The sequence below is a fragment of the Pseudopipra pipra genome, chromosome Z (assembly GCF_036250125.1).
Source record: "Pseudopipra pipra isolate bDixPip1 chromosome Z, bDixPip1.hap1, whole genome shotgun sequence".
Taxonomy (NCBI): Eukaryota; Metazoa; Chordata; class Aves; order Passeriformes; family Pipridae; genus Pseudopipra; species Pseudopipra pipra.
The window spans coordinates 60,356,522-60,428,610 of NC_087581.1; the positions used below are offsets into that span (position 1 = coordinate 60,356,522).

The 72,089-nt window shown below is 37.6% G+C and overlaps 4 long non-coding RNA genes across 4 annotated transcripts; 1 reads left to right on the forward strand and 3 right to left on the reverse strand.

The window, feature by feature from the left end:
* Positions 1–3,173: 3,173 nt before the first annotated feature.
* LOC135407054 (uncharacterized) lies at positions 3,174–32,204 on the reverse strand. The gene is made up of 3 exons (XR_010426662.1): positions 31,501–32,204; positions 31,003–31,188; positions 3,174–3,580 (listed from the first exon to the last, which is right to left on the reverse strand). It is a non-coding gene; the product is annotated as an uncharacterized LOC135407054 (long non-coding RNA).
* A 139-nt stretch (positions 32,205–32,343) lies between these two features.
* On the reverse strand, positions 32,344–34,964 carry LOC135407176 (uncharacterized). The gene is made up of 3 exons (XR_010426746.1): positions 34,341–34,964; positions 33,943–34,008; positions 32,344–32,844 (listed from the first exon to the last, which is right to left on the reverse strand). It is a non-coding gene; the product is annotated as an uncharacterized LOC135407176 (long non-coding RNA).
* A 17,849-nt stretch (positions 34,965–52,813) lies between these two features.
* Positions 52,814–58,694, reverse strand: LOC135406688 (uncharacterized). Its single transcript, XR_010426416.1, has 3 exons — positions 56,813–58,694; positions 54,698–56,212; positions 52,814–54,099 (listed from the first exon to the last, which is right to left on the reverse strand). It is a non-coding gene; the product is annotated as an uncharacterized LOC135406688 (long non-coding RNA).
* A 4,279-nt stretch (positions 58,695–62,973) lies between these two features.
* On the forward strand, positions 62,974–69,700 carry LOC135406689 (uncharacterized). Its single transcript, XR_010426417.1, has 2 exons — positions 62,974–68,669; positions 69,029–69,700. It is a non-coding gene; the product is annotated as an uncharacterized LOC135406689 (long non-coding RNA).
* The last annotated feature ends 2,389 nt before the right edge of the window (positions 69,701–72,089 follow it).

Sequence of the window (72,089 nt, forward strand, 5' to 3'; positions counted from 1 at the left end):
ATTTAGTCTGCCTACATTTCCCATGTGACTGGTCCCTAATAAAAAAGAAAATACAAAATATCCATGGTTCATTTGAGGTCTCTTATTTGTGATTCATTAACAAAAGCTTTAGGGTTTTGTAAAAATGTGTTTATTGGACTCAGATGAGATGGCTAACAGCAGCAGTGATCTGTCTTTGTTCATGTAATATCCCCAGGGCTGAATTTTAAATATTTATGTGTATTTGGCTATATTCATCCTTCTAACTGCCTTTTTTTTCCCTTATGAGAGTTGTGAGAGTTGTAGATCGGTTAATGTGATAGATACAAATTGGATAAGTTAAATTGTTGAGAGCACATGACTTTGACCTAGGAAGTACAAATTGCTTGTCCAGTAAGTTCAGATATGTCCCACAGCACTGTTTCTTGTACTAGGGTCTCAAGGTGAGCAGCAGAAAGAAGCAAGCTCAAGACCATGTGGCTTTGTTAGCACTAAAATGTCCTGGGTCTCACTGCTCTCCAAGCCTTCTGTTTCAGTCCAGCATTGTCTTCCTATCACAATAGCTAGGCCACAATTTCTAGAGAGAACAAAATTCACTGGACCAGAACAAGCTGAGAATTTTGTGAGGTTGTTTGTTAGTTAGTTTGTTTGTTTTCTTTAATAGAACAATTACAGCAAATGAATTTAAAATTTTCAGTAAATAAGAATAGCAGATTGAATATGTATATTAACAATTACTGAAATTTATTATACATGTACACTATATTATCAGCTGTAGAAATCACTTTTTTTCCTGTTGGTAATAGTTGAACTTTATTATCACTACCAATTTGATAAAGTCTGTTTCCTGTTTTCTTTTCTGTATAGTTTGGTGTCTTCTGCTGTTTAGTCACAGGTGTGCCACTACTACAGCCACATATGTATAAGTATGTGAAAGCCAAAGAAAATGTTTACTTAGTGAAGCTTGATGAACAGAGAGAAGTATTTAAAAAGTTGGAGCATCAGCTGAATATTTTATTTATGTGGTGATTTGGAAAAAACAAATTGCAGTACTGGTTAATAAAACTGCATAACAAAGGCTAGAAATGCAGACATTTACAATGCATGGAAATGGTTGTTGCATTGAAGTGATTTAGCTAGAGAAATTTTGCTAAGTCCGACACCAATGAGGCGAAATTTCTCTTCTTCTCTATATGTCTTTGACTGAGCAAGGATAACTTTGTTATCTTTCTGATATCTTTTATATCTTCTGCATTTTCTGGCATGCCCTAGTCAAGCTCAAGGTGAAGAATTGCATTTATTCAGAAATAAGTTTTCCTGTGCTTCTTTAACCAATGGTGTCTCAACTCTCCTGTCTGTGACAAGTCTCCCAGAGAAAATCCAGCCCCAGCACACAGACAGAACACAAGTTATTGTATGCAGTTAAAATAGGGAAAAAAACTGTTTATACCCTCTATACTCCTTTCCTAGTATTTCTTTACCCTGACAGGCACAAATAAAAGCAGTTATTACATCTCTTTTCAATGCATCTTGAAGCACTTGTCTTTAAATGCTGGCTCACAATTCTCCCTTTCTGCCCATTGTTCCTTCTGGTGCAGTTATGTCACAACAGTGCTCTGCAAAGGGACGGGTGCACGCATGCCTGGGCCTGAAGCAAGGACATGCAAGTGGCTCCTGCAACTCCATGGAGTCTGCTTTAAGCAGTATTGGTTTCAAAACTTCAGCCCTTGAAACTCGTTGGTGGCTTTCAACTAGGAAAATGATAGCAGAGCAGATAGATACTAAGGCAGTCCAGTGCAAACTGACAAGTTATTTATATTGGTAAAGCATAAAATATACAACTACCAAGAAAGTATGAAAGCAGACACTCTACTGAGATTTTATTGTGGGATCAATCCTTACTTGGGGATGAGATGTATACCTGAATAACCTCTTCCCATGTCCCAAAATATATTTTTCACCAACAACCCAGTGTATCTCTTTCTTCCAATTCTTTCTTGGAGCATATCTAATTGAGTTTTACGTGATAAGTGTCTGGAGGCTGCATTCATCAGGCTTATATAAAGCCAGCAGAGTGCCAAAGAACATTCTTCAACACTGTCTTTCTATCACAGAAAATTGGGAAGAAATAGTCTTCAAGATGTCATATAGTAAATTGTCTTAGCTTCTGGCTCCCTTCTGGCATTCCTGACACCAGTTTCTCTCACCTAAAAGCTACAAGTAAGGGAAAATACATTGCCCTCTAAAGGCAATCTCCTCAAGGGCTAAAAAAGTCTTAGAATGCTTTGTAGATAGACAAAATACAGTGCATGCAATATCTCTTACTTTAGGGCGGGTGTTGATTATCTCTCCTGACCTTTCCATAAATGTACTGCAGAAATACAGTTCAGGTGGGAGCTGCCATGAACCAAATATAGAACTGATTAGAAAAGTCATAGTCAGTTCTTAGTTTCACCATTAGAATATAAAAATATATAAAATGGGTTTTCACATGAATGATTCCGAACTCTTGAGTAGACCATGCACTTAATATGTTTGTGTGTGTTGGAAGTGGAAAAGATTGCACCCACTTTGGCAGAAAGAGAGCATGCAAAATTATCTTGACAAGCCAAGGAAATAATCTGTGCACGATATTATTTTTCTCTGGGAATAATCAACTGCAGAAGTTCAGCTTGAAGAATATCTGCAGCAGCCTTGCAGGAAAGGAGCTGGGAAAAAAATGACTCATAGATTAAAGAGGCTCTAACAACTCATACTTTTTTAATATGGCATCATCTGAGGTATTAATAGGACTATCAGTAGTCAAACTGAATAAGGAACCCATATGGATAAAAGCCTAACTAATGGGACTACTCTGCTTTAAGCTCCACACTTTAGAAACTCTATTATATTAGTGGAAAGCTTTCAGTGGAGACTACAACAAATGGAAACAATAACTGCAGGGTGGTTGGGGGAGTCAGAGATTACAGGGGTATTTATTTAGTTTCAGGACTACACTTCAATGAGAAAATTAGTAAATATTTCCTTGTGTCCCCTGGATGTAGGAGAAAAGCAATAATCCTGAATTACATATAGATTAGATGTCTTTGCTGGTGTGGATGGTTAATGTCAAGAATGTATTATGTAAGAAAGAATGTAGCATCTTCTAGAGTAAAAGACTTTCACTAGGAAACTTTCAAGAAGAGTTCCTGAGGTTGAGGATGGACTAGATAATCTCAAAAGGTCTCTCCTAACTATATTATTTGTTCTGCCTATGGGAGCTGAGCATTCATCTCCTGCACTTAACTATTTTTAGAAAAGCTCATGACATATTCTTGGTCCAATGTATATAATGGCTCACCAGCTTAGATCATTTCCTGCTGTGAACCTCATCTACATGTCATTCCAACCACAGTCAATACTGCTGTCTCTCACTGACCTCTCCAGTTTCACTACAAAAAACCCTGTGTTTTCTGACCTACCTTCTGGTTTTTTCCCTGACACATTACTGGAGGGAAGATTCCTTCTCCAAACCCATAATTGTTTGTCTTTTAATTAAGATTTATTAAAAAAATATTAAAATCCAGTACTGTTCCAGCCATGGTTCTTTTCATCAGCTGCTCTGTGGGGGAAACATAATTGAAAGTTCCATTTAATGGCACACGTGACACAATTTTAAGTTCCATTTACAGGCACACAAAGACAGATCATTCTCTGTACTTGGTGTTTTGGGACTGGTGTTTTGCCAATGCCATGTTATGCAGATGTGAGCAGCATTGTGTTCACATGCCTGTTGGAGCACAACGTGCAGTGCAGCACAATGCCATGTTTCAGCTTTTGTCTGCTGATGGCAATAACCCCTTGAGCCAAATGCATCAATGTCTCGGAACAATAGATTTCTTTCTTTTTGATGTTTCTAATTTAAAGTAACAAGTGGTTTTTGTTTATTTCAACTATAATTAGTTCTAGTAATAGAGTTGGACTGCTACCCACAGAAAACAAAGCTGTGTATTCATCTTTTCTTCTCTCCTAGTCCTGCAGAAAAGCTTTAAGTTGCAAATACTTTAAATATGGTGTAGGTAATCTATATGGTTAAAAAAACACTTAAATTCTCCTCCCTTCTATCATCACAAAATTATCTTCAAAACATTTTTTTCTTTGTCCTCCTCCGTAGGGAATCATGTAACATTACTGAGAACAAGTTCTGGTCCCAGTTTACAAGAATGATCCATACTTTGGCTGAGGGAATGATACTGCTTACTACTGGCAAACTTCTCTCAAATCTCAGGCTTGTTGTCCTCCCTGACTTTCGTAGCAATGCTAGATACAGAAATTTCTCCAGTTACTGCTGAATATAAAATCTTACTTCTTTAGAAAAGCATTTAAAAATAAAGAAAACTAAATTCACACATCTGAAATCAGCCTTCAACATGGAGATGCCAGACAATTCTGAAGGAATAGATACCAGAGGACAAATTACCTCAAAAAACCTGAGTGGACCATGATCTTACATGCACATCCCAAATTGTCCTAATTTACCAAATGAAAGAAACTTAACAGATCCCTAAATCAAGATGATAGGGTGATACTAATGGCACAACTGTCCCTTTATACCTACAGATCACTGAAAACTGCAACTGCCCAAAGAGGAGAACTTGGTTGCAGCAACCTTGCTATATATCTTCTCAATCCAGGACTGTGATGTAACTCTTATATATGAAAAGCATATACATCTATGAATTAATAAAAATGTGGAAATAGTTTAGTTATCATGTGACATGTCAAAACCTGTTTCAAGTTGTCCATGTGAGGTTCTAGTTTGTTTTCACTGCAGATTTGCAAAGATGTAGCTGCTCCAGAGACACATCCCTCTCCAGGAATCCTCTAAGACCACTGCATATTTCTAAAGTGAGGCAAAGCCCACAGGTGAAGCAAGTGAGAAGCAGAGAGAAAAATATTTCTCTTTGAGGTCCTCATGGGTTGCATGTCTAGAAGAGACCAGTTCACTCTTCCCACATTGCAGAATTTTCCCCATAGAAGGTCTCCTGATCACAACCACAGAAGGAGAAAAGAAACAGACATGTGCTATGCACTCTTTCTCTCAGGTAGGTTGTTCTGTACAAGCATGGAAGAAAAGATTAAAACTCCTTGCACCAGACATTCCTGACCTCTAAATCAGTTTGCTAGGGTATTGCCTGGGTGACAATTGCTTTAGAAAGTTCCTAATATAGATTAACACTCTGGGCAACAACTTATTCAGTAATTTGAAACCAAATCCTGAATATACACCACTGTTCCAGACCTTTTGTAACTCCTGCAAGCTGCATAATCTATGAACATGTTGGCACACAAAAGTGTATGGTAATTAATAGATTCTTATCACAACGTGATACACATCATCAGATTTTTTCATTGTCTTTGATCCAACAGTCACTGGCAGTATTACAATGCAGAGTAATTACTTTATCATATTATTATCCTCCTATGCATGGTAAAAATTTGCATAGCTGCAAAGCATTAATTTTGTTCACAGTTGGGGTTTTTGTAACTGATGTCTCACTTGAGCAGTTTAAAGTAAGAATTGAAATCTCTCTGCCAAAACTTTTCTTCATTAATTTTCTACACCCTTGAGTCCTTGAGTGACATTTTTGCTGCCTTGGAAATACTCCCTCTTTGTAATGAGCAGGAGGCACAGTTGCTTTTGGATCATAATTCCTCTCTTCCTTTTTTCTTTTTTATTTTTTACCAAAGCAGCCTTCCAGTACCTGAAGAGAGCCCACAAGAAAGATGGAGAGGGACCTTATACAAGAGCATATTGTGACAGGAAAAGAGGGAATGGTTTCAAACTGAGAGTAGGTTTAGATAAGACTTTAGGGAGAAATTCTTTACTGTGGGGGTGGTGAGGCACTGGATCAAGTTACCCAGAGAAGCTGCAGATGACCCATCCCTGGAAGTGTTTAAGGCCAGGTTAGATGGAGCTTTGAGCAACTCGGTCTAGTGAAAGGTGTCCCTGTTCATGGCTGGAGGGTTGAAACTAGATGATCTTTAAGATCCCTTCCAACCCAAACTGTTCTGTGACTCTATGATTCTATCTTTTCAGTAAGTAGAATATTTTAATTAATTATTGCCTACATCAGTCTGCAACCACAGTAGAAATTAAAATGCCAATATATTCTTCATATTTTATGAAAGGAATTCCATGTAAAAACAATCAGCTGTTGCAGTTTTTCTGCATAAGAGTTAAGTGCTTGATCTGTTACTACTATTGTGGAAAAAACACCTCCAGCCACAGGCCCTCTCCATACCCAAAATTTAAAGGAAAACCCAAGAAAACCGTGTGATCATTTTGCACATCACAGACAGTATTGGTTGTACTCTTGCCTTATGTTCCTTTAAGAAGACTAAGGCAGGCAGAACTCCCTAGAGCAGGGGGAAAAAGAGAGGGCTTTGTCTTTTACCAGGCCCTTCTCAAACGCATGTGCCATCTCAGGGGGAAGATGCTCCAGCAACAACAGCATTTGGCTGGCAAGACAGCAGTAGACTTTAAGTGTTATACAGACCCTTTTTATTTCTGTTGTGCCCTAATTTGATGGTTTGTGTTTTCTTTATTTCAAAAGAACAACATTTCTGGTGTTTTCAGTGAAAAACATGTTTTTTGAATTATAAAAATCTTTCGCTCTTCCATTGGGATTTCACTGCAAGAAGAATGTCTGAGCAGATCCATGTCAGAGCACCAGATTAACCTTCCATCCAGTTGCCTATAAAGCAATATCTTTTCATTGTTGGCAACAGTCATAAGATACTACTCCATCACTATGCAATTTAATATAAAACGCGAAACTCATACAGTGTCATGGTCACAAAACCATCTGAGTGTGGTGCATTGCAGATATTGCTCTCAAAACAGAGAGCAAAACATTTTGCATGTTGCAAAATGAAGAGAGTAACAGCAAATAATAACTGATGCATGTGATGTCTTTAAACAGAATTCTCTGCATTTTAAGTAGAATTCTCTGTATCCTTAAGTTCTGAGTCTTTTAGCAGAATTCGATGTCCCCGGCCTTTCCTTTGATCTCTGTTGCAGATGAACCCGATAGTATCATTCTCACCTTTAACCCCTCTTTTAAATGTAAAAAGGTGTAATCAGGTGTGTTAGGGCAGGTGTTGCTCAATGCTTATGGAAAGCTTTTGTATTTTATGTCCTTCTTGGCAATCATTTCAGCCAGAGCTGCAGATCACATCCTATTTGCCGCTTAGCCTTGGGTTCTGTGTGTCCTGAACTTAACTTTACTCAAAGCTGAGTAGGAGGCACCTCCCCAAATGACCACCAGAGACCCTCAAAGAGTACCCCACAGGTGCAGTGACATGTATTACATCAGGCTGCTCAAGCTAAACAATTATGCAATAGGTAAGTTGTAACCATGTATTAGATTGGGGTGGTTATGTAGAATTCAATGTGTAAATTCTCTTGCTTTTTACTCCTTGGTGTGCTTGATTCATGGAAAACTTCCACCTTGCATCCTGTGCAGAATAAACAATGCCTCCTTTCTAAACCTAACTCTGTCCGTGTTTAGAGAATTCCCAAAATTGGCAACACATGTAGCAAAATAAATTGGAGGAGGAATAAAGTCAAGGGACAGGTATTTATTTCTAGGAGCTATAGAAAAAGGATTTAATTAGGGACTTTGTATTTGGGGGTTTCCCTTGGATGGTTTTTAAAACCATCTCATTGCATAGAATACAAGGAGCACTATCTGAATCTTACAAGCAAGAATCTACTTACATATCACACGTTTTTGTTCCAAATCTGGCCTGACAAACAACTGCATCTAATTCAAACAAACTTAAAGAATGGAGAAAGAAGCATCAGGGTAAAGATTTTGTATTAGGAAGAATTTCTTTACCGTGAGGGTGATGAGGCACTGCAATGGGTTGCCCAAAGTCATGGTTCTCCCATACCTGGAATTGTATTGCTTTAAGGCAAAGTTAGATGAGGAAAACTGGTCTAGTGAAATATATCCCTGCCCTTGGCAGGGGGGTTGAAACTAGATGTTCCTTAAGGTCCTTTCCAACCCAAACCATTTTATGATTCTATGATGAGTCTGTGTTCAGCAGAGCTAGCAGAAAATCACCCTATTTTACTGGCATTTTCAAATTAATGTCTGCTCCAAATTCAGATCACAAAATGTTGATGTTTCCCACAGAGGGGAAAGCTCTCTCAAAAGTTTCAGAGGGAAAATACTGGAAACATGCAAATTATAAAGGATTACTCAGTCATTCCTAGTCGAAACAAAATAAATTTAATTTTTTTGTTTGTATGGTTGTTGTTATTGCATGGAGAGGGAAAATTAAGCTTCTAGACCTGAAAATCATTTACCAATTTATCAAAGTCAATATCTGAATAACAGCTTGGAAAAATCAGCCTTTTCTCATGCTTCCATCAAAGCAGGATGGTAACCAGAGACAGATGCTTACTGAGTCAATTGCTGCAATGGTATAAAATCTTATTGCCCAAAGTGAGTATTCAGTTTCTAATCCAGAACCTGTGGGAATCATCCTCTGCCTTCTTCTCAGAGACAGTTCAGCAACTTGGTAATATTGATATGGTTCTCATTTTCCTACGGGCAATGATGAACACTGGAAAGATTGTTTCCATCCATTTGTTTTAAGTTCTGGCAAAGAGATTGTAGCAAACAATCCAAGGAAAATAGTTTTTTAATCCACTGCATTTCTGAAGTGAACACCTAAGTTAGACTTGATAAATTTTTAACTGTTTTAATTCTACCATCCAAATTATGAAAACATAACCACCTAGAGGAACTTTCAGCAGCATACTAGTGAAACGTTGCAGACTAATTTTTTTGCTTTTCCTTTTTCCCCACAGGCTGTTGTGAAGCCATGCACATGCACACAAGGTTGTGCTTAACATGAGTGCTGAAAGATGTTGCATTAAGTACAAATGAGAGTCAATGGACCAAACTTTCCATCATACAAACTCCTTCTTTCAGTGAACATGAAACAATGGGTTTGAAATAACCAGAAGTCTGGATCTGAAGATTAATTGAACAAATAACAGCAGTCTTTGCCAGCCTAAAGCTAAAAAGTCATATGACCACCTTCTGTGCTTGCTATATTTAAGAGGATGTTTAATGTTTTCTAGGGGCACATGGCAGTGATGTGCACAGCTTGTATCTCATTACTTTTCATTACTCTAAGCTTGTACAACTAGCTCCATGCTACTTTAGTTTAAAAAAAGGGAGAACCAGGGAGTTAAAGCCACTTCCCAGATGCTGCTCTCCAGCAGTGTAGCAAAGAATGAGGACAAGGAGATTTCATCCTCTTTAGTTATGGTGTTTAGGTGATACAGTACATCAGTGTACAAACACTCCTTCCTATAGTGCTCCAAGAAGTGCCCTAGAGAGTGCTGAAGGTTTATGGAAAATATACTGTACACAAGGAAACCAAATCTCAAGTCCTAACTTGACACCAATGCTATCCTTAGAGCTTCTTTTTGAAATCTCCAAGAAGGAGAAAATTATCAAACCTGAGAGGGAAATTGCATGGCTTTTGAGCAGTTTCACATGTATATCCATTCTCATGTAGTAGGTTAACGTGTTTTATATTTGGCATTTCATTTTTTTGTTATGGTTTTCATTCCAAGATGATCCTAAAACATAGAATTCTTTAACTGTGAGATAAGTAAATAAGAAAGAAAACCTTCTTGTCAACTAAAAATAGCATCAATATATGCATTCAGTAGCTACCAAAAGTCTGCTGAGTTTTTTCTTTTTTTCCCCTGTAAAGAGGAAAGAATTCAAGCTGATATGATATCTGGCTTTATCTGATTAAAGACTGAGCCTATATTTGTTTAAGCTCTGGAATTGTTTGGGTTTTTTTTTCTTTGATTGGTTGGTTTGTTTGTTTTGTTTTGTTTTTTGGGTTTTTTTTTTAGCAACAAGTACGCAGAAGTCTAGTCTGTTTCAAAAACCCTGGTAGGTTTTCTGTTTGTTCATTTTGTACAAGTTGTTTTTTTACCTAGAGTTTTATTTCCAGGATGTCAAAGCTGTGGTGCAGCCCAAAGCCTGCCATAGACTGCCAGAACTACCAAGAACACAAAAATGCCTGAAGGCACCCCGTGGAAAGAAGACTTTTTCCAAGATAATTGCAAGACAACTGTCTGGATTTTTGTTTGTATTTTAAAAATCACCAAGTTTCAGTAGCAAAACACATGAGACAGAACGACAGAGTCAAAATTTAGAAGTAGATCCCTTGCAGCCACAGTGAGAGCTGAAAGACATTATAAGAGAGTACAGGGAGTTATGACTTGAAAGAGAGAGAAAAAGAAGTTTAGCTAAATGCTCATAATGTTGTGCATATGGCTAGCTAGGAAGCCCTACTATTGCTCATCAAACTCACTCTATCTTTTCTTCAATTCGGAAAATTCTATGTGTACTAAGGAACTACATATATTTTCATGTGATCAGCACAGTGGAGCTCCTATCTTGGTCCAGAATAGTTTAGTGCTGCAAAAACATAATAATAATAGTCATCATCGTCTTTACAGATCCTGTAGAATGCTAAGTTTAAGGGTTGTCAAGCAGTTAATGTTGCTATGGGAACTGATTCTTGGTTAGTCACACATTTTATTTATTTATTTCACTCTGCACTTAAAAATTGTTTGCTGATTTTTTTCCAGGGCTACCTGCTTTTCATGGAACAAAGCATTCAGTTTATTAGAAATTAATTTACTGCAATAAGTAAAACGTGTTGGGGGGGGTGTTGTGGGTTTTGTTGGTTAGTTTGGTTTTTTGGTTGGTTTTTTTTTGGTTGGTTGGGTTTTGTCATTTTTTTTTCTGTAGTGACACATTAAATCAGGCTATAGTATTTTCTGATGAAAGTTGGATACACTTGTAATTCCAACTTGTAATTCAGAGTTACAAAACAATTAAATTTGGAAATCATTACAGCTCCTGCAAGGCTAGTCTGGCACCTAACTAGCCTAGACATGGAAAATTTCCAATAGCTATTATTTCCTATAGAAAGAACAGAGTTTTTCTCTTCTTACTGATCAAGAACTCTCAGTTTACTTTCCAAAATAAGTTAAATTAAAGTCCTCTCACAGATTACATCAGACAACAATGAAAACTCCTGTAGATCCAGGATTAATTTTATACACATATATATTCATCTGGAGAAGTTATGGCATTTGTCTGCAACATGGGAAACTGTCCAGGACTCAGTGGTAGTTGGTAGAGACTGCACTTGAACCAGAGTTTAATTTAGTTGTTAGGAGTTTCTCTCAAGTTACCTACTCTACTGAGCTATGCCACACAACTGTGGTAGAAACAGGAGGGTGAAATGAAAAGGCTTTGATTTCTTCCCAGTCCAAGGGCACTTTTATGTACAAATTCAGGGTTTTTTTCCCAAATTGCTCAGCGAGTAAATTGTCCCACATATTTCCAAAAGGAAAGAAAAGAACCAGGAATCAGGAAGGGTTTTTTTCAATTTTTTCCAATTCACTAAGGAAGAGATTGCCGATGTTCAATATTTTTCAGGAAGCCACTCCCCTTTCTTGTCTCTCATACAATTAGCAAAAATAAATACATATTAAATATCTATGTATATCATTAAAAATACAGTTATATATAATATATGATAAAATATATAAATAAAACTACATATAAAAAAAATCAGTGTTTCAGACTCCCTGTATGAAAATCAAGAACACTATGTTTACACTTCACATATGTCATAGATTTTAGGAATCCTAGAGGCAAACAATCACTGGAAATTTTATTTACCTTTTATTGCTTAAAAATTGTTATAACATCTGCAACAGCCTCCCTGTAAATGACCTTTTTTAACTCCCTCCGCAAGTCTCAAGTCATCCTCTGAGGCATGCTGCTATAAAACATACTAGTAAAGGGTGGGAATGTGGCCCTTGTGAGGTGTGCATGTGTAAGAAAAGACATATTTGTTTTACCTACACACTCTCTGAAGAATGATAAATTGTTGTCACAGAAAAGCAAGACTCTTGTGTCTCATTACATTACTGCATCAGTAACAAAAAAATACAGGGTTTTTAGTGGCATAATAGCAGATCCTCCACAGACTACACCTGCTACCTCCTTGGAAACTGATAAGTGCATGATCCCTTGAGATTGAATTCAACAGTAAAACCTACCAAACTAACGACAAGAAAACCCATAAAAGATTACTGAATACCCACATATTAGTTCATACACTGCAAAAGGAGGAGGGGGAGAATTTAGACTGTTCCCTTGGTGATTATCAGCTGCAATATCTATTATAATCTGGCCTGAAGATTTAAGGCTTGATAGAGGTTAGTTAATAAAACTTAGCCTCAGGCTGAAATATGTAATTCCTCAACATTTCAGCATACTTCTGCTTTCCTGTGTTACAATTCTGTCCATAGGGTATATAGTAGTTTTCAAGTATTTTGATTATTATAATCTTCCATTTAGAAAAAAAATAATCAAATGAGAGGGATTTTTTTCCACGTAACTGATGAAATGCACCTACAGGAGTGTATGAGAGAAGTGGTCAAGATAATAGAGCCACTTCAGCTCAGAAGAACCTGAACATGAAGTGTCAGGAGGGAAACAGCAGGAAATCGTACTTTTACTTCGAGTTCTAGTTTCTACTGGTTGTAATTTAGGAGTAATACATGACAAAAGCAGTTGCTTATGATAAAAAACAGTCCTATTTTAAAAATATAAGACCACTAATATTGTCTTGTTCTTAGTGACAATAGCAAATTGGCAGGACTACAGTTTTCTAATGTTCATGGTATAAAAATCCCAGGTGGGGTGAGGGGTAGGAATTGTACCTGCCACTAGGCTCACAGTTCAGAGAGAACTGATTACATCAACCACACAGTGTATACAGTAAATTTTGGCATCATCTTGATATTGTGGAAGATCTCAGTAAACACAGTGACAATTTCATTGAAGTATGGCATGTGGAATTAGAGAGTTGTATTCTGCATCCGAGTCCTGAACCATTAGCATATTTGGGATGGAAGACAGTTCTTCATGGTACCTCTTATCATACCTCTTGTTATAAAAAAATAATAATTTTCCGTTAGCAAAGGGTATACTGACTCTTTATCCATCCAAAATCCACTCTCAATGAAGGTGCCAGAAGAAGCAGAGGCATATTATTCTCATTGGGGTAAATTTCCAATGTTGTGCCTCTGAGTGAACACTTTTTTCGTTTAACTTAAAACCACCTTTTTTGAAAGTTGAAATTTTTCCATGTGTTTTGAGAAAGTATAGCAAATTCACAAGTCACAGCAGTTTTGAGTTATGCCTCTTTCAGAAAAGAAAGAAATCACCATTGGCTCACAGAAAGTTTTCCAATACAGATGCTTTTACTGGAGCTTTGACAACAGAGCTATGCCTCCGAATTGTAAACATAGCAGCTGCTTTGGCCATCAGGAATTGGGTTCAAAAATAATAAATAAAATGCCTTTTAAATAAAATAGGCATGAACTGTAATACCCTGTGAATTATTGAAAAAGATGTAGATTCAATTGGAATCCATTCTTTCACAAATGCTCAGAAACCACAGCGACAGTAATTATTTTTCCTCAAATGCTTTTAAACTCACTCCAGCCATTGTTCAGTGATTTATAGGCTCTGCAAAAAAGCAGCTGGTGTGCTTTGACTATTGTTTATTTTACCATCCAATTTTATTCCACTGGTTTTTTTATATCCTTTCTCCTGCTTGTTGCATTAGCTCATTTCCTCAAGTTATACTTGAATAATTCTCGTGGGTTGGGGTGATTTCTGTGTTATGTGTTGACGGTGCCCAATACAGGATGGCTGCACCCCTAGAGCTAAACACTAAACAACGTTTTGGTGCCATGTGCTGTCTTCAGTCACTTTAGGTGTAATTTTTCCCAGTTAAGAGACTCAGTAGGCAAAAAAGCACACTTCACTTGGTGGATTTCAGAAGAAGGTGTCTAAGAAGCAGCAGAAATAAACTGAAAGTTAGCCCACTTAGACTCCCTCAGGGGAAAAAGAAAAAAGGGGAAAGAACATGGGCAAAGCCAGGAAAACTGTTTGCAATCCTCTCAATGGTGCAAGTAGTAAGAAGTGGTACTGAGGAGCCACATATACACATTTCAGTATCTGATCCTCTGTAATCCAATAGATAATAGATGTCCACTAAACCTCATGTCTATCGTTCTAGTCAAAATGCTAGTCTCATCTCTAACTGTTCTCATTTTTATAGTTCCAAGAACTCTCTTCTCATCTTTATAGTTCCAAGAACTCTCTATCATTCTAGTGGACTTGATGTGAAAGTAGGTTCAAATAAACAGATAAACTCATTCCAGTTACCTAACTGAAGGCAATTCAATCCCTTGACTATACAGACTGTCTTGCAATTGACAGAATTCAACTCACAGAAAACAAACAGTGTGTACTAGGTATTAATACCACAATGCCCCTTCCAACCAGTAAAAATAAGTAAATAATTTCTGGATTAAATAGTTTTCCCTAAGCAAAACATTCCTGAAAAACCAAACCATGACTTTCGAAACGTTCCTCTATTCTTCAGCTCTCTTTTACTGTAACTTGTCAATACCATTTAAGAATTGGTACACAAAGAGCAGCTGCTTCCTTTTGCTTAGTCTTAATGCAATTTATTTACTTAAAAACAAATAAGCATGTAAATAAAAAACCCCAACAGGTCAAATGATGCTTTGATCAGCATTTGCACGATACTTTCCCACTGGACACCTCAATCTGTAGGCCCTCATTTTCTGCTCTATGGTCTGCGTATCAACTACATCACACCATCATGATGAATTGCTGTTGTAGGGATCAGGTGTTCCATTTTTACATGCTAAATAAAGAAAAGGACCACGTCTGTGTTGTTATTTAAAACGTAAACTTTTCATAAAATTCTGGATCAAATGAGCTGAATGTGTATGTGGACTTGTCCTGTGTCTGCTGAGGTACTTGCTCTGACATTACTAGACCGTGAATAGACCATGAAGTAGTTAAGTTCTTTGGCACTGCCAATCTTGGAGATTGTCCCATCCACATATCTGACCTTGCAGTGTGTTGTTACATTGACCCTTTAAGGAGCAATAAGTTCAAGGGTAAATGTTTCAGAGTGGCAGCACAATAGTCAGTTGGGTGAGAAATGACAGAAGCAGCTATAGCAGCAACAGCTGCCCTCTGAGGAACAAAGTAAAGGGTCACTGCTGTAAGCCAGAGCACATGTCGGCATGGGTCTCCCACCCAGTCGGAGCCAAGATTAGATGATGCCACCTGACACAAGTGCACAAGCCTCACAGGACAAAAAATGGAGGGAGATGACATATGGCAAATCTAACCTAGAGAAACCACTGCAAAAGCTACCCAAGCTGTCCCCAGCCAACACACAAACTCTCTTGAGAGTTGTCTCTCTTTCCCCACGCTTTGGAAGATTTGAGTATTTTGATTGCTTATTGTTCAGAGCCAGCATAAAAAAGCCTCACTTCACTTTCTCACAGACATGTCTAACAACAAGAAGAAGAATAACGAAGAACCTTATTGCTAAATAACTCTGCTAAGTGAGTTAGCAAAGATTATGTGGAATAAGTCACTAATAAAGGCTCAGGCAGGAAAGGCTGAAACAACCATTGTCTAAACAGAAGGAATATCAACCCGAGTACAAGCAGGAATACAGGGGATTAGTTGAAATTTAAACACACCTTTTAGAAAGATTTCAGAGACCTATCCAAGCCCAATGACTCTGTGCTTGTGCACTCGCATACACAGAACTGCCATTCCAACAATTACTCCAGAGATACTCTACAGCAAATGGAGCATCTGCTGTAGACTGGGCATTGGAAGGAACAGCTTCGTAGGAATGACCATAACAGTTCTACCAGAGAGTACACTGTAATTTAGCAAATTACAAAGCAAAGTGGTAGGAGGTCTGAGGTCAAATCCCTTCATGGATAAAAGAAAGACTATTTGCACCAAGCTGCTTGATGAGAAAAGAAGTCCACCAGCTTCTTTTCTGATTATTTTTGAAGGGACTGGTGCAAGAAGTACCCAAAGATGTTTAAGCAAAGGAGGGATCCACACTGCTGAATGTTGTCTGCACAGAATTTTGGTGGCTGAAGACTGATAAAAGTTTCAGAGCCTGCAGACTAAGGTGAAACTGAGCAGAGAAACTCTGAATATCTTCTTCTAAAGAAAGCTGAGCACATACATCCTTTTTTTAAACATAGCTTTCCTCGTGAAAAAAAGGCATCACTATAGGATATCGTGAGGTTCTGTGGAGGTTTTAGGGTTTGCTTCTGGGATGTGGCACTAAATTTAAGCCAATGAAAACTCCACAGAGAAAAGCAGAATGCACTAGCGTAAAAATAAATGAGACCAAAATCTATCCCACAAGCAGAGATGCCTGCGAAGATTGGACACTCTTTGGCGCATTATGTAACATATTGCAGCAAAACATTCAGTTGCTTCCAGAACTCTGAACGTACGAAAATAAAGTAATTTTTTAAAAAAGATGAAACTATGTCTTTTAAGAATTACGCGGAGTAAGTTTTTGTCCATCTGACTACTTGTGTATGGAAATGTGTTGCACAAGATAGCACTGGTTGATTTCATCTTTTGTTTCAAAATAAATGTCCTTTAACTGTTTTCTGTGAAGGATACAGGAGTGGAATAAGACGGAGATGAAAATTTAACACCAACTCTTTGAAATGGAAATTGCCTAACAAAAGATTATCAGTGATAAGTGGATTTATGGAATGCAATGGATCATCATGGAAATGGTTATTGAAATGCTGATGCATACAAGCTTCTAAAATATATTTTTACTGCCATGGCATGTCCAACAGATCTTGTCTTCCCTTACTTCACTTTCAAGTATACCAGCAGATGCTAAGATTGGCAATTTACTTGGTATATTCATGAAAAATTAATGACTTTGAAAGAATATGTAGATGATACAGTACTTATGACTTCAGTAAACAGTAAAAACCCTAATTTTTTAATTTTTTCTCTGGACTTTGATTTGTAAAAGTTTAAAGCAAGGTTTCTAGAGTAAAATTTTTTGGAGATTCTAGATTATGCTTGCACTTTAGGGTTTCAGATAAAAATAAAATAAAGTAGATTCAGTCGGGTTAAGAAGGAAGAAAGGGCTTGTAAGGAACTCTTTCCTTTTCAGATCACTGCCAGACTTTGCAGTATTATCCCTTTTCATATAAAATGTTACCAGTGTGACCTATTTTTGTTATTAAAGTGTCTTAAAATGATAGCAAGAGAAGAAAGCCTAATAGCAAAAAGGCAGTGTCAATTTCTAGTTTACTGAACATTTTATATGTTTGGCATTGTGTTTATATGCATTGCTCAGTCACGCATGTTATTTCGGTCTTTGGGATTATGCACATTTTTGATGTTTGCCTAGGCAATTTTAATTTGTTCTTCCAATTACACCAATGCAATTCTCTAATTGCAGTGAAACAAAATCAAATCTGGGTGAGACTGGGCAGTAACATCAGGACTCAGTGCAGGCTGCAGTGTTGCTGGCAGCAGTGGGGGGTCTCTGGGGTGCTGAATGCAGCGCATTGCCACCCAGGGCCATAACACTGCCCCAGCCCGGGTGCCCAGGTGCTCTGCTGTATCACATGCCCTCTGTGCATCTAATTGTCACAAACACCCTCTTGGCCTTGTGATAACTCTGATGGAGAGCAATAACTCATTCAACGTGCTGTCAGGACACATGCAATGTCCCTTTCATCCACATTAGCCCTTGCAGCCTACTTCAAAGGTATTTTATCTGAGAAATATATACACAGCAGGAGGAGAGGATCTTTTTAATAACCTGAGGACCAAGTGTTAACAGACTTGTCCTTCTACCACACCTTATGGGTTTGCACCCTTTATGTGCCTGCAGCGTGGATATCAAACTGAAGGATTTGCAATACTGGCAGTGAGCACATGCGGGCTTTGCAGAGGCACTGAAACTGAAACTAGTTTTCCCACTTAGCACCTTCAGAAGAAGGGAGAGAAGAGCCTATACATGATACACAGACTCCAGCTAGTTCATTTTGCCAGGTCTAATGTGATTAATAGCAGAGAGAGAAATAGTTTGGTTTGGGAGCATTGTAACAGCTACTGAGAGCAGAGGTCCCAGTTGAATCAGCTGCACACCAGGCTCCCTGATCATGGCCCCTGGACCAGACACTGTGAAGTGAAGCTCCCTCAGAGCTGAATCTCAGCCTTACAATGAGATCTGACAGTATGAGAAGGGGACTAGTTTGGGTGATATGGGGACAGTGGAGAAGGAAGGTGACGAGGGAATAAACCAGCCTTTTGCCTTTATAGTAGAGCAGGTTTGGTCCACAAGAGACATGTGGTTCTTAGTGACAGAGAATTGCACAGAAATACCTTCTTATCAATTTCTATTTATCTGCTTAAACAGCCACTCTAAAACCATGTTATTGCAAAACCATACAGCTAGGAAATTTCTCAATGAAATCCACTGTGATCTAGATGCACAACAGATATAAGGGAGACGGTGGACGTTTACAGCTGTCCTCTTCTAAAAAATCCTTAGCTTCTTACCCAAATCACTGTATTGTGTACTTCCAGTGCTGAATGCTGCAATTCGAAGCTGTAGGAAGCAGATGAAACAGATTAATTTTCATCCTAAAGTGAAGGAGTCCTGGTACATATCACATGTGTACCTTGAGGTTTCTTTGATCGAAAGGAGTATGTAACCCACTGTTTCACATGCTAAAGGGTCCTCTTCTGTCTCTTACCCAGAGGAGGATGCTAGGTGTTAGTCACTGGTTACAGAAGGTAAGATAGAAGTAGTCCAGAAATTCCCCAATCCCGTCTGTCATCCACAGTAATTATAAAAGAAAGAAAACAACAAAAATAAACCCACAGTGACAAGAATCTATGAAAATTCAGACATATTGAATAGGCACTACATGTACCTGACATTTCAAATAACTCAAAATTTCAAATAATTTCAAATACCTTGCAAAGTGCTACAACAGCTTAAACAAACATTTCTAAACCAAATTGTGACTAAATACTAATTCTATATTTGAAAAAAAAAGGAGTACTGCCTGGCTTTCATCCACCTTGAACTTCTGAGTCTGTGAAAATTTCAAGGTGGTGAGTTTAGTTTGTGTTAATTTAAGAAGTGAACTGTATTTCATATCTGTGTGTCACTATGTCACTTCTTCAGTCACCTAAAACTATCTTCTCATATTCTTAGGACTGTCTTCCTGTATATTTAAGTTATTTATCCTCTATACCAAGAATGTTTTCTTAATTAGAAAGAGAAGCATTTCTATCCAACTGGCTAGTTAGCTAGTTAGCTAGCTAGTTAGCTAGCTAGCCATCAAAGAATTTTTATTATTCCTCTTAAGTGAATTATAGAGGCTATTCTTTAACACAAAAAAACAAATAAACCCATTTTGGATAAAGAAAATCTTTACTTGAATTTTTTTTACTTACTTTCTTCTGCTGTGCTATGATAGATGCTTTCACAGCATTTCTGTTAGAGAAATTTTATTTTATTTTCTATAAGTTCACGTTGCTTTGCTCCACTCACTCAGGCACAATGATAACTGAAGGTTCTGGTCATCTCTTTCCCACAAGGAAAATCTTGCCTCACCTTTGATATCTAGAGAGTATCTATTTAAAAGGTTTGAACTATTGATGGATAACTTCATCTTCCTGTGAAACTTCAATGATGCTAACCTATAAAAGTCCATTCTGAAGGAAGAAAGTAGAAGGAATGTTAGAAGTTATTTCTTTGCTTATTTGTAGCTGAATGCCTAAACATCAGCACAAAATTAAACACAGCAACCAAAATCCTGGAGTTCCTGATGCAAGTGAGGATTTTTGCAAGTACAACATTATGGAAAGTATTTCATTCACTATCATTCAGAAATTCATATTTGAACACCCAGCCAAACTACTGCTCCAAGGTCTGAAATATCTTTTCTTCTACCAAAATCAAATCCCATCTTTGCAAAATAAGTCTCTGTGCTAAATACGGGCCCCTTTTTCACTTTTTTTTTTTTCAGAGTTACTTTTTTTTTAATTACAGCAAATCTTTTTCCTTTAATCTATTTCAGAAATGTATTTTCAGAGGATCATTTATAAATATACAGAAATACTTTATCTACCTTAAGAAGGTTGTCTTTGCTAAGATGATCCCTTTTCCCCTTAAACTCTCATGCAATCTGTTTCTTTATTTTCTGATAAGGAATCAAATAATGAGAAAGTATACATTAAAACTGAGAAAGAATAATTCTACATAAAACATTTTATTATAATGGTATTCCACTTTCATTAGACCAAATGCAAGGTCCTTCACCTGTGTCAAGGAAATCCCCAATGCAACCTGGGAGATGGATTGAGATCAGAGAAGGACTTGAGATGAAAAACTGGACGTGAGCTGGCAACAGGTACTCATGTCCCTGAAAGCCAAACATATCCTGGGCGTCATCAAAAGAAGAGTGGCCAGCAGGTCAAAGGAGGGGATTCTGACCCTCTACTTTCCTCTAGTGAGACCTCTGCATGGAATACTGTCCAGTTCTCAGCACAGGAAAGACCTGGACCTGTTGGGTCAGGTCCAGAGGAGAGCCACAAAAATGATCAGAGGGCTGAAACACGCTTGCCAGGCTGAGAGCGTTGGAGCTGTTTGTCCTGGAGAAGACAAGGCTCTGGGGAAACCTTATATTGCTGCCTTTCAAAGGAGAGGTGGAAAGAGACCTTTTACCAAGGCCTGTAGAGACAGGACAAGGGGCAATGGTTTTCAACTAAAAGAGAGTAGACTTAGATTGGATATACGAATATATATTTTATGATGAGGATGGTGAAGCACTGGAACAGACTACTCAGAGAAGCTGTGGATGTCACATCCCTGGAAGTGTTCAAGGCGAGGTTGAATAAGGCATTGAGTAACCTGGTCTAGTGAAGGGTGTGCCTGCCTATGGCAGGAAGTTTGGATGACATGGCCTTTAAAGGTCAAATCATTCTGTGCTACTATAACTTCTTACTGATAGATTTAATTCATACAACAGCATATTGCTTTCCTACACAGATTACACTTCTTGAGGAGTCAAAGAGGTAAGAGCCAGGACTTTGTATCTCATTTCACACCCTTTCGCTCTCCAACCCTTTTGCTCTCCTCTCCCTTGGTACTTCCAATCCTTCTATGTTATCTCAAAAGACATTCTATTCCAAGGCTACATCAAATTTAATTTCTTCTCTGCAATCCTGTTCTTTTCCTGGTCTTTCATTCCAGCTCTTATTTCACTGCCTTTTCCTGGTAGCCTTGACCACTTGCAATACTTCTCCCATGCTCCATTAAAACTCTGTCCCACAAAATTCTCAGCTCGTATGTCCAGCTTGGGGCATGATAAATACAGTGCAGTTCAGCCTACATGAATTTATACACTGATTATACAGCCAAATTAAAAGGTCTTGCTAGGTTTGATGACCACAGTCAGTCTCTTGGAGACTTATGTCCGTCTTTCATGGAAACCACAAACAGCTTAAGGGAGTTTCTTAACTTTTAATAATCCTAATAAGAAATTCTCTGTTGCTTTTAAAGTTTTTTCATCACCCATTCTGCTCACTGTAGACTGGTAGTTAAGAGCAATCCCTTGAACCAACTACCTGAGAAGGCTGAATATTACAGCTTATCATCCTCACCTAAAAGCTTTCAGGTGACTTGAAATCTGCAGTGCAATATGAAGCCAAAATCTTTCCTCCTTTATTGCAAATACTTGAAATACAGTAAGTCTTCATTAAACCTTCATAAGGTGGTTATTTGTCCCTGTTTTAACTGATTTTTTTTCATTTATCCAAAATAGGATGACCAATACAAAACAAAAAATAGACATTAGACAGTTAATCTGCAGCAATACTAATTGTGGTATGAAAAAAATGTCAGGACTTACAAGCCCTTCGTTTTTCTTTTTCTGTGGCAAATAATGGCATCTTAGTAGATGGTTAAACTGTGGTATCAAAAGGTGGTTAAATTGTGGTATCAAAAAGAGTCAGGACTTATAAGCCCTTTGTTTTTCTGTTTGCATGGCAGATAATGGCACCTTAGTCCACTTCTAAATGACATATCAGAAAACAAATGACATCTTTATTCAGCATTCTACAGTAAACTGATCCTCAAAAAGAAATGCAGCCTTAATAGGTATGTAAGTGATCATTATAGTGAACTAGACTTGTTAAGTATTTCCACCTAAAAACATTTTCAACATCTGTTTTTCTGTATTAGCAAGTCTGACTTTTTAATGAGATCATTGCTGCACTCTCTGGTGGTGTTATTTCGGTTTGCCTCTACTTATAAACTTAGTAGGTTACAACACAGCCTGAGGGGGTGAAAAAAAATACCACACAAAAAAACCTCAACCAAAAACAGAATGAAAAAGGGAAAATCCACAGAGAGACAAAGTTATCAATAGTCCCATTAAAAATATCAAGTACAAACTCACTGCTGAGGGAGCAACCAGCAAGACACAATTTCACAGTTTCATGTTATGCTGAAAGAAATACTATCATATCCCCAAACTTATTGCATTTAAACCTTATATGCCTGGAGGTTTCACTTGCAGAAGTACAGAGCCATCACCTCAAGCCTGCAGCAGAGGAGTTGCAGTCTTGGAACTCAGTGTTCCATAGTAAGAAGGAATGAGAACACAGATAACATTACCATTGCAGGCCAGATGGGGAGTGTGCTTTTGAAGAGAATTTCACAATTGCCTTCAGGTACATTGGTTCATGCCACAGAGCAAGCTCGGACTATAACAGCTATATTCCTTCTGGATGACACTGGGAAGTTAAATGCTTTCCACAAACTTAACTACTGCACTCCAACCACTAATGGGCATTCAGGTCAGATGATCAGACTAGCACTTCCTTGAAACAACTCCATTCCCACTTCCAAAAAATGTCAGAGTACCAACACCAGTACCATAGCACTAACCTTGTCAGCTTCTAACAGGTCACACTACTTATGAGCATAGATACAGCTGAAGCACAACATGACAGCAAACAAGTGCAACTTGGATGGCATAACTGTAGCACCAAGAATGTTCTCCTTGACTTTAAGCAGTTTTTTGTTCCTCTTGAAAGTACTCAGAAATTTTAAAAACCAACTCCTTAACAGAGTTTCCCTGCAGAAGAAAAGTTGTCCTCACAGCTACATAAGTAGCAGAAACACTGAAGGATGGAAAGGTTACAGGAAAATAACACTACCGTTGAACAACTCAGACTACTGTTTTGCCCAAACCACAACAGGAGAGGGAGGAAGGATGGGATAAATTGGCTGTGAATATATTTAGACCTCAAATAAGAAAAAGACTTGTAACTCAAAATGGAGACAGAAGTTGAAAGCATCCCAGTGGCTGCTGTTATCACTATTTCCAGCCAGTTCAGAGGTGGAGCTTGATCATATTTTTAAAGGCATTACAGAAATGCACCAGATCAGACTACGTGGCCCAGTAAATCTCTTTCACTCTTACTTTCTCCTAAGCTCCCCAGATAGAGATGTGCTGCGGGTTAGCAGTACAACAGTGGATGCTTATGTTAAAAGCTTCTCTGGTTTCTGTGGAATATTGGCAACCAAAATCATGGTATTTTATCAGCACGTATATACAGAAGATTACAAGGTTATCATTCTTAATGTAGTAAGATACTAATTTTTACTTAAAAACACTTCTAGTGCTGTGCATGCAGGCAGAAATATGTGTATCTGTTGATGGTGAAGGCTTACAAAGATAGATGTAGGTGTTCGATAATTCACAATTTCCAACTGTATTCAAAGAGCTGAAAAATGTTTCACAAAAAGGAAAGCTTAAGCTATTTCCTTGTTTGAAATGCAGAGACAAATGAGAGGATCATGCTTTTTCACCCTTATTGCAAAATTAAAAATGTCCTTCTCTAGACATGGGAGTACGGTTCCCCTGGGATACACAGGGCCCAAAATTGTCCTGTCCAAAGTCACAAGCTGATGAAGTCAGAAACCTCCCTGTCATCCTCAAGTAGCATAACTTTCCACACACTTTTTCTTCCCTCTAGTTGATTCCTTTTTAGTACATCTTTTATTACTTGCCACCAAGCCTTTATCACAGGCTTTTCTTTTGCGGTGTCAGGCATTCAGCTTAACCAGTGCTGCATAGGAAATAGCTCCCTGTGCTGTTAATCAGGACACATGGTGCAGCTGGGTCATCAATAAGTAACCAAAAATGAAAGACTACAAGATTTGACACAGCAGAACAGAGGCTCCTGAGCAAAATACACTTAAGATCATCTTGTACATTCTATCATCTCTGTTTTGGCAAACTCCAACCATGAAAATGGCCTGTACTTGTGTTCATCCTGAAATACCGGTTTCTGTTATTTTAATTGCCTCAAGGACATCTCTCTCTTTTTTCAAGAAAGAAATAGTTGTTAAACAAAAAACAGAACAAAACCCAAACCAAACAAAACCAACCAACCAACCAAACAAAAACAACAACAACAAAAAAAAAACCTTAAAAAACCAACCAAATAATGAAAAACAAGCAAAAAACCCCACTACATGAATGAAGTAAACCCATTTGTATAAATGTCTATCAGACTTCTTATTTAGACAGCAAACACTTTAATAGAAAATGTCTTACTGGCAAACATACCCAGCCATTGCAAAAGGAAGGAATATGAAAAGTGCTGGGAATGGAGAAAAGATGCCTCTTCAGACTTCAGCAAATCAGAGAGATTCTAATCAACACTAGGTTCTGCTAATGACACAATCCATTTAATTGAAGCCAGCTCACAGACTGGGACCATATTCATCATTTATACCTGGTAATAAATCAGGAAGATAAGTTGCAAAACAAAACTCAGTGGAAACTTTATCTTATCTGTCAGTACAAGTCCAGAAGAATAACAAGTGATTTTGGTTCCAGTGTGCCCTCAGATTCTACAGTGTGATAGGCTCACACTGTTCAGGGCTGCCGTTTAGGGCTGCCACAGAGACAATCCTTTCTCCATCCAGAGAAGACCTCTGAGTAGCTACATTAAAAAAAATGTAGAGATAAACACTTTATTTCATTTTTAACACCAGATGTTTGAAGAACACAGCTCTAGGGAGTAGATAAATCTTCACAGTTATATTCAGATGTATCATTAAGAAGTCAATAAAAAATAATTTCAAATTTAACTGTAGTTTAACCATTCAGAAATTACCTCTTAGACACCTGGCTCCCAAATGACATTCTCTCAAAGAAAAATTTGTAAGACTAAGGAGAGAGGGAGAGATGCTGTCTTTCCTCCTTTTCTGCAACTGAGACTTTTATGAAATAAGTTTAAGTATTATGAGAAATACTGGGCATACAGTGCTGTAGTTCTGGAAGCCGCTGCAGAGGGCTTATTGAAACCAACAACACACTGCTCAGATGAATGTCTAAAAATTGATATTGAAAATATTCTCTATGGAGGGAGAGAGAGAGAGAGAGAGAGGTCAGAAAATTACTAATGATACAACTTTCTGAAAAGCACTTTTCAGCCACACTAATGATTGCTTTATGCAATGTTCCTCAGTGTGACAACAAATTTATTTTCTGGGTTTCTTTCAAAGCTGGTTTTGTAAAATAATATAAATATTATATCAGAGTTGAGGTTTGTTATCTGAGGCAGTGGTGCCCCCTACATGCCAAGACCTAAAGTCAAAAGATCTGCCAAGTGTCTCAGTGAAGTTTGTTACTTTCCCCTACATTTTCTTCAGATCGTTTCACTTCCAACATCATCTCACCTACATCTCAACATTAAATATCATAGGCATTTTCAACTTTTCTGCCAAATCTGACACTCCATTCAGCCAACACACTAGATAAAATAACACCCTGAGCCCATGAGAACGCTTTTCACATACCCATGCCATTGCTGAGGATGGCAAAAATTAGAGAAAGTCATGGTTACAATAGAAGCAGAATGTTTTGTCAAAAGGAGAACTGGAAAACTAATAAGTAACTGATTGAGACAGAACAAAGGAGGCACATGGAAAGAGGTTTGAAGTTCACCAGACAGATGTGAAAGCTGGTAAATTAGAAATAAACAGAACAAGAAGATTGCTCCTTGGACAAGAAGCACAGGGAATAATTCCTCCAAAGAGAGATCTGTATTAAAGTCAGTAGGTTTCAACAAGGGCATCTGGGATTCCTTGATGTCAATGAAAGTTTTGACACTGAGATCGGAAAGATCTGAAATTCGATGGCTGGAGGCCTGGTATTGCTCTTAAGACTGCCTGTTTACACAGTAATGAAATTTCCTTACTAGAGCATTTTTGCTATTGCATTTTTCTGAGCCAGCAGCAGCAAGAATATCTCTGGTGAAAGTGAAATATCCTTTAGTGTAAATATGTTAAAAGTATGTTTAAGTGACAGGTGTTTACTCCACCATAATTTTAATTTCATCAGCTGTAGCACTTAACAGTCACCTACCTCCAGCAGTGAGCCAACATATCATTTTGGTGCCAGTTATCACATTTTCAAGGCAGTAAAACACTGCCAAGAATTGCTGTAGAAGGAAGTGCATTGGTTTCCAGCTCACCTCTACCCTATTGGGAAAAGTCCTTATCTCCTCACTAGGAGAAAAACCGAAGTTGTTGCTGTAATAAATATTAATTTACAAATTCTGGATGAATTTTAACAATTCAGAGTAAATTCATGGTATTTGAATACTTCTATTGTCTCAGAATGTTTTAGTTTTAAGGATCTCTATGTCCTATCCATGAGTAAAATTCCAGCAGCAACACCATTTCAATGTCCCTAATACTTCCTAGAAGTTGCGAGTTTTAAAAACAAGTTATATTCTGGTTAGGAGTCTTCTACACCAGACACCCACATTAGATACCTAGAGGTTGGTTGCAGACACTCAAAGTGTGTCTAGGGAATGACCAGCAGTGTTGTACCCTTGGCCATAATACTATATGTGTTAATATCTTCTACGCTAAATTAGCTAACGTAGCTAACGTAATTAGCTAAATTAGTTTTGCAGCTTGAGGCATTCAGGCTTAAATTTAGTCCCCAGTCAATGCCACCCATTGGAGGTAACATGAGGTGATGCCCACAGACCAGTGCTGCTCCCAGCCAAAACACAGGGATGCAAGAGAGTGAACAGGACTATGCTCACACACAAAATGACCTCAAGCGATTTCTTGTGGGTTGCTCAGCCAGAGTGCAGCAGATCAAAACACTGAACCCCACTTGGATGTTACTTTAAAATGAGTAGCATTTTAGGTAGTTATTAAAACAGGAAAAAAAAGAAAGAAAATACAATTTCCATTTGCTCTGGTAAAGACAAGCTGTAGCTGCAAGTACGTCTGACCAATAACCTTGTGCAGCACATTCAGCATTGCTTCTAAAAATCACCAGATATGAGTCATTTCTAACAGAAGGAGACTTTATAACTTTCAACAACTTTTCTCCAAAATTAGAAGATTTCCATTTAAAGAGAGATGGAAGTATATGTGCCTCTCAATAAAATTAAATAAATAAATAAATAAAATAAATATTGCCCTTCAATTTCAATTGCATCAGTTATAGAATAAAACAGCACTGTTCTGGGGCTGCCTGTGCTTTACATACATTTAGAAAAGAATGGAATCATAAATGAGTGAGGAAGAATGAAGCAAAGCAAAAGCAGATACATAACTGTGTCAGGTGCAGGTGTCTAAAATATGCAGTTGGGATATTTAAAAAAGGGCAAAAACACTAGAAGAGAGAAGGCAAGAGGAAAACAAAAAGATATGTAAAACAGGATCATGGACACTGAGGTCTGAGGTGGAGAGGCAAGAGGAGGTGCCCTATGTCAGGTTAGATGTTCACTCTTCATCCCAATGAGACGAACCCATGCTGTAGCAGTTCATGAAGGACTGTATTCCATGGAAAAAACACATGCTGGAGCAGGGGAAAGGTGTGAGAAGAAAGCAGTGGCAGAGAGGAGTTTTCATGTACAGGCAGCAATACTCCCCCGTCCCCCTGCAATGGCTCATGTGGAAAAGACAGGAGTAAAGCTGACCCTGGCAAAGGGGTTAAGGGAAGATACGGTTTTAATTTTTGCCTCTGTTTCTCATTTCTCACCACCCTGTTCTAAGTTTAATTTCCTGCAAGTCGAAAACATTTGGCTTGAGACAGCAGTTAAGTGATCTCCTTGTCCCCACCTTGACTAACAAGCTTTTTCATCCTGTGTTCTCCCCTGCTGTGGTGGGGCAGTGAGAAAGCAGCTGCACACCAAAAGCAACCCACCACAGTGACTTACCAAAGGTTACATAGCAACTCACAATAGCAAAACCAAGAACTAAAGCTGCCTCTCTGGGTTCCCAGTCCAGTATATGTTATTGTTAGCCAGCTCTCCAACCTCCCTCTCTGTAGAGCTGTAGGAGGACAACCCCCTTCATACAGACTTTCACAGGAAATATCAACAAGGTACAGCAAGAAGCCAATAAGAGCCAATAAGAGCACTGAGGCTGTGACTAATCCCTGTTCCCAGGCTGCCCAACAAACTTCAAAGGAAGGACTGCCCTGGCACGCTATAGCTGGGGCTTACAAGACCTTAGAGTTATTTCAGTAAGTACTTTGGCACTAGCCACATCAGAAATATTTCATGCAAATAGCATCTGCAGAGTGTCAAATCATGTCAGTATAATGTTGCATTATTTTTATACTCAGATTTATCATCCACAGCTTGCTCTAAAGACCTAGCTGTTGTAGAAGACAAACCTTATGCAAGAGAGTACGGGAATTGTTTGGGTTTTTTTCCCTTTCTATTACAATTTTAACATGCCTTCTAAATTATTACCAAATAATCATGTCTGAGATAAGATACAAAAATTTTTAAATTCTCTGACATACAGCTGAAAAGCAGTTTCATTCTGAATCAGAAGAGACAGAAAATTAATGACAGTCAAAGTATATATGTATGTTTATGGTATATTTAAAGTAACTATTATAGAATTTCACCAATATATTTAGAGCAGGTGTTTTTGTGGAAAAATCTCATATTTATACTGTGTTTTGGAAAAAATGTCACATTTATATTGGGAAAAAAACCCCAAAACTACTTTTTCTTTGTCTTCTCTAGCCATTATCCGTGTAAATTGGCTCTGTTCTGATTCAATACACTGTCAACAACCCCCCCAAAACATAATACCTGAATTACTATCTATATATATAGATACACACAGGGCTTCCAAAAGAACTCGTAAAAATCACATTGGCATGGACAGGTATTCCAGTCTAGAAGTATTTCTTGACTTTTTTGATCTGTATGAGCTATCCACGAGGACAGAACATGAATGTATTGTGGTACTCAGCTGCAAATGGTCCATGACCATATTGATTGTCTAACAATTTTTCACATTTCCCTGCGAACAGAGACAAAGCAAGTTATTCCAAATGCTATATAATTTCAGGACGTTTGTTTTGGCACTTGTGTTGTGCCCTAAGATTAAGGCACAAATGCCTGCACATCTTTCCAAGGTGCATAAGTGGCAGAAATTTACTTCATGGCACAGAAAACTGTAAAAAATATATTTGTGGATTAAAATTGCAAATTTATAACATAGACAAAGTAACCAACTGTTTCAATACTTTTACCTCATGCATCTCTGGCTGTATTTCAGTATTTTCAAGGCTTCTTGCGAAAATGGTACGTGTTACAGTGGTAGTAACACTTGAGAAAATAGGAATTTTGCAGAAGTCTTCCTTTCCCCAAATAAAAATGTCCACTTAACTTTTCACAGAGGTATTTATACAACAATCACCCGCAATGAAAGGTTATTACCAACAGTATTCTTGATAAGCAGTATGCTGTGGTTTGCGTAACACCGGACTACGCCAACAAAAAAGCAAAAGACATTAATGTATTTCTGTGGGTGAGTACCGGGATAAGCAATCAGGACATGTAATCACTCTCACACATTAAATATTTTAAGATGCATTCTGCGCAGATTAACAATGACAAATATAATCTTAAAGCTTTGATCTTGTTCAAATCCTGAGGCTATAGAAAATCTTTGATTTTGTACCTGTGAATTAGAATAGGCCATAGAAAAGCGGCGACAGAATCAAATGAAATTTGGCCATGATAAGCTTGTGCTGAGTTTACAAAAGGGAGTGCATATCTAAAACTTAGATAATAGTGTTGCGGCATATTCTAATGTGTTGGCAAAGAGCTAAGACCAATAACGTTTTTATAGTGAAAGTGGAAGAAAAGGCATTGACTCTGAAATCTGTAAGCAATCCAGTTATGGCAATCTCATCTGATTTTGAATTTAAAACAAACAACATTCATTGCCCAAACACCATTAGCAAGAAAATGTATGTTGCTCTTTTCAATTTTATTCATAGAGGTTCGTACCAAGTGATGTTTCATCTTGCTCTTTACAAGAGAAATTGGGGGGGGGGGGGTGAGGAGCAGGGAAGCTTTCAAAGTTTCTTTGGTTGCTCTTTTGAGTAAAACATAAGTCACATGAAGGAACACAAAATAAAGGACAACATCTGCCACTTATGCCTCACCAAATTATACTGTGAATTCAGGTGTGACATTATTTCCAAGTACAGCTATAATTTTAAAGGCACTGTGTTCATTATTTGAAAGTTAAGCAATATCTAAGGTTTGTGGGGTGCAGATGATTTAGTAAAGCTCAGACCAGTGGCTTTTTTTTGCATTGAATAAAACCCCACAATCGTTGCTCACCTCAACACAAAGCAGAAACGTATTTGGCAAAGGAAAGACTTTCGTTCCCAATGAAAACATGCTCAAATTAAATTACTATCAGCTATCTAAATATTGAGAGAAGCTTAAAGAAAAATTGATTATCAGTATTAAAAAAAAGATTAAGAAAGAAATAGGTGAGTGTTATACAATGTGGTTCTCTCTCTTTTGAAGCTTTTGCCTCAAAAAATTATGCCAGCTCTTAAGTGCTTCTAACTGGCATCTAACTCTGCTTCCCTAAGCATAAAGCACTTTCGCAGCTTACCTGTTGTGTGTCTCTTTATCAACTCACACAGTCCCGTTTTGGCACCTTCTCTTTCAGCTGTTGGGATCAGCAAGGCTGTCCCTGAGGGGTTCTTCTTGCTCCCAGGATGTGATGACTGACTGCAGGTTGTGACCTTCTCTATCACAGTCGTCTTGCTTGTCTGTGCTCGTGTCACTGCAACAGTTCCTCAGAGGAGGGAGAGTGAGAGGTGCAAGAGTTTGTTTCACTCACTCACTCACTCACTCACTCACTCACTCACTCACTCACTCACTTTCCATTTCCAACTGAGTCACTATCCTCTCACTTCCAATTGCACACATTTAAGATGGGTAAAGCAGCTGGTGAAGAGGAAAATACTCATTTATATGCAAGGCTTAAAGTATAAAAAGAAATACTAATAGAGGCTTACAAGACATAAAACAATTGCTTTTAGAGTCAGTCAACTCCTGCTACTAAGAGGTACTGAGAGAAAAACAAGAGAGGAACTTCTGTGCTTACAGGAGATATATCTGACAGGAAAACAGCTTATTGAAGAGGAGGAGATTGGCTATAGAAATATTTGCATGACTGGCAGCCTGGAGTGCCATTTTCCTTTTGATTCCTTTTCTTTCTTCTGTGCACCTGGACAAAAAATAATGCACAAGAGATGATGTCTATTTGCCTTTTAACCCAGCTGACAAACAAGGTCTTCTAGGTATAATTTTGCTATGTTCTCTGCTTCTGTATTTGAGGATTACTCTTTTATTTTACATGCCACAAAGCACATCAATTTTTTAGTTATTTCAGGTTTACAAAACAGCAGATCATTTACCTAAAAAAAAATTTCATTTTGCTTTGAGTTAAAACTTCAACTTGCTTTTTGCTAATTCTGCCTTTCTGTCCCTTTTGTTGGAGAAAGATTAACCAGAGAGGCACTGTGACATGAATATCAATATACAGTAAAGGTTAGATTTTGTCCTTCTTTGATACTGTTCTCATATTAGGTGTTCTCACTGATTTTAGTGGGGTTCCTTAATGAATGGAAATCCATTTAGTGGACAGGTTATGTGAACTGTGCAGAGCCTGGCTGTAAGTAGTTATTTAAAGCTAAATGAAAATATTGTCTTGAAGTCCAGAGACCAGTCTGCCATTTATCCCAAATTCAACTGATCAAGCAGAAACACAGTCTTCCCTAAATCAGCTTACTAAAAAGTAAGCAGGATGGACAATGAAATAAGTTACCTTTTTTGTCTTAAAAAAAAAAAAAGTTCTTGACTTCCTCATCAAGTAAATAATACATCTTGTTCTGGATTTTGCTGACTTTTGTAATTGCCTCTTCACTTTAAAGTGCTTTGTATGAAGTCAAATCTTGTCAAGATTGTGTGAGGTGGACTGCCATTACTTTTCTGATGAGACAATAGTCAAATTCCAGATGGAAAAGATTACTAACAGAATAGTGCTTAAAGTCTATTTCAATAAGTCACATAGGCCTTTTTTTTACTTTTTAATAATCATAGGTTTTATTTCCCACAGTAATTCATAGGTACATTTCTCTTTGACTCTAGGCAATTTTCTGTAAACTTTTAGAACAATAAATTGTGTGTCATCTCTGTGGATACATTTTTTCCAGCATGAGAAGCAATTACTAATGTTATAAGATCAGTTTTCTCTAACTTATCATGTAGCTCTGCTTTTTTCGTAATTGCTTTCTGCTACTGCCCTTTCAAACAATATTGAACATTCAGAAGGTGCTCAATTTCATGTGTCAGCACACATCTTTATCATCAAATGGGATGGTGGCCTGCCACTGTTAAGCTTGATATAATTTTGAGGGGAGATGGGCATCACAGGTGGTCATGGAATCTGCAAATGCAAATGAGGAGTGAATAATGTGGTTTATATTTTACAATGTAGTTTAAAGCATTACATATTACAGTGCAAAAATACTTTGGAAAAGACATCAGGAATAGGTAGTTCTTCAGGCACAAATATTGACAAAGAATAGCTTGGTATTTTAGTCCAGAACTTCTAGTTCTGACAGGGCTGAAGGCAGTATGATATAACAGCGTTAGTCAAAGTTGTGGTTTAACCTGGCAAGGAGCTAAGCATCACACAGATGTCTGCTCACAGAGAGAGAACTGGGGGGAAAAAAAGGTAAAACTCATGGATTGAGATAAAGTTTAGCAGAACAGAAAAAGAAAGGAAAAAATAATGATAAAGATTAAAAAAATAAAATAAAACAAAACAAAAGAAGTGATGTGTAATATGATTGCTCTTTACCCGCTGACCAATGTCTGTTTCTGAGCAGTGAGTTGCCACCCCTGGCCAATTCCCCTCACAATTTTAGTGTTCAGCATTACGTCATATGGTATGGAACATCCCTTTGGCCAGTTGGGATCAGCTGTCCTGACTGTGATCCCTCACAGCTTCTTGTGCACCTCTAGGCTCCTTGTTGGCAAGTCAGTGGAAGCTGAAAAGCTCCTGACTTAGTGTAAGCACTGCTCAGCAACAACCAAAACATCACTGTGTCAGCAACATTATTCTCATACTAGCTCCCAAACACAGTGCTACGCCAGTTACCAGGCAGAAAATTAACTCTATCCTGGCTGAAACCAGGACAACCACATAACAATATGGTAAACAAGCTACCTAAAGAAGAATCCCAAATAATTTTATAGAGAAGGTTCCCTTGAAATTACATTGTCAAATAATAAGCATTTCTTGTAAATGCTTTTGACTTCAGAATTCCTTTCTAGGCAAAAGAAGTTAAATTTGAAATAATTATGAAGTACCATTCTTCTTATTCTTTTCATATGGTGAGTGATGCGCAGAAGGCAAAGTAGAATTGGAAAGAAATTGAAAGAAGTGGTAGGCTTACAGGAATAACTGTTATACTAATGGGAATTTGATAAGGAGTCTGAGAATTGGGCAAAGAAAGGAACAGACAGCTTGAAGAATTACCTGGTTTTCTCTGCAAAATCCACACTATCAGATTGCTTCAGAAAGTAGATTGTCTGACCTGCCCAACTACATCAAGCCAAAAACACCCTAAGTTAGAAAGCGTCTCCTTCTATAAAATATAATTCATTCCTTACAGAATGTGTTCATTTCTTACTGTCCTTCCCTGCAGAAGACTTAGGGAATCATCACTGTTCCCTGCACAATGCTTTTTGTGCTTTAGGCAGCATTGCCCAAACATATTATGACTGCTGGTCTCCCTGTGACTCTACAGTGGTTTTGTTTCTTTAAAAAGAAGCACATCTTACAGCTGGCCTTTTGTAGCCCCAAAAAAAGCACCACTGTTATTTCCCCTAATTCCTTATAACCCCACCAGTGAAGTATCACAAAAGAATGTTTACCTTTATGCTCACTCGACTGCCTTTCAAGAGTTTTCTGATCGGTGATTGAAATCTCTAATGGTAATATCTGTTTAAACAAGGTCTGTGAGAGATCAGCAAAAGCACCTCAAGCCTTTTCAGTTTGACACCAAAACATGACAGTCACTCAGAGAATAACTTTTTTCTAACTCATTATATTTAGGAAAAGTTTAATTATGTTACTGTAAATAGTGCCTTGCAGAGTACTCTTAGACTCAGTATGAAGGCAGTACAAGTCACATCCTGCTTCACTTTCTTTCTCAGTAAGCCAGATGCTTTGAAAAAGAAGAAAATAATATTAAACTGACCATCAGATCTTAAAAATATTCCCACTGGCCTTATTCTATTGTTGATTTTTTAAATTGGCTGATTGAATTAGTTTATCACAAGATTTGCATCCCAAGTTTTAACAAACTGAATTAACTTTTTTGTCAGATCTTTCAAGGATCAGAGTTAGGTTGATCAGCCACTATTTTTCTAGTTTCTCTTTCATAAAAGATGAACTGTTATGTCACTCTTTTCATGAAAACAATTAGGTAACTAATTCTTGGTTACCTAATCAATGAAAGAAAACAATAGAACTTCCACAGCTGATGACCTTCCATTTCCTTTAATGACAAGAAACAAAGAAATGCTGTAGGATTTCAGTTTTTGTGGGTAGTCATTATTTTGCTGTTGATAGATTATACAGTTATATGATTCAATAATGGACCGTTTGGCATCTGAGTTACGATAGCCATTAAACATTAGAAAGCATATTAAATCCTGAAAAAAAGAAAAAATGTCATAATCTGTGTTAACTACACATACATGTAGGACACTAAACAGAGGATACCAAGCTGATAAACCATGGTTTTCCACTTTCTACTCAGCAAGTTACAATGGACAAATTCCACACCTTCCTGATAAGTACCAAGGAGAGACCATCTCACCTGACCCCATGTTGCTCTGCTCCTTGCCTGCTTTGACTTGCCTGTGGGCTCCCACACCACCTGCCCTCCCTAGCTGTCCATGGGGCAGCTGCTGCTCTTTCTTCTGGCTTCACCAGCTGCAGCACCTGGGCAAGGAGAAGGGGAACACCACAGATGTCAGTGTGTTAAATACCAGGGGTCTTGGTAAGGAACCTCTTGGAAAGAGTGAGCCAGCAACAGCATAGCTCAAAACCTGATCCTTCCTCTTCCTTTGTCTCAAATTTTTGCTGATATTTTTCTGTTCTATAAGTGTAGTTTTTGAAAAGCTGCTTGTGAAACACTTTATTAGCAAATTGTAGAAATTTCTACATCTGAATTTTCTCTTCTACGGATAAACTCAATCTTTGCTAATATTAACTGTTCTTAACCAAACTTTAGACCAGCTAATGTGGTTTTATGTCATTCTCAGTTACTATGCTGTGGTATATTTTTCATCTCACTTAGTCTACATTCTAACTTATTTCTGCATTGCAGTCAATTTTCCTTGTGTGCTTCCTTTTCACCTCTATTTCTTTGCTTTTGTCTTTGGGCTTATGTGGACCTTTTGGGTTACACCTAAATAACTTGCTTTATTATTAACTCATATCCTGTATTTTGATTGTCAGCCTTTTCTTACTAAATAGTTTTCTTTACTTTGTTTAAGTCAAGAGTATCCTGGTGATAACATTAGTGTCAAAGTAACTATTTTATTTATGGGTTCTACGAAACTACACACAGAGAGAGACTGTAAGTTAATTAAAACTACAAAGACCTATATTTAAATGAGAGTTAGCTAAACAAAGCCATACCAAGTGTGCCTGATGTGTGAGAAAGTTTATCAAAATATGTTTTCTATCAAAACTCATTAATAGCAAAAATAACACTTACAAAGAATTAAACTTCTTGTTCTCAGACACTGCACTTTTTAATGAAGAGCTAGTAGAAATTTTCATGGATTGAATAAATAAACTGGAATGATAAAATTATCTTTTTTCTCCTGTTGCAGAGGCTACACTTTCAGAGGTGATGTAGTGCTGTAGCAAAATATTCTTTGGAGTTAACCCATGATGCTTTCCCCTTAACTCAACTCTTTCCTTTTAATGTTCAGCAGCAAATGTGTTCTGGATGAATAAAGCTGAAATTAAAAGATAGGACTTCTAAGCCTTGGTAGATTGCTATAACATAAACTTCCACATCTTCAAAAATTTGGTTTTTTGTGTTTTTTGTTGGGCAGGCAGGGAGTGGTTTTGGACTTCTTTTTTGTTTGGTTTGGTTGGGTGGGTTTTTTTATGGGTTTTGGTTTCTTGAGTTTTTTTGTGAGGGTTTTGGGTTTTTTTCCCCAAAGAGTAAATAAAGAGTATATAACTTGCCTTATGTTTCTACTAAGCTGTCCGTATATCTACCACTTAATTCTGGCCAATCAATTAAGTTTACCATGGAAAGCAGCTGAAAAAGTTGCATAAATAGTAATGATAGGAGTAGATGATTGACTGCGCTGAAAATCAAAGTAGTTTTCCCAAATATATTTCTCTCCCATATATCCATACATTTAGGTTTCTTTTGCTGACAAAATAATTCTGTAGCGAATTGCCAACAGCCCTTATGGAAGCTCATGTACTGCCTAAAAAGAGAAAATTTATTTGTATTTGTAGGGGAATTCTAGTTTATTTATTCATTTACCCATGATATACATGGTGGTGATTGGATTACAGCTATAGACTCAAGGTCTTGTTATATCAACATCCTCAGAAATAACTAATTTGTCCTGCTCCTTGACAAAGTCCCTGTTTATCCACAATGTCAGACTACTGGATTGTCTTTCAGTGAACCCTGACAATCCCTGAGGAATGAAACTCCATCCTTCCATTGACTACCAGTACCCTCCAAACCAGTAATCTGCATAACCTGCATTCCCATATGCTTCATGAAAATATGTCAAAGACTCCTACTTCATAGCTCAAATCATCACCATGCTATGTTGCACTCAGTCCATTTGAGGTCTTATTCAAAATACTTTCCCTTCCCCACTCCCAAGTCAGCATCTCTTCAAAAAGAACACATTACATATGTGACAGATGACAGCTGGGCAAAACACCATGCTTGTCTCTGCATGAGGTAAGAATATGCGTAGAGGTACAGTTTGGACAAAAACACCTGGAATGCATTTAGACAATGATCACTTTTGTGATGGATAAGGTGGAGGATACATAGATCACAGGCAAGTGCTGAATCAGACTGGATAAGATTTAAGGACTACCATGAAGTCCAAAAAGAGGATATGGGGAAACATATTCTGCTTCCCAGACAGTGTGTTCTTGGAAGGCCTGAGCAGAAAGCCCAGGCTATTCTTGATCACACTACAGAATTTAGCAAAATAATGGTGGTGCAGGTAAAAAAGAACCAAGTCCTAAGAGGCCTCGCTAATTAGGATTTTAAGTACTTGGCAAGAAGAGTACTGCCTGAGTAGCCTGTTTTAATCCAAAATGGTGTGCATTAATTAGGAAAAATAAATCAACTTTAACAAGGGAAAAGATATCTCATTAGCTAGAAACACATATAGACTAAGCCAGTTTTCTTTTGGTAATGGATATTTTGATAAGCATCTGCCTCTAGCCACCAAACCCTTTCCCAGTGAAAAGGAGTGGGACCTGGAACATGATTGCATTCTGTCCCCACAGTCATTCGTGCTGCAGGAGTCAGGACTACACTGCCTCAGAAGTGAACAGCATGTTGGCAAATATTTCTCAGGCACCCACGAGAGGCTAGAATTTAGTAAGATTAAAAAATTATTAGAGAGCTCATGTGAAGAGCAAGACACAGACAATTTTCAACTAGAGAACCTCACCAACTCCCGTGGTGTCTCCAGCATTAATCCAAACAGTGGAGAGCAGAAAGGATCAGCAGTAGCTGGGAGCTACTGGGAGCAACCTGAGAGCAACAGCACCTTGCTGAGGACCATCCAGCCCTTGTCAGATTCAAAAAAAGAGTGGGGCGATACAAGGGATTTCTGGACTGGAGAAGTTCCTATTTTTTTATCTACAGCCCCCTGGAACATTATTGCTGTCTGCTAACCTCAAAATTAATCAGGAAATGTTCCTGTGGCACATCTACTGTGGGCACTGTTAAGCAGTGAAAGTCCTAAGTACCAGGCATTATGTGGAGCCACAGGGTGCAGATGTGCCCCAGTGCTAGGGAAAACACGGGAAAGCAGAAGGACATGCAACAGGAGTCATGGGGATGCCCTTGACCTGGCCAGATTGCTGCTAGGGTGTTCTGGAGGTGATAGCATGTTTTTTGACAAGAGATGCTTCTTGAGTGCTGCTAGCCTTAGTGGGACAATCTCTGGGAATGACAGAATGAAGCCGTAGGATATAGCCAGAGACAGGACAAAATTACTCATTAAAATTCTTATCTAATATAAAAAAACATTTTGAGAAAATACTTATAAATGTAATAAATCCCTGAAGGCAGATTACAACAATGCAGAAATAAATTTATTTTAGATGAAAATAAGACAGGACATAAAAAATTCACTATATATTGCTGTGTCCTAAATTAACCTATAAGGGAGAACAGTGGAGGTTTATTGATGAATGAAAACATCACTGTTCAGTGATGAAAATAAATGAAATTAAGCAAAAAATCCCATTCAGCTAAACAAAAAGAAGATAATATTCTGAAAATATGACCCTATAAAGTCAGATAAGAAGCAATTTAATGTAAGTGTCCAAATCTAGCAACACTTCTCCTAAAAGTAAGAGAGGAAAGCACAGTTAAGCCAGGTATCAGAAGGCACAACTGACTTCATCTAACTGAGACATATGTGAGAGTAGCTTGGAATAAATCAGAACTTTTTAAATCAAGAAAGGAACAAGAATGCATGTAAAAGCAGTGAATGATGGGACAAGACAAAGTCAAGGATATTGCAAACCAGATAAAAATAATCTTCTTCTTACAACTTGGTAGACATTTGGGACAACAGGACACAAGACAGAAAAATTCGAACAAACAAAGAAAGAAAAAAAGCAAAGTGAAAGCATTTGTAGTCGGACTCTTGCCTCTGAATTTTATTTGAAGGAAATAAAAGTACAAGAAAGACAGTGACAGAAAACCTAATCTGATAAAAATTGATAGGCACAATAATAGTGTGTCACGAGGTGGGAGAGAGTAGGAGCCTGAAATTTCCTGACTGCCACACAGACTCCCAGCTCAATCCCACCAGCACCGGACTGGTGGAGAAAACAGGCCAGAAAACCCATCTGTTTTAAAGCCCAGACATCCTCCCTGCTGAGGCACTGCTACTGCAAGACACTGTGCAAAGAAAGCCACCATGCAGGCAGGATTTTTTCACATTCATTTAACACACATTTGTTGGGCTACTTGCTACTCTGCTGCCCAGAGTTTAAGCAAGAAAAGCAGGAACGGGCCTTGTCATCAGCATCGCTCCATCACATTCCCCTAACCACCTTCCACCTGCATCTCTCTGGGTATCATTTCCTTCTGTGTTTTCTTTTCCTAATTGAGGGTTGATAACTGATGCTAAAGAAAACCTCTGGCAACTGAACTGAAGATCCTAAGTTGCTTTCTTGGAGAAACAGCATTATGGGCAAATTACTTCTCAGAAGACAAAGTAACTTTAGGAGGTCATGAAAACTTTTTACTGAAAAAGTAAATGGCTGGTACATGCTGTGACGTCAGACCGAAAGCCTCACAGCCCTTAAACCAATGACAGCATTGCAAGAAAAGCATTTCTGAATGTCAGACAATGTTTATCACTTGGTAGAAACCTTTAGTCTTATCTTGGAGCCAAGAAAGGAAACTTAAAACAAACACCTTTAACCTACATCATTTTATTTTCTTTTCAATGGGAGAACAGGAAACACAGATTATGAGTTTGCAACTGGCGAAATACTTCTGTATGGCTGTAGTTACATGCCATGTAAATGATCATCAATAAAGGCACTTGATTACTGCAACAGCAACAACCAAGAAAAACATTCAGATTGTACCAGACATTTCACTGAAGAGCCACCATAATTCCTCCACCACCACTTTCCAATCTGCCATTACTGAGCCACAGAGTTATGACTTCGGTTTCACTGAATTCCTAGAACCTCTTAGTAGAAACTTCCATACTTTGAGTAAGGTGTTGACTGTCAGTTCAGTATAGGTTCTAAGCATGCCATGAGTCTAAAACATTAAGTCAAAGTGCTTACATACATAGAATCATAAAATGGTTTGAGTTGGAAAGGACAATAAAGATCACCTAGTTCCAACCCCCCTACCATCAACTGAGCTTTAATTTTTCTCTACTTTTCAGAGAATTTAGGACATTCCTGTTGGGACTCTATCATAAATGTAAAAAAAAAAAATTTAAATAACACTAATTCTGAAGTAATCCATAGTGCATTTCTCATTGTTTTGCTTTCTATACATAATCCTATATTAGCTGATCCAACATTAGAAAACAAAATAAAGGTGAGGTTCATATTCCAAAAAAAGAGGGAAAGGAAAGAATTTTTCAAAAGAGAACTAGAACCATAAATGTAGCAGGTGTTTTTACCATCTCTAAAGCATACAAAATGTGTTTCTACAGCAGTTATAATTCCTGTGCCCCTGAGAAGTTATTTCCCTAGAAGAAGGACACTGAAGAGTATGTCTCCATGGCTATACTCCTGCACCATAAACTGTTACTGTGGAGCTTGAAAAGACAGAGAGAGCTTAAGCCATTTGATGCAATTGTGTCTTTAATCAGAGTGTGATTTTAGCAGAAAGGAAATAGCAGAAGACAGAATAATAATAAAAAGACTTTCACGATGTCAAGATCACCCTAAAATATGATCAGTGTAATCTGAAAATCTGTTTCCTTTGTGTGAACACCAATATACAGTTTAGCTAAAAAAGTTCAGCTGTAAGACAAATGGTTATAGACGTAATGAATCATAGAATGGTTTTGGTTGGAAGGAACTTTAAATATCATCTATTCCAACCCCCCTGCCATGGGCAGGAATGCTAGTTAATGAAATTGTGCATTAAGTTCAGGATTGAATGTGAATTTCTTTTGTTGAGCTGTGAGGAGTTCTACAAGCATAAATATCCACACTTCTCTTTAAGGAGATCATCACTACTCTTATTTCCTCTTTACAACCACACCTAGAATAGGTTGCAACCTTCTGAATATTTCTAACAGTCTCACTATTTGGGTCAGTAATTTCAGAACATGTCAGGGCACCTAAGAGTTTTCCTTCTCAGCTTGTACATGCTGTTTACTTTATTCTCACTGGACTTGGTAAACCGATTAGTAAAACTTTAATCTGTACATGAATATGCTAGTTATATGTCGATTCCCATTGGAAAGGAGAAATTTTCCAAGTACAAAACAAACCTAAAAAAAAAAAAAAATTCCTTATCGACTTAAAGCATGCATCATAATTACAGATTTCAAAATGGATAAGGGGCTTAGAAATTAATTTTAAATTAGTTCTGATAACAAGAACACATTAAAGATTTTAAATAACTTTGTTAGTTTTGTATAACTTTTTGAAGGTCAGAAAGCAATCTCAGAACATTTGGGAGCTGCCAAAAAATTACTTTGTCTCTAAATTAATGATTAGTCAATCAAACAATTGTTGTCATGAACATCATTACAGTCCCAATCTAAAACTGACATCAGTTTTACTCACAGATATCTCTAGTGTCTATCTTCATAGCTAATTTTATCCAAAGAACGTGGAAAAAACCTTCTAGGTGTGTTTTCCAGTCATTTCATTAGCAGCTGTCTCACTGTATGTGTCATGTGGATCATAATCATGGAGTAAATTTCATCTTTCTCACACAGTTCTGCTGAAGAAGATAAAAGTCAGACACGAGAAGTATAGTGGGACTACAAAACTGAGCAAAGTAGATTGAGCTGAAAAGAGACTACATGGAAGGGGAATGAGGATCAATTGCTGTGTATAGGTGTTAATCCTTCCTTATTGCTCTGCTGAAGACGTGGACTGCAGAGAAGCTCACCACTTCAGCTACAGCAGCCTCAGATGCCACATGTAGTTCTTTTCAGCATAGTGCCAATGCCCATCTCGGTATTTTGCCTCAGTTTCTCAACTTGTTTCTTAGATCTAAAGTAGACACAAATTAGTAATTAAAATCCAGAATCAAGGAAAGATTCCAAGTTTAGTGGGCTTGGTGCTTATTTAGTTCACATGATTCTTACCCCTCATTTTGGAGTGCAGGACACACAGAAGTCCATATTGCATTGTGGTTAAGTGAAAGTTAATCCACGTGATCTCCTAACAAACTCAGATACTCAGATACAGAAATATCTTATTTTCATTAGATGTGCAAATAAATATGCATATATGTGAGGTAAAATACAAAAACACTTCAGGAAGGCTTTAAGACCCTTGATAACCATGCTAAGCTGACCAGGAGAACACTCTGATAACCATTTCACTGTTGTTCAGAAAGCAGCATTTCTAGTAGGTGTAGCCACCATGAATATATGTATGAACAAGAAGCTCTCTCTTCTCTCTCCAAGAGATTTGACCTAGCAAAGTGCCATGCTGGAGCATATTATAAAGGAGATGACAGATTGCCCTTCCTGATATCTCAGCTTTCTGGTAACCTGATGCTTCATTCACTTGTTAGGCATGTAGTCTATGTCATATTGACAAACTTTCAGCACAAGCTCTGAAATACAATTAATTACTGGAACCTTAGAAAAAAAACCCTCTTTCCTTTACCCTCAGGCTTGATATCTGTAGGCATCAATTTTTATTAGCAGACTCAAAATTTAGCATGAGTAGAATTCAAATTTCCTTATATTTTAAGACCATCTGAATTAAGAATTTATGACAAATCTAGTCCCACTCTTTCCTTCAGTGGTGTTTATGCTGTTTTCCTGTCTATAAGCAGGTGTTGTCATCAATGGTTACATCAAAGACCTTTTTGAGTTTATTATTTGCTAGCTATTTCCTTTTTTGTTTTGTTAGCAGCTTCTCTTGTACATATTAATTACTGCAGACCTCTGCCAACATATGTTAATATCCAAGCACAGTTTCTTTCATGGGAAATGTCAAAGATTAAATTCAAATGAAGGATGACATTTCAGTTTGCATACTCCATGAATGATGGTTTCTCTTTATCTTCTAGTAGCTTCAGCTGAGGAAAAACATAATATTTAAAGAAAAAAAAATCACTCTGTTTTTTATATAATGGCTAGGTCACAAAATTATCTTTCCAGAGGCAAAAAAAATCCTCATGTGATGAAAAATATAAGCAATGAAATAAAAATATTTCAAGATACACTGGCTTTACTTGCCAAGTGCTAACAGAGAACTGCCAGAAAAATAATAAAGAATATCTCTTACTTCTGCCTTTTTTATTTTTTTCAGATTGCATGCTTGGGTAGAACGCTTTAGTAAGCACTTGCGCTCCTCTTAGACAATGTTCACTGCTTTAGACTAAATTGCTCTCATTGGCAGTTTTCTACACACATGCCAGGAAGCAGTAAGGGCAGGCTGGTCATCAAGGGAAGGCTGTTCTTCAAGGGAAAGTGAAACAGGTCAACATCATAAAGGTGGCAGAGACAGTGACCCCCTGAGAAGGGCACAGGTCCACAACATCTGAATGAGGAGACCAGTGTGGGGCTCGTATAGCGGCAGGGCTGACTGGGGGACCTGTGTCTGCCACACCAGCCCTGGTGATGAATCAGGTCCCAGGTAGCCAAGTCAGGCAGGCAGAGTCAGGGCAGCAGAGGACTAGGCACAGCACACCTGTAATGTAGCTCAGGCAGAGACTGAGAGCAAGACCACTGCTCAAAAGTAAATCCTGAGAGAAGAAAAGGTGAGATCCCTGGGCAGTACTTCCCACAGCTGCACAGTCATCCTGTCAGAGCTGGCTCCCCTCCCAGGTAGCTGAGCATCCAACAGCAAGGAGAGGCTGTTGATGCACTCATCTCTGACACTACAGTCAGGAAGAAGAAATCAGTAGGACTATTTTTGGAGGGTAGAAGAAAGCCATGAGAATAAAGATGATTATTCACAAATTTGAGCTCACTAAATGAAGAATTTGCAGTTCATGGAAAATATTTCACTGATGTTCCGGTTGAAGAATACTGATAAACACTAATCTCGGGAGAGTTTTGAACTGAGTCCTCTTTCTTCTGGTCTTCTCGGTGGGTATGTTATAACCATACAGACCTCTTTACAGTTTCTTGGAATTAAAAAAAAACCAAGCTAAATCAAACAAAAAAAAGCCAAAACCAAAAACAAGAACAAAAAGCCAAAGGTGAATGAAACAAAAAACCAAACCAAACCAAACCAAACCAACAAAAAAACCTTACAATATCTCAAATTAAAACTATAGATGTTAGATCTGCAACAACTTAGATACTCTTAAAAGAAATGTCCCTGACATTCACCCAAATGAATATTCTTTGTCTTAGGCTGCTTTTCTCCTCTGGAAAATCTTTGTGTTACTGGTACTGTATCTAAGCAGAAAACCACAAAAAAAAAAGACAAGAGCTACTCAAAATATTAAGAATTATGAAAAAATAGGGTCTTGAAGAGAAAAGAGGGATCAGCCTTTCATGAGAAAAGGGTACTGAAACACCTTCTTTTGCTGTAATGCCTTAAAATTGTGGAGTAGTAGAATTAGCAGTGATGAGCTGGAGGCAGCTGTGAGAGTCAATAGCTCTAATGAATTTTTCAGCACCGGAAAATGATTGGCCAGACATAACATCTGTATGTGAGCCCTAGTAGAACTGCATAGTTAGATAGCCAGGACTTAATATCCTGAATATCATAGTCATCTGATGTACTTCATCAGCCAGTTTCCTGGTTTTAACAAGTCCTGGATGATTAAGCCAGGCATAACTTAAACACTACTTGGTTTGATTTTATAACACAGTATTATTCCTCACTATATTTGCTTAATATTTGTAACCTGGGCATGGTAGCTGCATAATATAGAGGAGTAGCAGTGATATTTAGTTTCTCTGGCTCTCAGCAGGACTCAGAATTAGTCCCGCAAGTCATTTGCTAGTAAGTTGAAAAATAAGCAGTGACTAAACTCGAAATGCAGAAGATCAAAAATCCTGTCTTACAGCCTTTGGGCACTCTGTAAATACAACTTGAGGAGTAATTCTCAATAATTTGTCTAGAACCTTCATAAAATATTGAATTGTATATATGCAATTGATTGGAGAGTAGAAGGATCTGAATCACAGTGCAAAATTTAATAAAGAATCACATAATTGTTATAATGATCACTCAGGAAGCCTATAAAATATATATTTGTACTAATCAAATATCTCATGTCTTATTTAAGATCCCAAGGTTTAAGTGAAATGGAATATTAGTGAACAGCATCCATTTTTTTAAACAGTTTTCTTGTCACTATTTAAAATATTTTAGGTTAAGAAATAGACCTTATTCCTTTGTCTGTACTTGGTCTCCGCAAAGTATATAGTCCCTATATTATTTTTAACTGACATATGTTTGACATAGCAGCATTTTGTAGATTAGCATTTGTATTTGTTTTCTCCTGCCTTCAACTTTCCTTGCTCAGATGATTTTAATAAATTCTACTTCTGCTAATTGATTTTGAGGGTTGCTTATTTTTAGAAGATAGTGATCAAGAGAGTAGAATTTCTGTGAGCAGCAATACAATGTTGCAGTCAGAATAGCAGTGAAGTGATGGCATAGTTGATATGGCTGAATGCCATTTTTAAAGGCCATTTGACTTTGATATTCCATACAGGGTTGTATTGAACTCTATTGTCTACACGTAGATCATATTTGTTCTTCCACCTTTCGGAATGTTTACAAGCCAAACACCCAATATTGCAACTACTGAAACATCCAAATGAATTGACTTTACATAATACATTAATAGGATTATATTAAAAAAATTCCTTATATGCCTGAAATGGAAGAGCAGGATGTAAATGGGCCTTATGCCACAAACTAGAACAGTGGTGCTAGGCAACACTGCCCACTGCCCTTTCTGTGTCTGAACAGGACTATCCATTGCATGTTCCCTCATTGGGAGGGAAAGGCAGAGCTCTCCTCCACCCATCCAGCCTCACTGCCCAGCATGCAGGCCAGTGGAAGAGGTTGGTCCACGGCACCATCACCAATGGCAGCACAACCTACAACTCCCAAACACAGTCGGGTAACTACATCTTCTCATGACTCTTTAGGAACAATAAAAATGTCTAGAGGAGTCTCCTTGGAAAGGTGTCGGGACAGGTTTTATGAACCTCCAGCGGAGGAACTGCACACAAAAGGGATTTTTTTGGGCACTGTCTGCTATCAGGCAGCTCTGGCACAGACTATTGCAGACCATCTGTAGTGGGTTTCTGTGGCTGGGTTTTGGTAGTGGGGGTTGGCTACAGGGGTGGCTTCTGCTAGAAGCTGCCAGAAGCTTCCCCTGTCCCTTGGAGCCAATGCCAACTGGCTCCAGGATGGACTTCCTGCCACTGGCCAAGGCTGAGCCAATTAGGAGCAATAGTAACACCTCTGTAATAACATATTTAAGAACAGAAGATTGTTGCACAGAAATAATTCCAGTCAGGGAAGAGTGGAGTGAGAACATGGGAACAACAATGCAGACACCAAAGTCAGTGGAGAAGAAGGAGCAGGAGGTGCTCCAGGTGCCAGAGCTGAGGCCCTGCAGCCCGTGGTGCAGACCATGGTGGAGCAGCTGTGCCCCTGCAGCCCATGGAGGAGCATTGGGGTGCAGAGACCCCCCTGCAGCCCATGGAGGAGCCCATGGTGGAGCAGGTGGATGCATGAAGGAGGCTGTGATGCCATGGAAGGCCCAGGATGGAGCAGGGTCCTGCTGAAGAGGAAGGTCCTGCAGCCCATGGAGAGGGAAGCCCACGCTGGAGCAGGTTATTCCTGGGTAGCACTTTTGGCCGCTGCGGGGAACCCACGTCAGTACAGTTCATTTGGGAAGGACTGCACCCCATGGAGGAGTGACCCACGGGACAGCAGTTTGGGAAGAACTGCTGCCCGAGGGATGGACTCACCTTGGAGAGGTCCATCAAGGACTGTCTCCCGTGGGAGGGGCCCCACAGGAGCAGGGGAAGGACTCCTCTCTCTGGTCAGTGGCAGAAATAACAACTGACTGTAACCCGCATTCCCCCTCCCCCACCACTGGGGGGGAGGAGGGAGAACATGGAAGGAAGGAGGGGTGGAGGGAAGGTGTTTTTAAGACTCTCACTCTTTGGCTCTTATCCTATTAGTACTAAATTTAAGTACTATCCCCACTTTGAGTCTGTTTTGCCTGTGAAGGTAATCAGTAACTAACCTCTCCCAGCTGTTATCTCAGCTCATGAGTCCTTAGCCGTTTTTTTTTTCTCTCCTCTGTCCAGTTGCAGAGGGAGAGAATGGCTTTAGTGGGTATCTGGCATCTGGCCAGGGTCAACCCATTACACCATCCTATTTGGAAGGTTCACTACAAGGCATGAAGCACTAGGCATTCACACAACTGTACCCGTACCACCCAAAGCCTCATTTATGTTTCTGATGTGTTATTCCCAATATTTAATCAAAAATAATATTCTGGATCTTAGATTTATTTTGTCCTGTCCTACATTATTTCTTAATGTAGATTTTCACTTTGACCAACATTAATTTCCCACCTCTCTTCTCTCATAGTGATTTTATCCTTTAGTCTTTTGAGCTCCATCTCCATATATATTTGCCTCTAGGAGTTTGCAGATACAGCATATCAATAACCTTACAGAAGATACTGCATGACTGATTCACAAATACTGCTGAAAATCAAGGACAAAGAACTGAACTGGCTATTAAAAGTAAATGCAATTTTCCATTCCTGCTTTGCAAGCAAGCCAACCAAATGGGTCATCATCCAAAAAAAAATTATTCAAATTAACTAGTAACTTCTAAAATAGAAATAAACAGGAATGTACTGATCTGCTTAGGACAAAAATAGAACAGAAAAAAATTCAGTAGTTCATCACTGTATGCACAAACTGCACAGTTGAACATTTGAGCTTACCACTTTCATTCCTAAAATAAAACATACCATGAATTCACCATAAAAATGATGGGCCAAATTTTAAATTCTTGACATCAAAAATATTTTTTCTGCACAAAGACCCATAAACACCCTGGACCCAAGCTATAGCATCTATTTCTTCTGTCCTATTAAAATATAAGTAATAATGAATTCAGCTGGTATTGAAGAACTCTGATCATAAGATTCTAGCATAATTAGTAAGACATCAAACAAACCTCTAAAAGGAGTTGTTCACGCTTTCTGTTTTCATTTGCCTTGTTCCAGACTATCAAAAGCCCTGCCTACTTCCCTCTCTCTTTGTTTCATTTAAAACTTTACATTTTAAATTTGACCCATAAGGAGAAATCCCAAAGACCTGAGATGTAAGTTAGTGTACAAAATGACATTGTGCTGACAGAAGAGTTCTTTCTGAGAACCTGGTTAGCTGCAAGTTAGTTACCACATAACGAAACATTCTCATCATCATAAAAACTGGTAATTTTCCATTTTAATTCCTGTCATCCCTACAAGCTCTAGACTGTGAATTTGCAGTCCAGCCTCAGAACTGTAAATGGAAGTATCTGTTCATTCACTGCTGATGTTTAGTCTTAACTAGGTAGGAGTACAAAACCAATGCTGAAACGGCATCTATTTTTAGAAAGCTTAAGATAAAAAATTTCACAACTTCTCATGAACTATGATGATGGCATCTTTATACACATTGCTGTGCATGAACTCACAAGGATGCTTTCTGTAGAATTTTAACTTTAGTGCAGAATAGATGTTGCTGCTAAAGGAAGAGATACAGTAATTTTTATAATGAAATCAGAGATAAATTCCTATCCAATCCACTGCATGTAACTCTTCTGTATATAAAGGACATCTGTGAACTTAGCTTTAGCTGCACTATGTATCTTTCCCTTGACTCTTGTATGCTCTGAATGAAAGATGGCAGGATACATATTCTCATGTACCTTTCCAGTAACTATTTTCTGTTATCTCAACATCTTAACAAAATTGTAAAAATTACTAAGAATTATGAGACTAGCATATCACTAATTCTGGAAAGTTCCTGGAAAATAAACAGGATTTAGGATTCAATATACCCTTCATAATATTTCTGTCTCATTCTCTTCATCTGAAGAATAAAAGATATTTAAGGATAAATATCATGATAACACATTTGTTTTGTAGGACTGAGGCACATACTTGATTGCAAATTAATAAGAATACTAACAATAGTTTTCTCCAGTGTTTGCAGTGATGTCTTTTCCACTGTATTTTAATATTAGTGAAATATCTCAAAAAAAGTTAAGCTAATCAAACCCCTGATCTCTCCCTCAAACTAGGAAAATTTAATCATCAGTTACTTGGAATTTTGATGCAATAGTGCAGATTCATCATATGCAACTAAGATGTGTCTTTCTGTGAGTTTCTGTGTTATGGGAAACCTATATAAAAGGTGACATTGGCTTTGAATTTGTAAAGAAATCTAAAATTGTATTTCTCATTAGTAGGCTTGTATATAAGCAGAGTTTGCTTGAATATAAGCAGAGTTTATATTCAAGAACATAAACATGAGTTTGTACATATGTACATGTATATATATATATAAAACCATGAATTTATATTCTGTGGCCCACTGCAAGGCTGACTGCAAGACAGTGTTAGACTGCACACAAAGTTGTTTGTATATAGTCTTCAGCTGTTCACATTCAAAGTACCATGTTCATTTGGGGAAAAAAAGCTCTATACTAGATGGAATTCTGACAAGGCACACACACACAGAAGCACACACGGATGCAAGAAGAAATATCAGTAAATTAACTAGGCTCAGAAGATTTAACTACTTGCAATTAGAACATCAGCAAATTAGCAAGATTGCTTCCTCTTCTGCTTCCTGTCCAACAACTGCATTAACAAAGCTGTGGAAGGTCTTGAAGACTGAACCAACTGTTGTTTGCAACAGGTTTTTGTGAAACAAAAACAGTATTTTCTCCACTAATAAAATATGTCTAATTTAAAGCAATATTTCTGTTCTGTTCAGATGCTGCTATGGCAATTATAAATGTATTTTTAGACTTTTGTCCTCATACTTTGCCGCTACTAAAAATATGCTCTAAAATGAAAAAATGTTTTAATTTTCACAATTTAATTAATCATGCTTTTATGTGTGCTGTGTGATACCTTATGATGTGACAAGAATACAAAGCACTATTTATAAATCATTCATTTACAGTGATTTTTATAAATGTGCAGAAAAATTAGTTACAGGATGGTTTTATTACTTAGTTTTTAATGTGTTCAGTAAGCCATTTTTTCCCTAATTTGTCACTTATCAGCACTGCATCAAATTATATCAGTCTAATTTCAGTCTGTCATTGGATCAGTTCTATTTCCTGTTAATTTTTATTTATTGCAGATAAACTATGCACTTACCTCCATAAGATTTCATTGACTGTTTTGGTGTTTATCTTCTGGTTGCCCCATGGGAAGCACCAATGACCACTAACTCTTTTGCTACAGTTTCTGCTCTGAGGTAAGACTCTAACAGTTACTTCTAGATCTACAGGTTCTTTTTGAGATGCACATATGCTTTGCAAAATAGCTGTTCAAATTCTTTTTATTTGTGCATGGAGCAAACAAAACAAATTTCTTTAGACAGTGCTTCTGCTTGAAAATGTCACACAATAAACTCAAGACCACTTTGGTAAAAGAATTAACACTTTTAATTGACTTTCAAAAGACTGTCCCAGGAAAATAGAATTTACTGACTTAGATATAGGAATGTGTAGTTGGATGAGTATTTGTGCTGCCATCATGAAAAAATAGGCAAGGCTAGGGATTGTCCACACAGATGTTTTAGGTGATAAAACACTAGCAGATGTTAATAATGATCACAAAAAATTGCAGGTCTTCATTAATATATTATAGATAATGATATCCTCAGAATAGTATCAATTAATGGAGAGAAAGTGTAAGAAAGTTTTTAATTAATTTGGTAGAGGCACAACACTTTTATAACCCTTGTGCGGAACGAAAAGTAAGAAAGTAAGTAGCACAGTTCATGGTTAACAGCCTTTTTCACATCCTAGAGTGCACCAGTGTTGTCATCTCACAGTGCAGGGGAAGAGCACAACTAAGAGCAGTTTTCAACATGGTCAGTGCAAGCCAATCTGAATTAGTATCACAGTAACTTATGAGACTTCCAGTCATTCATTCTGTAATGTACAGATCATTCAAACTAAGGTCAATGCATAAAACACAGGCTTACCACCCTCATCAGGATTCCAGTGTGACAATTTAAGTGAAGAACTATTACTAAATATAGGTAACTGCCTTGCATTTTGACCCCCGGTAGTTTCCTCATTAGTTCAGCCAGAAAAACTGAAACTACTATTCAACTACATTTGTGAACATCATGGCACATAATAACCACATTCAACTTTGCTATGACATGGACTGATCTGATATTACTCTCTTCAGAATTCCTTAGCATGGATCAGTAGTCAAGAGACAGAATCAAACCAGCTGTTTGTGGAACATCAATTTTTCAAGTAGTTCAGTATATATGACCTTTACTTAGGTCAAGTTTTTCCAACTGTGTATAGTCAAAGAAAAATCACCCAAGAAATTATCATTTGATGAGAATATGAAAAGCCACTACATATAATCAAATTTGCTTTGATTTGCTTTGTTGAAAGTTTGTGAGCCTTGGGGTGGAACAGCAGGAGAGTATTTTATAGATCTGTTTCAAGTAGTCACCTAGGTTACCAGAAAGTTATAAGGCATTGTGAATGTATACTGAATTTAGGAGTCTATCAGTGTTAGTTAATAAAAACTACAGGTTTGTACACTGCTTTAAAGACTATTGCAGGAATTTTCTGTTTGTATGCACATTACTGGAAGAGGGAGAAAACAGGGCCTGACCACTCTGCTATTAGTATAACATTTCCCACAAAGAAAATTACCTTAGGGTTACTTTTTACGGGGTTTTTTTGTTGGTGTTTTTTCCCAGATGTCACTTTGTTTGCTCACTGCTGTTATCAGACCTATAAAACAGGATAATCGCTGAATATTTTCCCAGGAAAAATTAAGGAAGATGTGTATCAGTAGTTTTATAATTAAATATTAAATCCAATGCCATGTAAAGACAATATCTTTCTAGATTATTTAAGGAAAAATAATTTTTACATATTCAGAAGTAACAATTGGCAAAAAGAAGGAGGTAGTTTCTTGTAAATAATCCTGTTCAGTTTTGTTCCTTTCTCAGTTTTCCCATGAAAGCTAGTGCAGATCTAAGTGACAATGATTAATCCTTTTGTAAAAATGTACGAAAAAAATAAATACCAGTGTATAACGAAGCAACTGTACAACTGTACAAGCAAAAGGTCTCTTGCCCTGCCACTGAATGAAGAACACTTGATCGTTGGTTATGCACCTATCCTATATGTGCATGTTGGTTATGCACATATCCTTTTATGTTCAGTTTTACACAAGAACAGTAAGAAAGCATTTATTCTACTTATGAATAAGTCATAATTTGAGACTCTTGCTTGTTTCAGACACCTCTGGTTTTTCCTCTAACTAATCCTGATTTTTTTTAGATCCTGATTGTTTTCCAGTTCAAGCCAAAAAATTTCAGTCACACAAAACAGCATCTCTGAGAGCAAAATCCACATTAAAATAAGTGCAGCAAAGGGCAGCAAGGACTGTTGTTAGATTTGTTTTGCCAAACTTAGGAAAGCATCATAGCCTATGTCAGCAAGAAGGAACCTTCCTCCAAATCACTTCTATCCATGTAGATCTGAAATAACATCAAGCAAGAGTCATAGTTGTTCACTCCAAAGCAAGCAAAAAGAATGTTGATGCCATTGTAGCCTGATCCGTTGGTTGTGCATTACCAGCAGAAGGATATCTTTTCACTTATTTTTTTCAAATATCAGACTTCAGAGTAAAACCATGACTTTTCAGCTGTAACTCCTGTAAATTAAAGTCAAAGAAGTTCTCCCTCAACAGGCTTCAAGTTTACAGTTAACCTAGGGTACAATTTCTCTGCCAATTGCCACATCATCTTTCCCCCTTCATTCTCTTTCTCATTAGTCATAAGTGCAAGATACCCCACATATGACCACAGTAATTTGCACAGCACCTCAAATGAAAACCAGGCTAAAGCTGGAACATTATGAGTAGTCGTATAAATAATATTTATTTAGCACTTCAATTAGCTTACTGCATTTTTAAACAGAAGCAAAACAAGGACAACATACCAATTGATCAAACTTCTGTTTAACGCATGTGCAAATTAACATGAAGCAAGTCAAACATTATGGTAACCTCTTACCTTAACCAAAACTTTTGGAAAGAATGAGTTATAAGTAAGGGTGTAACACAGTCAAGGAATAATATCATCAATAAAATGACTTCTTGGAAGAGCATTGTAGTATTTCAAAACTATAAAATTCTAGGGGATACTTACCATACTAACAAAACTGGAATCTCAACAAACTAGTTGCACATTCGAGTGACCTTTAGTGACCTCACCCAGCTAATTAACACATAATCAACACCTTGAATTCAGAAGTTTCTACAGATTTTACTCCAAATATAGTGGTTGGATAACCAAGTCCTAGTCGTTACCAGCCAGCCAGTGAGGTATTTAGAGGAAGAATACAGCCTTTATGTCACAGGCATAATTTCTGATTAGTTTAGTCATTAGCAATTTTATCAGAACATGATGAAGAGCTCAAGCACCAGTTTCACTGGTTTCACTGTGATGGTTTCACTCAGGCCTTCCTGGAGATTAGCTTGTAACCAGGAAGGAACTAGGAAGGTGATCACGGAAGTATTCCATGCTATTCCTTTACATAACTTGAGGTATAAATAAAGCCAGCAGGAGGGACCTCGCTCTCTTCCTTTCCGGCGAGGTTCGAGAACGGTAGGTCCCTGTCTCGGTCTGGCTTATCTGGAGCCGAGGCCTACAGTGACTGCTGTTATCTGCCACGTGTGAGGGGAGAGTGCTGGGCCATGTCTAGCCATCCTGCTCGTTCAAAGGGAAGTGGTGAGATTTTGCTAATTTACCTTCAGTTGGCTGGTTGACTTGTTTGGTCTTTGTCCCTTTCTGTCCTTTTCCCTTCTCCCCCCCCCTCTTCCCTTTTTGGGGAACTGTTTGGGATTTCTGGAGTTGTGGTGTATAGTATTCTCATTGTATATATCTGTCTCATATATAAAATATATATATTTTTTTGCTATAGCTTTGGCTGCTTAAGTCGTTTTTTTTTTCTCTTCCCTCTCTGGGAAGCAGGTCCTTGTTGTCGAGTTTCGGGGACTTGGCGGGAAGCCAGCTCGAAACTTGCACACACCACAGTAGAGGTACCAATCTTTTCCCCAAGAGACAACACCTTGAAAAGCTGTTGTGAATAAGAGAGAGTTACATTGGAGACAAATGTTTACCTCTTGTGGAACTAAAACATTACAACCTCTCTACTGTTTGGTTATCCTTGATGTACAGAGGAATCCCTTACAACATCCATCCCCAGGAGGTGGCTATAGGAGGTTCTGAGTAGACATAACATGGCACCCTGGCTTCCACTACCTCTGCTTGAGACTCTCCATCGTAAATGTGTAATCCCCACTCTTCTACTCCTATGACCAGCAGGTTTTGAACCACTTATTTTTTCTCAGTAGCCTAAGTGATGATGAAAAATTTTGATGTCTCTTTGTGTTCTGCATGTTCATTTTCATAGCTTAGAATAGATCCACAAGTAAATAGTAAATAGCCCATAGTACTAGAAAGATGATACTCCTCCAGTCACTTTGAAATGTCAGGTCAAACCTTAAGAAGAAAATTTTGATTGAATGCAGCTAAAATACAAAAGTTTGCTACGTGCGCTACAGAATATATTCTGCCAACTTAACTCTGGAAAATGACTGAATTATTGTTTTCCGAAACTTTTCAAAGAACAGCCTGAGGCTGATAGTAGCAAGAAGTAGAGACCTGAAAAACAGAAACTTTACTGTGGAATCAACCAGTACTATATAACATCATCCAACCTAGGTTAAAACCACAGAAACTGCTTAGATGGTAAGTGAATTTGTTTGGGGTTTTTTTAATTGTTTTGCATGCTGCCTAGCAAAAAGGGACTTGTTTAATCTATTTAATTGTTATTGTATTTGATCACATATACATCTTGCAAAACAATTGTTGATACAAATGTTAGTCTTAGCTCATTCACCTCAGGAGATTCCTCTTATTCTTAAAGGGACCAAGGATGAAGGGAGAGAGATAAATGTTCTGTTTTTTGTGCAACTGTGTCAGTACAACTTTCAAGGGGCATTAAGTCTGTTCTTACACATCTCTTGGGAACAATTCCAGAAAAAGAAATCATGCACACAGTTTTCGAAGACACATTCATCTTACCAATTACCCAGAAGAATGGGTACTGCCCTTTGACCGGAGATGGTATTCCAGCTTCACATATTGATGGCATAGAAGAGTAAGAAAAGAGTAAAACTAGAGGACAATACTCATAAAGGCAGAATTTGAGTGTCTTACTCTAGGATATATTTATGCGGTAGTAAATCAGCCTTCATTATATGAATCATTACAGTGCTTAGAGACTCATTAACCCCACTTTGTCAACCCCAGTCCTCCGTGGTTTTAGTCCTGTGTTTACACAGGTGTTTTCTTCTTCAGTCATGCAAGTCATCCACATCTTTTGCATAGTCAAAGTGCAGGCTTAAATATCTCGTAGACTAGGGCTTTGGTCCATGCAATGGAAGTATGAAACCTCAAGATCCTTCCATATCTTCCTCATTGCTTTCTATCAGTTTTACGGTGAAGAAAATAGAAGAACATTTCTGTTGAGCCAAGGTCTGCAACAAAAATAAGATGAGAAGATTGGCATAAATTAGAAGCAGTTTGATAGTCATTTACAAATGTTCCTTGAAAAATAGTGTCCAATTCATTTAAAATCCAGGACATCCAACTTCTGCCACTTATTTTACCTCTTATACATGGAGCACTCTTTACAACTACTGTGTGAGGCGTAGACTGAAGTTGATGAATTTTTACTTTCTTATGCATTGGGAATGACAGAAGGACACAAGGAAAGGCCAAATAGCTGATATATGCTCTGCCAATCATTATGTGAAAATGAAGTCTCAAAAGAAGAAATGTATTATCAAAATTTAGAATAATCTGTCTTGAAACCTTTAAGACTTTTATTAATTAAGAAGTTAAATCTTACTGAGAAACACGTAAGTTAAATTTAAAAATTCAATAAATAAAGCTTAAGTTTTCCCATTCAAGCTCTTTCTAGAAGTAAGTAGTTTAAATTAAAGATTACAAGAGAAATAAATTTCAGTAGCAAAGCTTTGAAAAGCAAGGAAACCTCTAATATCTAAATAGTCTATAAATGAAGTAGATTAATTTATATCCATAACTCCAAGAGTGTTTGTTGGTTTACTTTTTACCTTTTGAACAGATTATATATTTGTAGGTATGCCTTTACTATTCCTGTGGTTGTCATGACAGTGCTTTTCATTTTGATGTTTTTTCATGGACTCTGACTCCCAGGCATTCCCAGGACAGCAAGCTTTTCTTACCAGTATTTAACTGACAGTTAAATCAACACATCAAGTCTTTTGAAGACTTTTCTTTGTCAAGCTCTCCAACTTCCTTAACCTGAGTCTAGAATAGACGTAAGACCTGAAGTGGTAGCAATAGCAGGGCAGAAGAACCACCACAGAACTCCTAAACGAGGCCTTCCTAAAGAAGCAAGAAGCTTTGCCTCTGAGAAGATGAAACAGAGGATGAAGAAGCATGATCTCTAGATGTGTTTTGAAGAAGCTCTTCAGAGCTGTTGTATTCACAGTGATCATGATGTTCCATTTCATCCTCTGCAAACAGATAAAATTTCTGGGAAACCAAGGTGCAAGGAGTGGCTTATATGTCAATGTGGACTCAAGATTGCATGAGAAGTTGAGCCAAAAATTTGCCTAGACTTGGCCACAGAGAAGTGTTCTGAGATCTAGACACATTGAAAAGAAACTCTGATGTATTTTAAATGACAGCAGACCCAAAACAGCACAGTTGGTGAAGTGAGCAGCTGTAACTAAGATGCCAGGTCTGCAAATGGGAGCATCCTAAAATTTTATCCCAAAGGCAGCAAAAGTCATTAAGTTATTTCATCAAAAGTATATTTCTAAGAAAAATGAAGGGAAATGGTGCAATGAGACCTTTAACTTTCTTTAACTTTTTTCTTTTTCTTTAACTGGGAAATACAGGAAAAGTCAAAAAGTCAGGGGAAAAAAAGAAAATATCAGGTTGTTTTCTGAATGTTTTCTCAGTGTCTCAGTCTTAAAAGATGACTTATTTTTCTTTTTCCCTTTAACTTTAGTCCAGGAAAAGCTCTTCAGGCTGATAGGTAAAGCAGGGAAAAAGAGTTCACTCCCCCATCAACCTCCAGCTGTTTGCTAAAGTCTTTTCTTCCTCACAAAGTCCAATAAGATAGCTCTGAGTCCTTTCTCCTTGGTTCTGTGCTGTCTCTGCTGTGTCATTTTCTCTCATACCTTGGTTCCGTGCTGCTGTAGTTTAGTTCAGCTTATCACAGTATGCGTCTTGGAATCTTCATTCCTCCTCCAAGTTTTAGGCTGTCCTTCATTTAAATTACTGCAGGGACATCCTCCAGGCCTCTCTCTGGTCCATCTCCAATTTCACCTGGGGTTATCTCCCTGGCACGGGGCTATGTTCAGCCCGTCCACTTTGGCTCGGCTCCAACGCCAAGCCTCCCCTCCACTTTACAGTGAAAGGGAAAAAAGAAGACCCCTCTGCAGTCTAACTGTAAAGGGCGGGGGAAAGAGGGCTTGGCTGCAAGGCCTGCCTCTCTCTCTCCTGCTTACCAGCTATTTGTGAGTTTATTCCCTCACAACAAACACACTCACTCCAATGCTGCCTCCAACCCTGGCCTAACCAGAGCTGAGGGCCACAGGGCCCCCCTTCCCCCCAGAGGGGAAAGAAGGGGGCCCTACCACCCCTGGTCCTCTCACACCCACACACACACAGCAGCAGACAGACAGAATGATTGCCAACAACTTCCGCCGGTTGTGTATATATGATTTTTCACAGGAGCAAACAAAACAAGTGGTGATTGGCCCTCTAGGGGAGACTGCCCTGGCACCCAGTCACCTCTAGGCCCCCCAGCTCCCAGGGGGGGCAATCTCAAACCATGACACAGGAATACAGCAGCACAGTAGGATTTGCTCTACTACAATCCAGGTCTGGTTAACCTGAGGAATCATTATCTGCTCTGGGGCTAGCAGTGCAGTTGTAACCTGCCCTAGCACCTGGCCTCGTTCTTAAGCTACTCAGAACCAAAACAGTGCTGCATGTTCCAAGGCAGTGCAGTTACCTCACCGCATGTGCTCCCTTGCTCCTTTGCAACCACAAGCTTTTTCAATGGAGCAAAGGCTCTTTAGCCCTTCTCCTTTCGTAAACCCATGTCTGAGAATTATAGACATTCACATATATACTGGTTTGTTGAGATTTGAGTCAAAACAATTCAGAAAATTAAATTAACTTCTTGAAGTTAATCAGGACCAGAGTATCCAGAACTTTACTGAATCTAACCCTCGCTTAAGTTTGCAAGCAAATGGAGAATAACATCTTAAAATATTCAAGAAATGACAAAGCTGTAAAATCCATACACTAAGACCTTCCAGAAACCTCTAAAACTGGGGGATCATAAGTAAGCACAGCAAGACTGCCATTGGTATGAAACACCAGTAAACCACCAAGCAACAGTTAAATTTGTAAGTCACAGAAAGATGCAAGCACAGATGGAAAAGAAAAGGACATTCTACCTTCTCTTCCAGTCCCAGCTGTTGCAACTGATTTTTCACAAAGCTCCTTAAAAACTCATAAGCAGGAGCTTATATCAACGAACAGAGTCATTTATCACATTGTCTAGTGCTTCAACACTGACATGGTAAGTTCTACTTACTGTATAACATAGTCAATCAAACAGGATCATACACCCAACATGCCTTCACAGATATATACAATCAAGTCACAGTACTAAGAAAAAGATTACTGACTCCAAACAGATGTAAAATCCCTTCACTAAAGGCTGAAGACATAATCCCCACTGGTCTATTAATGTTGATTACTTAATTAAATTTCATAAAAGGTAAAAATAAGAAACAAATTAATGATCTTATAAAAGAAAGACTGTTGAAAGAGTAGGACTTAAAGAAGACCATGACCTGTGTTGAATGGTTTTACATTGAATGATATTGTCTTTCTATTTGCTGCACGGAATTAGTCTCTTATTTCTGTGAATGTCCTTTAATGTACTAGTTAAAACTGCATAATTTATTTCCTAAAGACTCAGAGATACATAGAGTTTTCTGCCTTCTAAGGAAACGAGGAGAGGAAGGGACAACACTATAAAACATCTAAGTAGATGTAATAGATCTCCATCTGACTTAGGAAAAAAATTGAGGGAAAAATGAGAAAGTTACTATTTGGAGTTAGGAACTTCACTCTCAGTCTGAGTCATTGCTAAAAACAGTTTCTTTTTTAAGATCTCCTACTTCTAAAATTGATGCAAGTGCCTTTCCCAAACTCTGAATGACTGAATTACGGGGCATTAATATGTTACTTGGCTACTAATGACTGCCATTGGAAGAAGGCTTCTGCTGATGTCCTTGGGTTTTTTAATTATTCTTAATAACACTGGTACATATATGGTTTACCTTTCAGCAGAGCTGGACAAAGTATGTAATGATACAACAAGCCTGGGTGTTTCCAGATGACATTAAAAAGCAGCAAGAAAGATTAGTAAGGTTACCAACTGAATAAAAATACAATAGTAAACAAACTAATGCTCAACAAAATCAATGGGCTTCAGGTCAGAGAGCCAATCATCAATATAAATTCACTGAACATTACACAGAGATAGTAGGAGAAATTCTAGAATTACTCTACATGAAGCACAAGAAAGGAAACTCCCATTGAGTGGTGAACACATGAAAGCAAAAACATACTGACACAATGTTAAAAACTCAACTACTTTGATAAAGTAATATTCACAGATCTTTAAGAATGGGAAACAACACAGTACCTTTATCCTGCACATTCCTATATTTCTGTCTTATATTGAAGAGGACCTCATTTTATCCCAAGCTAATGTATCAAATCCTGCACCTCCTCTATTACTTAAAAGCCTCAAAAGTTCACAGTAGTCTAATATTCTCCATCCTTTAAATATTCCTTCCTTGTCTGTACATTTAACAGTCTGTCAACAGTAAAACATTACTTTCAAAGCCAGTCATAGTGCTTTCCTAGGCCAGGTGTACCCCACTATGGCAAGAAAGACAAAATATATGTATGCAGCAAGCAGTAATTGATAGAAGAAATATAATATTCTCCCATTAAAAACCAAACAAACAAAAAACCAAGCAAAACCCAACCCAAACAAACAAATCCAAAACAAACAAACAAAACAGAAAACCAAAGCAAACAAAAAAAAAAAACACCCAAAAAACCAATATCAGAAACAAAAAACACAAGGCCAAGGCCATAAAATTAAGTAAGTTCAAATATGACTTATTTTGTTCACCTTGTATATATTGTTTCACTAAAGAACTGTAGCCATAATACATATTTTTCAAATCCTGAACTGGTCTGCAAGAGTATCTTCAGAGGTCTCGTAAATTTTAAATCAGAATAAGCCTTGGAGAAGAACATCTGTCTGTTTTCCTGCACCAAATGTTTAGTTCTCCACTGCTGATAAACTTTGAGTAAAATAAGGAGATTAGATGCTTCACAGAGCAACTAATTTACTTATCTATAAACACACACAAAGCCCAAATTTTCTGTCACTTTCTGACTGACTTGTAAGCAAGTATACTAAAAAACAGTGATAGTAAGATTCAGGCTATAATCAAGGAAGAATCATATGTGTATTTTCCTGGTTTCATCTGCGATGGAGTTAATTTTCTTCCCAGCAGCTGGCACAGTGCTCTGTTTAGTACGAGAATAATGTTAGTATCACACTGATGTTTTAGTTGTTGCTAAGCAGTGCTTACTTAAATCAAGGACTTTACAGCCTCTCATGCCCTGCCAGTGAGAAAGCTGGACAAGAAGCTGGTAGGGGACACACACAGAACTGCTGACTCAAACTGGCCAAAGAGATATTCTGTACCGTACAACATAATGCTCATTATATATAAACTGGGGAGAAAATTGAACAGGGCTGTGTTCAAGAGCTGGCTGGGCATCAGTTGGTGAGTGGTGAGCAGTTGGATTGTGCATCATTTGTTTTGTGCATTCTACTTCTTCTACCATTATTATTGTATTTTTTTTTTCCTTTTCTGTCTCATTAGACTGTCTTTATCTCAACCCAGGAGTTTTATCTCTTATACTCTTCCAATTCTCTCCCTTATCCTGCTGGAGTTGGGGGGAAAGAGGAGCAGATGAGTGGGGCTTAGCTGATGGCTAAACTAGTTGTGAGGTTAAACCACAACAGTATATAAAAACATAATAAATCTCAACTACAGCATTTTTGAAACAGAAACCAAAAGGAGAAGCAAGATTAGCAAATGGTTACATACATATTGAACTGTCGAATATGAATTGTCTCAGTAAGTTCACAGCGGACAATAAAATACATGGGTATTTGCAGAGTATGGATCTGGAATTAAGACTCACTGACTGAAAACATAGACTAAAGAAAAATATTACAAAACAAAGTATGAAAAAAACCCAACTTCAAAGTTATTTGAATTCTAACTCGTGGTAAGATCTGAATTCAAAAGTGTTTGTTTCTTCCATATTTCTGAAGATCTAAATCAGTACAGAAAAAATGTCCCTCTGCCTGGAAGCAGGTAACTGTATCCTCTCATACTAACCAAGAAAACTCAGAGCATTGAAATCAACTGATTTTGGCATAGAAAAAATCTTTTTGGTTGTTAAAAACCCACATTCATTTATTGTATAAATACAAAGCCTTATCTTATGCCTTCCCAGTGGAATTATTCACTTGTATAAGCACTAAAAAAATCATCACATAAACTAACAGTGTTTTACATTATTGGTTATTTATATTTTTTATATTGTTTATTTGTCTTTTTTGCAGTTACCTTGAAGTTCCTTCTATTGTTCCCTTTCTTCAGCAACAGTGGTAGCTGGTGGTAGGGCTTCTCAGGAACAACAAGTCTATTCAGAAAATTTTGCCAACATAACTCTAGAAATTCATGAGAATATGAGGTAAGGCTTGTATTGTCATCAACAAAACTCAAATTCAATCATTTGAATTAAATTCAATGCTGAGGAGAATTCAGTTCTCATCAACAAAAATCAGGTTTTCAAAATTAAAGACATCTCTGAGGAATGTAGCAGAGTGTTGGTGTTTGCAAAGACTGCTACAGCCCTTATCTCTGTGATTAAAATCTGTGCATCACTCCAAAATTAATTTAGAAGAGAGAAAATAAGCATACCTTGGAAAGCAACTAAATTAAAATATATTAAAATAAGTTTTAAACTTCCTTTTAGAACTATTATTATTGTTGTCAATCTTGGACATTTTATGTCTCAGGACCTTATCTCCAGGAACACATGACGCACTTCTATTTTTACTTTTTTGACAAGTAAACCAAAACCATTAGTTAGAGAAAAAATGATTGGCATACAGTTCAGGGATAGGTGATTACTGTGAAACTGTAGAAGATAAGTAGGAAGATTAGTTTATTAAGAATGTTGGAAATACATCAGGGAAAATGATGACCAAATGGGGGAAAAAATATATTTTAAAAAAAGTTAATCAAATCAACAAAGAATGACAAAACAACTATCTAAATCTATTTACTGCTCATATTGTTCTACTATAGTTGGAAAAATATCTGTGTTATGAACTTCTGTGTTCCATGTACAATAATGAGTGAATTTGCTAGTATAGCAATTTTGCATTGCATTAGCTTATATTGTTATTCACCTAAAGCTAATATAAGGAAACAAGAGTCTTAGTCAAACAAATCCCTGGTTCCAGCTGTATTACCCAGAAGAAAAAAAAACTTTCATAAAGCTGCTTATTCTAAAGAAGGGAGTTAGAAAGTTTTCACTCCATCAAAGCACTGGTGCTTCAAAGTCTCCTTTTGATCAATAGAAAACTCCAAGGCAGAAATTTCACTTATAAAGGGATTTACTACCAATGTGTATGAATGAATAAAATGAAAGACTAAGAAAAGAGCATTAGATCACTTTAGTTTTGGCTACCAAATAATTTTCCTGGTATAGCATAACTGCATTTTTAACCAGATGAGGTACATATGTTTACCTCTGATATACCATCTTACACATAATTTGCCTGAGACTTAGAAGTTTGTGGCCAATATGATAATAGGATAGAACATTTGTAAGTAAAAAGAACTTTATGACCAGAGCAATAAAGACCCAACACCCACCTGGCCTTTTCATTCCTTTCTGATTGTATGTAAGTTTGTAGTAAGTAACTAGTAAGTAGTTAGTGGATACATTTGAAGAGTCTTTTCTTTCTAATGCTATAAGTAAGTTTATTGGGGCAGTTAAATGAGAAAACTTAATTAATCTTCCTACTTTGATTTAGAATACTTTATACAGAGGCATACCATACATAAATTTAGGACACTACAAAGTTATCTTTTCCTCCTATTAAATACAACTCTATTTTTAATGGCCATAATAATTATCAGATCCTCTCTACTGTAATGTTTGATTTAAGTTTACATAATGAGCACTGAATCTTAGAGTGCACTACATAAATCAGACTATTTTCACAACCAGTTCCAGTCTGCCTAACAGTGTAGACAAAAGTGAATTTTTATACCTAGGGGGTCATGAAACAGAAAGAAGTCCTGTGAAACAAAGCTTGTCAAATGAAAGGAGAAGAAGGACGAGGACATCTTGGGGGAGAAAGCTCTCCATCAGTTATTAGAATCAGCCCTGCGTATTGCGGAGTAACTCTTCAGGGAGAGCAGCGAGTGAGAGAATCCAGGTGCACATACACTGTGCTGCTCACCCAAACCCACTCACTGTATCACTCTACACAAACTCCCTCACAGTTCACCTCAGCTGGCATGCCAGCAGAGACATGGCCTGAATGGCATCAGAAAAACGATAAAGCTGGGTCCCTCCCCAGCACTGACACACACTGACGCCAAACTGCCCCTGTATAGCCTCCCTACTCCCCACAAAAAGCATAACCCACACCTCTGTTGATGGTTTCTCAATGCTGCATTCATGGCAATTTGACAGGGTTTTATGTTGTCTATCAAAATAAAGCAGCCACTGTCCCCCCACTGCCATCTGGAACCTATGGAAGAACTGATAAGTACTTTTTGGAACTGATAAAATACTTTTGGAACTGAAAAGACTGGGTGCTCTGTTCCCCAGTACAATTAGTGTCAAATGGAGAACCATGCAGAAGACCACCTGAAATGGGTTTCTGAAGGCACTAAATCAGCTCCATGGGGAAGACAAGAAGAATTGCTGCTTTACCTGCAATTGTGAAAAGATGGACAATGTTGATCAAAGTTGTCCAGAAAAAGACAATGAGAAGATTGAGAACTGTTTCAGTGGTATACTCTGTAGTATTTAAAAGCAATTTCAGGCTTACTGATGTGAAGCATTAGAAAAAGTTCTCTCTTGTCTAAGTTCTAAACGTTATATTCTACTGCTAACATGTTGATATTATTCTGTTTTCTGTTAATCAGATAGGCAACAAAAACAGTGAGTAATTTTATTTTTGCCCCTGTCTCCCAAGTCCTAGCAGATCCAACAATACTGTGAGTGATTTACTAAGTGTGAATTTACTCAGGGCACCACTTTTTTTTCTGGAGGACGCTTTCTATGTGCATGTTTATGGGACTACTGTAAGACACTGAACACACATTCTGTGAGAAATGATCCTCTCAGAGGCCAGGAAGCATAAGGCAGAACCTGAAAAGAAGTTTTGGAATTCTACTTTGAGTAAACAGAGAGGCGACTGTTTTCTTTTATTATTAACATAAATCCAAAGTTCCATATACTGTCAGTGTCATCATAACGCAGAACATTACTAACTTTAATTGCTTATAGGCAAGATAAGTTTTTGAATTTATTGTCTTAGAACATGCAACAGATAACAGACTATGAAGACATTTTTCTCAGGATGATCTTCAAATTTTTTCAGGAACTACCTACATCATTAGACCAAAGGTAAATTAATGTAAACTCAGAGAAGCTAGAGCAGACTGGCAAATGGCAGAGAGGATAGAAGACATAAGCAAATTTTACCTCAGCAAGCCTCTAGTCCTGCCCTGAGATACAGGAGTTAAATTCAACCAGATGAGTTTTCAAATTTCTACTGTCTGTATTTGAAAAAGAGAATTTATACTTGATTTGCTTCTGAAATAAAATTCAACCTGTGAATTCCTGAGCTTTACAAGAATTCAAGATCAGAAGTTTCACCAAACGCTTGGTTTCACTGATGAGATTTCTGTGGGAATGGTGAAGTGGAAAAGGGGATGTGACAGAGTCACTTCAAGATGCTCATGAAGGAAGGTAATTAAGATTTGTTTTTATGAAAGACTTCAAAAAGCATAATCTTGAAGTACTATGTTTATCAAGTATGCTTGGTGTTAATTCCTGACATCTCTTTGGTGGGTACCATTTCCTAATCATTCCAAGGAAACAAAAACCTGTAATTTTACTGATTTTCTTTCTCATGGTTTTAAAAGGATAGTGACGTTGCTCTGAAAACCTTTCAAGTCTTGGCCTGAATTTTCAAAATACCTAATCCTTACCCAGAATATAAACATACTACTTTTAGGTTTCATTCTTTATCTTAATGACTTGAACAACAATTTGGCCCCTTCCAATTTCAATTCACAGAACTAAGTATTTCTTCCTGCTTGCCTTTCGCTATTTAAAGCCCTCTGTTTGCTTTGAGGAAACACAGACTTTTTGTATGGGGGTGCCTTATTAAAAACTAACAGAGATGCAATAAAGAATAACAGGAGAAGATTGGGGAAAACATGCATTGTAAATGTGCTCATATGTTTAGAATCATGAAGTCACAGAAACATTTTAAGTTGGAAAAGGCCTTTAAGATCAACAAGTCTAACTTCTAACCCAACACTGCCAAGTCCACCCCTAAACAGTGTCCCTATAGCAAAATTCAGTTGATTTTGACTACTGATAAAAATTATTATAAAATCATCTGAAGTAATCTTTTTCAAGTGGTTAGGTTGTATTTCCTCTATTAAAGCTTTTTTCCTTCTGTTTACTACTTTAAATACCACTTTTTTATATTTTGTGAAACTCTTTCTTTCAAAATCACAGGACATGCTTTTCTAGGACCATTATGTTAACATCAAAAGAATATATTTGGCTTGATAAATAAGGATTTACTTTCTGATATTATCGTCTCTGTCAATCCTTAGTAATTGTATTGCTTAGTGTAGTTCTTATTTTCTTATGTACAGTGGCATTGTTCATCATATCAGAAATGTCAAGAAGCTATTTATATAAGTATTGAAAAATTTTTAACAGACTAGTTATATTGCTAGAGGAATATCTGTACAACAGCCCATCTTGTCCTCTCTCATTCCAAAAAGAAGTCTACATTAGCATTTACATTGTCCAAGTTACATCAGTATGTTGCACTATTAAGAGTACAGTAGTAGCTGATCTTGAAGAACTTGCTGATTTTAATAAAATTATTTGCAGAAAGGTTAAAATATTTATATGTATGTGCCAATATCACTATGCTTTACTATTAAAAACATCATCCTAATAAATAATTTTCACATAAACATGTACCAGATGCTAATAAACTGCTGCAACACCAAATTCAGCAAGACTGAAAGAACTTCTTTCTATCAGCAGTCTAAAATCAGCAACCAGCTGCTCTCTTACAAGTGATGAGACACCTCCAGTCTGGGACATGATAAGAAAATTCCTGCCATGAATGGCAGAATCAATTCCGTTACTCCCAAAAATTATTTTACTATTTAAAATTGAACGCAGCTTGACTCTGTAATGAATCCAACATTTAAGGGTATCAGAGCTAGCATATAACAGGCCAGTGGAATGGAAATATTGTTGGCCTTGCCATTCTCATATTTTGAAGGATACATTCAGCTGCCTCTTTGTGGGAGAATTCTGATCCTGTGTTCAGCCCAGAGCATTCTCAGGACCTGCACACAGAGACTGAGACAGTGAGCTGTTCCTACATGCTGTCCTCAGGTTCAAACTCACCCAGTACACTGTAAAACATATTGAGGCCTTTTGCTAATGTGCTGTTTTTTCCTCATTTGCTTTCTGTCTATCCATGAATCAGAAAATTGCATAACGTGCTATTCAGAAATGGACAATTTCAGAAATAATTTGCATTCTGCTAGACAATTTCTGATCCTTTTCCATCTTCCTAGGGGATGTTTGCTGAAGAAAAATGAACTCTTGCAGAGAACTGCAAAATCATTACATCACTTGAGTAGAGTCTACATTTGCTTTAAAAAAATTGTTTACAACAAGCCAATTTATTACATAGAAATCCAAAAATTCTTGAGTCTCTTGGAACCTAATAAAAAAGAGCCTGTGATGAATTGCTGTGACAATTTATCTTCTACTTGCACCATCCAGGCTTCTATTCGTTACCAGAAGATTTACATTTGTCCTACAGTAAAAACCTGCTAAATGTGCAACCTTGTCACTTGAATAAATTCACTCATTTAGAATTTCTTTGTCTGCCACAGAAGATTGTTTATTGGGCTCTCTTGCCTGAAATAGTTGTACTTTGGTGTATTTCAAATGTTGTAGCCATCTTAAACATCTGTTTATAATGGAAGTTAATTTTTTCTTGGTTTTTTTGTTTTTTTTTTAATGCAGGAAACAGGAATCAGTCAGTCTTAAGCAGTTAAATTTTGGTGAAGAAGATTTACAACTAGAGTCAAAAGAAGCACCTTGCAAAAGATTCCTTTGCGAAGAGAACAGTATGTGAGTTTCTCTTAAACATAAAAGCCTTTCCAGAAATCAGGGTCTTCATAGCAGAAACCATTAGAGAAGCTTTTCACAATGAGGTATCACACAAATTCAAATGCATGAGTCATGTAGGCTCCACCACTAACACTGCAGTGCTGGCTTTCCTTTCAGATGTCTATGTACCTGCTCTGACGTTAGAGCCAGAAGCACCATCATGCTGATCTTCCTACATCCTTGGAAGGAAACACTGCAAGGAAGTCAGGAAACACTGCCAAAGTACTGGGGAAACATGTCAATATAAAGAAGATTTTATTAATTCGCAAAGTCGAAGTAAGGAGTCATAACTGGAAATGCATTAGCTCAACTTTTGCCTAACGGCTTCATAAAAGCTAATTTAGTAAATCAAAACCTTCACTGTGGTCTTCTTGTAGCTTGATTTCCCATTATTCAGTCTTTCATAAATCTTAGAAATCTATCTAGCTATTACTTTAGGAATTCTCCTAGATATTTTAGGATAATGGGTAGAATGTTAAAGAGATAAACAAATGCTACCGCCCCTTTAACAATGACCCATAAAACATACACCAACTATTTCCTCTTACTGTGTCAAAATGATCTATTTTGGTTTGTACTTGACTTTTCTATGGTTTGTGTTTGTTTTTTGGTTTGTTTTTTTTTTCTCTTTCCAGACTTTGACCTGACATTTCCAGGCAGCTCTTGAGAGGGAGGAACACAAGAAGGCAGCAGGAACAGAAAACCTATCACTGGAAAGCAATGAGAGTCAATGAGCCCGAAAAACAACTGTTTAGTCACGGTAATCCTAATAAGTAAGAGTAATTTTTCAAGCATGTCTTATAGGCAGATATCTAACTGAACAGTGAGATAACCTTTGGAAAAAAAAAAATAAAGACCACTGCAGCTAGTAGCCTTTTAAGTTAGGATCCTCGAAAGAGTATGAAGTAAAATTGTGCATGTAATGATTGAGTAAGAAACAGATGGGGAAAATGGTGTATTATGAAGAAACTGAATTAACAAGGAAGGCTTAAATGACTTGTAAAGGAAAATAATTTTTCCAATCTTCAATGATTTTGAACACAAACCTTCAGAATTTTACTCATTTACATTTTATATTCTTGCAGTATATAAACCACCTTGTTTCATTGTGATGACCAAGTAATGAGTCTGATATCTGAATAACACTGTTTGCATCTGGCACTAGCAGATGGAAAGACTTACCAAATATACTTCGTAATATCTGTCTTTCAATTTATACTTTCTGAGTGGTGTGTTGTCATCATTAATTATGCTAACAAATAAATACAAATGTTTTGACCTAATAAAATTCTATGCACATCAAATAACTGCCTGGTTATAGTCATCTTATGACTCATCAATCATTATTTTTACCTCTTTTCTAAAGAGTATAAACTCTGTCTGACAAATGGCTGCTGCCAAAACCCACAGAAAATAACTTGCTTCCAGGCTTCTAAGAAGGAAGAGTACTTTAAAGGTAACTTTGTAAAAAGTACAAGATGTTGAAAAGATCTGACATTGTCCTTTAGCATTTACTTCCCTCTTCATCAAATCACTGAATAATGCAAGCAGGAAGTAGATTTTCAGCTAATGCCCTGAAGAATTTTAACCTTGACGGATGAGGAAAGCATAGAGATGGCAAAGACATGCAGCCAGACATCCCAATCTCTTTCCATAGGAGAGCACAACAAAGGAGAGGAATAGGCAGCTCTCTAAATGCGTGAGTATTTATACAAAAGCGACATTTGCACGTGAAATAAATTTAGAGTGGATAAGGCATAACACTGGAAACTCTGTATTAGGCAAGGTATTTGCGCTGCTCTGATATTAAAAATGAAAATCTTTAGCTTTCCTAATTTCTTTACAGCATACTCTGGAAAATATTTGGAAAAGGTAAGCTTGCCAGCAGGAAGCAAAAGTGCCATAAAAGATATTCATGTGTGTCAGAATATCTTTGTACTCCACTTGAACACTGTTACTGAAGTTGCACTGTGCTCTCTCTGGTAAGGGCTGGGCTCTTAGAATTTTGCCCAAACCCCTTCTGTGCAAGGCACCTAAAAATCTCTAAATACAAGGCATGTGTGTCCTAGATGACTTACTGGAAAAAAACATATCATCTACCAAGGAGAAATTATTTTAAAACTCATGCTGAAATTTCACATGAATGAGCCTGTTCCCTGACTGGATGAATTAAAAATTGTAGTTTGTGGTCAATATTCACTCTAATTTAGAATACTACAGCAATGTCTTAGTGTCCAATTGTTTAAAATGGTCCCTCTACAGTTCTTCTTCCCTTCTTTCTATTTCTGTCCTAATGCCAAAAGTAAAAAAATCCACCCAAACTTTTACATCATCAGCAGCATCCTGAGGAATAATTTTCTGTGGGTCTAAAGTATCAAACATAGGTGCCTTTAAAGACACTTTTAACATAAATAAATACATTATTGCCATTGACAGAAAGGGTTAAATATCACTTAAACTTTGTCATTCTGTTTTGTAAAGGAGAACATCTCAAACAGCAAACACAACCTTCAAGTAGAGAGGTGTTTTCACAGTAACATTTCAAGGAATGAACATCCTAATGAAGTCTAAGTAAGCTTAATGATAATGTGTGAACAAAGAATGGAGGTTATGATCATCACATAATTTGCTGTGAAGAGACAATATGTGAACGTTTGAAAACTCAGTTTTAATTCTCTGAGGCTTGGAATCCTTCTGTAAGTTTCCACTGGGACAGTTCCCACATTTAGCTTTGTACTCCCGCATTGTACTTAGATAGGGAGAGACAAGGAAGTAACAAAAGGGTTATCTGGAGACTGGGCAAAATTTCTTTAGAGAGAAAAACGGAGACATGATGTTGTGAGTCTTAAGTTTGAATTTATCAGAGAAAGACTGGAAGTGGGAATATGGTGCTTCCTGGGATAATGAAGGGTTTCCTAGCTAGTGCCTAGTGTTATAGTCTGAACCAGAAGATAGCAGGCCGAAAAGAAAGAATACTGCTGCTGTTCAGCAGCCCTTCAGTAGATTAATAGGCTGACAAATAAAACCTGTAATACAGCAGCTAACTGTAAGAAAAGATAATGGTAAGGCAGAACAAGAGCCACAGGAGTTAAATTCTCATATTTTTGATAGGAAGATTAGCAAAAAGACCTACAGAAGACTTCAGACACAGTGTGATTCCTAATGAGACCTGAGTGCCTTAAATATGTGAGCAAGGGACAAAACAAAATGCAGAAGCAGCAGTCCCTGAAGGACAAGTGGTCGCTCTGTGGAACTGAGTTTCCTTTCCCTGCAAGCTCTCACATTAACTTTGCTGCCTTACATCCTACAAGCTTCTGGAACCTCACAGTACCACAAAACTAAACTGGTTGAACAACAAACTCCTAGTGTTTTGGTTATTCATGATGGGAAGTTCCAAGAAATGGTGAACCATCTTCCCTGTTCATGCCAGCAGAAGGGTTCTGGCTGGTTCTGGGCAGACAAAAGTCTCCTCCCCACGTGAGGAGCCACAGCATGTGTAAGCAGAATAAAGGCTCCAATTAAGCCTTCTTCAAAGATAGGTGGTGAGAAATTCAGCTGCTATTACTTCAACTCACTTACTTCAATTTGTTGACATACAGAGGAGTATTAAGTGGACACATAGACATTCTCAATGCCTTCAACAATTTCTTCAAAAGCATTCAGCTTGTGGTTGAATCTGCAGTTCAGACTAAAGAA